At 34.9% G+C, this 72,089-nt stretch overlaps 1 protein-coding gene across 3 annotated transcripts; it reads left to right on the top strand.

Annotated features, from left to right (window-relative positions):
* The first annotated feature begins 23,128 nt into the window (after positions 1 to 23,128).
* Positions 23,129 to 60,140, top strand: LOC149550860 (uncharacterized). Of its 3 annotated transcripts, XR_016352630.1 has the most exons (7): positions 23,129 to 23,473; positions 24,137 to 24,322; positions 24,408 to 24,539; positions 26,516 to 26,745; positions 26,990 to 27,341; positions 53,985 to 54,544; positions 59,776 to 60,140. XR_016352630.1 is itself a non-coding variant. In XM_089786444.1 (6 exons), the coding sequence occupies exons 3-6, from the start codon at positions 24,448 to 24,450 to the stop codon at positions 59,912 to 59,914; spliced, it is 813 nt and encodes a 270-aa protein (XP_089642570.1). In that variant the 5' UTR covers positions 23,159 to 23,473; positions 24,137 to 24,322; positions 24,400 to 24,447; the 3' UTR covers positions 59,915 to 60,140. The 3 variants fall into 3 exon arrangements, 2 of the variants coding, with proteins under 2 accessions (XP_089642570.1, XP_089642569.1); XM_089786444.1 differs by lacking the exon at positions 53,985 to 54,544 and having other exon boundaries at positions 23,159 to 23,473; positions 24,400 to 24,539; XM_089786443.1 differs by lacking the exon at positions 53,985 to 54,544 and having other exon boundaries at positions 23,162 to 23,473.
* The last annotated feature ends 11,949 nt before the right edge of the window (positions 60,141 to 72,089 follow it).

The following is a 72,089-nucleotide window of genomic DNA, read 5'->3' on the forward strand; positions in this document are numbered from 1 at the left end:
ATGGAATCCAAGGACTATTAAACTTGAGCTAATATCAAATTGAGGTACTATAAGTTGGCTAAATTTATCTCTATGACTATTATATTTGTGCATTTTTGGTGAATGTGTCTGTCCCTATTAAAATAGATAAAAAAGAAACTAGTTTGGGAGGAAATATCTAGAGTTTCAAGTAGGTTGCTACAACAAGTGGTTATCACAATGGGGGACTTCAATGCTACTCTATCTCCAATGAAGAAGAGGGGAGGAGGTTGAATTCCCAACAAGGGGCAATTGGACTTTAGTCAGTTTGTGTCCTCAAATGTGTTGTGGGAGCAAGTAACTAAAGGTGGGTCCTTTGCCTGGACCAACAAGAGATTGTTTTTTGAATATCACAAAAAAAATGATCAATTCTTCTTGGTTTGGAATTGGAATATCCTTCCCCTCCTTTTTGAAGCAAGCATATTGGGAAATTTTCCTACTTGTGCAGAAGGACAAGATCCCTACAAGGTGTCCTTTCCAGTTCGAGTTTATGTGTTTAGGAAGAAAGGCTTTATGGAAATAGTTTAATTGATGGTTGTATTCACCAAAAGAGAAAGGTAATTTAGAATTTTAGTTCTACAAGTTAGAATTCATGAAACAAAATCTTAAAGCATGGAAGAGTCCATTTTGGAGATATTTTTGTTGAAAAGATATTCTTGGAGAGTGATCTGGAGGCTCTAAATAGTAAGGTGTTGGTTGAGGTTATGGATGAAGTGGATTGCAAAATAGGAAAAGATTTTTTAAGTCACTATATTGAAATATTGCAGAGGGAAGAAGTCTACTCGAAGTATAAGTCTTAGGAAAACTAGTTTAAAGATGGGGGTCATAACACAAATTTTTCACAGCTTTGTCAAAGAAAGAATAAACGTCAACAAGATATTTTATATTTATCTTGAAGATGGATTAGTAATTAAAGAATAAAATATCTTAAATAAGGAGGCATAGGACTCTTTCTCAAGGTTTTGGAGTGCAAACACCTTGGGTAGGTATAAAGCGTAGGAAGAAATCCTGGATGTTATTACTAGCTTAGTTTTGTCGGATGATAATTGAATATTGATGGAACATATGACTATCAAAGAAATTAGGACATAAAACTTTAGCTTGGGAGAGACAAGGCTCCTAGTTTAGACAGATTTCAAGTATTCTTTTTATTAGAATTTTTGGCATTTGTTGAAAAAATAGCTTCTCAATGTGGTACAAGGATCTAGGAAGTTTGGATTGATTTTTAAAGACTTCAACAACACTTTAGTGATCCTTATTCTAAACAAGGATAAGCAATCATCCTTTGATGAATTTTTACCAATCTCCCCGTACAACACGATCTATATGATCATTTCAAAGGTGACAACAAATAGATTGAAGATAATTATCAACAACTTGATTTTCCCTTAAAAAAAGTGGTTTTAGTCTCATTAATAATATTGTAAATGCTATTATTGTGGCCCAAAAGGTGATTTATTTGCCAAGAGCTAGAAAAAAAAGTTACATGATGGTAAAATTAGATATTTGTAAAGCATATGACTGAGTGGATAATGGCTTCTTGATCCAAGTGTTGAATAGATTAGGCTTTGGCAACGAATGAACAAGGTGGATAGGTGGCATGATCTCATAATATAAATCTTATTTATTTTATTTTTAATGGTAGTACCTAGGGCTTTTTGGAACTTCCTGGGGTATTTGAAAAGGGGATCCCATCTCTCCCTTTATATTCATCTTATTGGTAAAAGGGTTAGGCAAATCTATCTCAAGGAAAAGGGTTAATGGGTAGTGGAAAGGAATTTGCATTACAAGGGGTATTGATGTCACAACCCATTCCTAGTTCATTGTTGGTACCCGTTTCTTTGGTGTAGCTTTAATATATGTGGAAAGGACTATGAAGAGAGTCTTAGAGGCTTAAAGTTTGGTATTAGGGAAGAGTGTGAATTGGAGAAAATTAGAGACTTTTTTTAAACACAAAAGTCGAAGCCTAAAGAGCAGTAATAAAAAAATTTTCGTGTTCACATCAATAGAATGCTCAACAAGTTTTTAGGAATTCAAATAGATGAAGGAATTGGAAGGGTTGAACATTGGAAGGAATTAGTTTATGGACCTGTTATTCTTGTTGAGAAGGATGGAAGAGCAAGTGCCTAAAATTGGTGGGTCGCTTGTTAATGTTAAAAATAGTCATCTTTGTGATGATAATATTCTTAATGGCATGCTTCAAGATATGCGTAGATTTATATTGAATGGTTCTCAAGAGAAGGTTCAATTTCTCATGGCTTGGGATGAGATTTTTTATCCCAAAGGAGGGGGTGGAGTGGGCTTAAGAGACTGGAAACTCCTAAGCACAAGAATGAGTGCCAAATTGGTGTGTCAGATGGATGCACAAATTGACCAGAGATGGGTGAAGTATGTGGATAGTTTGGAGGATGAAAGGATATTGACTATAAACAATCTTCTAAGGGTCTCAACCTTGTGGAACTTCCTCATCAATTGTAGAAGTATGATTATAGATCATGTTACTTGAAAAGTTGGAAACAAATAATGTGTCAACTTCTGGAGTCATTCTTGGATGGTCATGAAATCCTGGAAGGTGACAAGGTTTCATAGAATATAGTTAACTCAACCAAGAGAATGTGGGGTGAAAAGGTTGGAAATTTTTTGGACCTAACATCCTTTGCGCCAAGCAGGTTATTGAAGCAAAAAGATCATGCATCCTTAGACCTATCCCTACTACCTAACCATGTGAAAAGAAATTTTAGGAAAAAGGAAAGTCATGGGATCCACAAAGCAAGATGTTCTAAAATGACGAGGATAGAAGAGTGAGAATTACTCTATAATTATTGGGCATTCACTATTGGAGAATGCACATAGGAAAATAGAATGGGAATGTAGCTTATGTTGGCATGGTTCTTGCCTGCCTAAAGCAAGATCTTTCACTTGGTTAGCTAGGAATGGTCATATTCTTGTGGGGGATAGGTTAATACAATTAGGATTTGATGGTCCATTTAGATGTGTCTTGTATAATTAGGAAAAAGAGACTTTGGATCACCTTTTTTTAAATTGTGAACTTGCACAAAAGGCATGACATTTCATCCTTCAAAGATCAAATTGGAAGAGGCCTATGCCAACCAAATTGAAGAACTGGCAAAAATCTTGGTTTATTCCAAAATAGTCATCCACTTTTGCGATAATTTGGCACATTTTTGCATCCATCACTTTGTGGGAAATTTTTAAATAACAAAGCGTGAGGATGTTCCAAGATAGGGTGAAAGCACTATATAGATCGTTAATTAAATCAAAATGTGTTATCTCAGAATTTGTTTCAAATGTGGCTTCCAATAGTAATCTACGTAAGGTACCCTACAATCAAAGGGATGTTATGATATAATGGAGTTGGACCTTGGTGAAATTCAGGTCCATTAGTGGTCCTAAGAGGGTTAATCCTCTTTTGGATGTGGATGTAGCTAGAAAGCTTACTTGTCCAGAGGCCTCTTGATCCGAGTTGGATCAAAATCAACTCTAATGACCCTTCAAAGGTGAACCCTAAATTGTTGAGAATTGGTGTAGTGGCAATAAAAAAAGACAATAATATTTTAGCCATTAGAGCTAAGAGAGTAACAAACTATGCCAATATTCAAGTTGAATGATTAGCAAGAATTGAGACAATTTTGTTGGGTATTAAGTTGGGTGCTTAGAGGCTTCATTTTGAATGTGACTCATAGATTGTTGTTAATGGGATTGCTAAAGGGGAATTGCATCCATGGTACTTGAACAAATATATAGAAACTACAATGGGTGTCACGGGATCACTAAGTGACAACTTTGAACATTTTGAAGATATTGGATTTGTTGATCCTGTAGACTTAATTTATTTTATCAACATGTAATTGAGGGGGGTGGTCATATGTTGTGTTTCATCCAAAATGGTGGCAAAAGTATTCATTTTTTGGCAAGTGGTTCATACAGTTTGTAAGGAGTTAACATGTATGCATTTTCTAATAAGAATTGATATGATGGTGTATTTAATAGTGCACAATTCCTGTTGGAGTCTTTAATGATGACTTTTATTGGTTTCCACCTCTTTGTTTTTGTTGATGCTTAGTGAATATTTAATGAGATACTATTAGGAGTGTTTCTAGGTGTGCAAAATGGAAGCCAACTTTTTATTATGGACTTCATGCCAAATTTTGTCATTTATAGGGTCATTCATAGTCAAGAGGCTTGGTAATGTGTTCAAAATTGATGAGGAATAATTTTGGAATGCTTCATTCTTGATCTTTAGGGAATACTACTCGAAGCACGATTGGCATCCCCACTCTAATTTGGATATCTCATCCCTCTTTCTAGCATTGGCTTTGATGGTTGAATCATAGAAAGAGGAGGTATTACATGTGTTTAGGGCTTGTTTAGAATCTAGATGGGCAAAAGGTGTGGAGGACATTGTGAATAGAGAAGAAATTGGTGTGGGTTGCATATGGGTCTTGACCCATGACAATTGATTGGTGTAGGTGATGATCAAAGATTCATGATGACATAAATTCAAATCACAATGTTGATGCCTTTGTAGACTATTCTCAATGAGAGATAATCTACATGCTTAGTTATGAAAATTAAAAGTGTAATATTTTAATATTAGAGACATGATTGTACCATTAGATAATTCTTAACCAACCCTTATGTACATTCTTAATAATGAAAATTAAAGGTGTAATCATTTGATATTTGAGACTATATTAGACCATTAGACATAATTGTATGCATCATTGTTTCACACCCCAAATTTAAATTTACTTTTTATTTCTCACTAGGAAATATCAAGTTGCATAGTGGACTTGATTAAGTCTAAAAGATTTTCTTATTTAAATAAATAACATAGAAAAATTATTTCATATTTTATATTCTTAGATACTTATCATAACATATTATCAAACCTGAAATGAATTTAAATTCATATACTTTACATTCCATAGAACACCAACATTTGAGTTAAAAATAAGTATTTGTCCAATATATTAGAAATGAAAGAGAGATTTTTTGTCCCTTTTTATATTGATAATAATGAAAATAACACACGCACATATACATATTAGCAACATAGGTTGTCATTAGTTATTGAATTGTAGACACAAAATTATATTTAGACTGAAAATCAACTATCAACAAAAACCCCAAACTAGAAATATAATACAATTGTAACAACATCATAAAAAATACCTTTAAGACAAACTGTATCCATATAAAAACCAACAACTAATAACCCAAAGTTACTAAAATAGAACTACTCAATAAGAGCTTACAACAATCTATCATAACCTAAATTGTAACATCTGTTGTAGTTGTTTTAAACATAAAGTATCGTGACTATGAAGCTAAAGAAATTGGAACTCTATTCAATCCAAGTGATTGTTAATCTTTGATTGATCTTTAGAACCAACATACAATTAAGAGCACAAAAATGTTATCTTACATATGAATTTAGAGTAAAAATTTAACATTTCACCTCCTAGATGAATATCGTGATTAAAAAATACAACCATGCATCTACTTTTCCAATTTTTTATTGGTAAACAATTGAAGCCTTTATATTATATTAAAATAGAAAAAGTTACATTTTTATCTGTTTAAATGGGCGCTAGTAGGAAAGAACAGAGAAAGAAAACCTCCAGTCTTGCCCAGGACTAAAGTCCTATATTATACAGACTTAAAAGGGGCATACCCAAGTATGCATGAATCTCTTATATTCATGATTTTACATAATTAGATGATACATTTACATAGATACTTCTGGTGTAAAGAAAAATTGGGTATGAAAATGGCGAGATTCCAACTTTTAATCTTCAAAGATTATACCAAGCATCTACATGACAAAATATAACTATCTTCCAATTGGGGATTAGTAATCACAATCAATGTGGTAAGAAGAAAGATGTTAGGATAATATCCGATCAACATACTAATATTCTCTGCAAAAAAAAGTTGTAGGAAGTAATTCCAATTCATTCCTATTTAAGGATTACCACACTTCAAATATAATATTCATAAATTCACTCTAGCTAATGTTGGGCATTAATCATACGTGTACTAAACATTGACATATTAACAATATCCTAAGCTGTATTAATGAGATTTATAAAAAGAATTATGCAATACTTATGATTGTCTTCTAATTATGAAACTCAATCTGCTATTTGTTCAGATTACCATTAATTCTTAGAGTGAAATGTATTTTCATAATCCTCTCTAAGCTAAACTGAAGGCATTTTATTACTTACATTTAACTACTACAGAAGTTAATACTAATCAAAAAATACTATCAGCCTACTGGACAACATTCAACACAAAGAACTCCTCTGCTAAAAATAGCCATAGTCAAGAAATAAACAAAGAAGGGAAATATAGTTCTCTGATTTGTAATCCAAACATAGGTACGAAACCCATATTAGTATATAAAACCTTACTACTTTAGGGCCAAAATTATCTTACTAGTGCTAAACAGGTCAAATTTTTCTATCAAGAGCTAAACTATATGTTCATTAATGAATCCTTTATACATAATATATTATTTGTTCAAAAAACTATCTATATTATCCCTACTAGCAGGTTTTGGCTTATGCCCAAAATGTTAGATAATGTACTACATCCATACCAATTTTAGACAATCCTTATATTAACATAAAACCTAACCTAAAAAAACTATAAAAACAAATACAATAGAGTTTATAACTAGGTAAGGAGTCAAAGAAAAACCAAAAGAGGCCACACCTAGGGCCATAACCAACAAATATTGCTAAACTAAAAGAACTTAAACCTGTTAGGGGCTATCCTTAACATAGCAAACCCAAAAGAACCAGTCCATCACAGAGCTCTTTAATGTTGAGCCTCCTCCTCTTTCTTCCAGCATACCATGACTATGCCCTTGGCCTTTTCCACATCATCTGTTATCGACCCTAGCGAGAATACATACGTTGTTAATTCTCTGCTAGACTTGATAAAATTTGACAGTGAGAATTCCAGTCTACCCAAGGCATTAAAATTGATATTTGGCTTGACATAGGCTTCAAATGCTTGAAGAAAATTGATCAGCCAGTCCTTTCTACGGTCTTCACGCACTACTGGCCATCTAAGCAAGAAATTAATGTTGGCCTCTATTTTTGGCCATGCATTGAAGAATTTTATGTTGTCTCTAATGATCATGGATGGTCTCCTAGTGACATTAACAAGTTGTAGCTCCTATGGTTCATATGCCATGTGTACCTCAGGGAGTGGAATACACAATTTTTCATCCACGCTAAAGATAACATTTTATAGACCTACTAACCAGGTGATATCAAAGATGTTATAACATAACTATTTCCCCTTTCTCGACACTAGCTTTAGTCAGGCATCCTATGAAGGTACTTATTATAGAGTTGTTGATTCGCCAAGTAAAATCATAATTGAATGCCCTCTCCCCAATAGCCCAAGTGATAGTGAACCTAGTAATGTCATCTACTGGATTAAGAATTCTATTCCATCTTTCCTGCTTCATGGATTCTCTAAATGCCATTGTCCTTACTTCCAGAGCATGAAAGAGGACAATTGAAGACTCCATGCTTAACCTATCTTCTACAAGGATTGCTAAGTTAAAAAAATCGTGAAAAGTTTTAGGAAGCCATACTGGAAATAACAAATGGCGGTCACTCATATAACAAGGTATTGATTATATTTGACACACATGTATGAATTAAACCATTAAAAGACACTACTAAACTTTAGCCTAATCTTAATGATAATTTCCTAGATGCCTCATGATTGTAAGTCTCGCTTTTCACTGTACATGTATCTTAATAATTACTACTTGAAGTGATGCTTATATTTTGTTCTAAACCTAAATATTTAATCTCAATTTATCCTACTCTGCATATAAAGTCTTCTCCCTCCACTCCTTGATTTGCCAATTTATTTGTGTTTGAGTTGCCATCACGGAAAATATGTTGAATTCTAACCTCCTCAAATTGATCTATAAGGCTTAATACATTTCCAATTTAGCATTTAAAATCCAATTTGGTGTCTGTCGCTTTCTGACTACATTTAATATAATTTGGGAATCACCTCAATGATTAATTTTTAAAATTTTATTTTAATACTTAATTTTAAGCCTTCTTTTAATACTTCTAGTTCAACTATGGTATTAATAATAATGCCTAAAGGTTTTTCTTGTTTTAACAACCATTCTCCATTTTCTAATCTTATTATGCATCCCAATCCTGCTTTCATAGGGTTCCCTCTAGATGCTCCATCGAAATTTAATTTCTTCCACCCTATCGGAGGTGCTTCCCATATGCATTCTCTTCTAGCTACATAATCCTTTTTTGGATACACTAAGGGGGGATTGATCAGATGTGTCCAATTTTTCCTCATATTCCCATCCCATTCTGAGAATGTCCCTTTTGTTTTAGTTGTATTCCTAAGATGGCAGTTCACAACTTCTGTGATACCTGCCTCAACTTTATTGAGAAGCAAGATCTTACTAAGCTCTATATTCTAAAATATTCATATATTTCTTTCCTTCCATATTTCCCACATAATGATAGATGGCATTATATTCCAAAAAATTTCATAAATACTAATCTTGTTTTCAATTGGCCATCCCCTTAGAAGACCCTGAATATCCTGTGGGAGACGAGTAGTCCACAACAACTTATTTTTAACCTAATATTAGCAATCTTGAGCAAAGGAACACTCAAATAGTAGATGATCTGAGTTTTCAAAATTGCATTTGCATACAATGCATCTAGAAGGTCCTTTGAATCCCATTTTAGTAAATCTGTCAGCTATTAGATTCCTATTTTGAATTGTCGCCCAAAGGAAGATGCCTGCCTTAGGTAGACAAGTTTAATCCCAAAATAGATCTAGGGGGATATCAATATTATCCCATCTTTGCAAATTAATTATAAGATTGTAACCTAGCTTGACTTTATACATTCCATCTTGAGATGCTCCCCATATAAGTTTATCTTCATGATTATTATGGCTCACCATTCTTTCCTTAAAGATATTCTCAAGGATAGTTTTATCTATTAATGGTATATTGACATCATCTTAAGATTTATAGGCCCAAATCTTTGAATCATCAATGTTTACCAAAGTTTTGGCATCTGAAACCTTGGGTCCCCATAGGTTAGTTAATTCAATAATGTTGTTTCTAGATATTCTCGAGTTAATGATTGGAGGCAGACCATCCCAAGAGTCTTCCTAGAATAATGTCTCCTCTCCTCTACCTAAATCCCATTTTAGATATTTGCTGACCAAAGGCTTGCATTTCAGCATAAAATTCCAATTTTCTAATCCACCTCGAGGTTTCCTAATTCTAAAGAGCGACAAGGGATCTAGTGGATTAAGATATTTGTTGTATAAAATTTTTGCCCATTTTGTAATCTTTTTCCTTGTATAAACGCCATACCAATTTAGCTCCTAAAGCCTCATTTTGCCAACATAGATTTTTTATGCCCAAACCTCCTTGATTCTTTGGTCGGCATATCTTATCCCATTTAATTAGTGCTTGCTTATTTTTTTTCATTTGTTCCACTCCAGAAGAAACTTCTTAGCTTCCCTTCCACTTTTTATTGACAAAGGCAGGTAGAGGGAGACAAGATAGAGAGTAAGTAGGAATAACCGATAAAATGAATTTAATTTTAATTACTCTATCTGCCTTAGTCAACCATTTTCCTTTCTATGATTCTGTCTATTTTTCAATTCTTTCTAGGATGTTAACCCATCCTATTTTGTTCTTGAATCCTTTTTCCAAATATATCCCTAGGTATTTACATGGAAATTTACTCTTTTTATAGCCCATTTGTCTGCATATATATATTCTTCCATGTCTCTTGGAGTGTTTAAAAAGTAAATTTTCAATTTTTCTGCATTCACCTTCTATCCTGATGTAGTCGTATAATCCATTATAAATTTTTTAAAAGCTTTGGTTTCTTCCTTGGTACTAATTCCTGGAAGAATGGTGTCATCAACAAAGTACTAATGGGTAGTATTTGGAACATTTTCTGTTACAGTGATACCCTTTATTTGGCCTTCACTTTGTGCTTTTGGATTGCTCTAACAAAGGGTCTTGCCATTATTATAAAAAGAAAAGGTGATAAGGGATCTCCTTACTGAATACCCCTAGAGGTCTTGAAGAATCCTTTAGGAATGCCATTAATTACCAATGATATTTTTGGAGTAGATATGTAGTTAAAGATTACATTTATCCATTGTTTGGAGAAACCAAACTTTTCTAGGCATTTACATAGAAACCTCCAATCTACTACATCATATGCTTTTTGTATATCTAACTTCATAAACATACACGCTTCTTTATTTTTAACAGTTGAATGCATAGTTTCCTATATGATGTATATTCCATCAATGATTGATCTTCTTGGTACAAATCTAGTTTGCTTCTCTGAGATAATCCTTGGAAGCAATGTTTTAATCATATTGGCTATTGCTTTGGAATATATTTTATATATTGTAGCAAAGAGCTATGAGACTAAAATCTGAAGGTAACATAGCTGCAATTTTTTTGGGTATTAATGCTAGGAAGGTATGGTTAATTTTCGTAAGAATTGATCCCCTATTCTTGGTTGCCTCAATTACTTTCCATAATTCTTCTCCTAAAATTTCCCAACACTTTTGAAAGAAAAAAGCTTGGAAACCATCAAGCCCTGGGGATTTATCAGGACTAAGATTGAAGAAGGCTATTTTAATTTCTTCTTTTGTAAAAGGTTTTCTAAATTCTATGTTTCTCGTTGTCCTCCTCTGTTATCACTTTGGGTATATTATTTAACATTATTTCTTGTTTGGTCAAATTAAATGAATCATGGTTGTTTAATAGATTCTCATAATATGTTACAAAGGTACTTGCTATTTCTATTGGATTATCAATTTTACTACCATTGTTGTCTTGAATTTGATTAATAGTTTTAATAGCTCTATTCTGTATAGTACTATTATGAAAGAATTTTGTATTTCTATCTCCTTCTGCAAGCCATTTTTCCTTCTTCTTTTTTTGTCTTCAGCTTGAATATCCTCTTGTTTAGCTAGTAGTTATTTTTCTTTAGGGCCCGTTTGGTTGCTAGAATACAACCAGAATAGTCATTGAAGATTATAATATGATTTTTATTCTTTGTTTGGTGCACAGAATTGGAATGAGGAATAGGAAAACATATTCCCATTCAAGCCTGAAAATGAGCACTTGTCCATTCCAAAAAATACCTGTTATTGGAATAGGCAATTTCTATTCTCTGTTTGACTTTTCCAAATTTAATAATTTTTTAGGTCTGTGGCTATACGCAGGTAAAGGTTTTCAATATTTTAAATAGTTTCAGTAATTTTCCAATGGTGTTTATTGCATCTTCAGAACAACATCCATCATTTTATTCGCCTACATAGACTTCTACGCTATTACCACCATGGTAGAAGAGATGTCAACACAGAGTTACATTGAAGTAAACATTAAAGCAGCTTATTCCTTAGCACTTCAGAGCCAGAGAGAAGCATGCAAGCTACAACAAACATTTGTGGATTCCATCGTTGTTGCCGCTCGTGAAAGAGATTGTTTCTCCAATCAAAACTCTTTAATCATATGCAGATTTAAAGTAATGTATTTTAGAATGAATCTAAGGGACTTTTTTTTTTGCCATCTACACTGAGTGCAACCTACTAGGTAGTGCAAAACCATAAGGAAATTGACGAGAAGTTATAGAGGCATTATACAGTGCCTTAACAAATAATCAATAAGTACCAAAGAATGTAGGGAAGAATACCACAGGTAGAAGATTTATCAATTTAACCTTATTCTAATATAATATATACATGAATCCAACCCTATTCCAATTTAAGCTTGTATAACCAAACAGGGGATAAACAAGATTTGATTACAATTTTCCATTCCTATTCTTCATTCCCCATTCTCATTCAAATTTTGTATTCTACTTCCCAATTCCTATACTTGCAACCAAACGGGCCCTTAGTGAATTTTTCATTATCCATACCATTTTTATTCTTTAATTTATCTTGGAAAATACTATTGAAGTGTGTTTTGTTCCACTTTTGTATGTTTTCTTTGAGCATTTTAAGTTTTGATACAAAGTAGTACATTTTTTATCCTATAAACTTACCTTCATCCCGCCATTGTTTAATATTTTCCATGAATGCTTAATCTAAGAACCACATTTTTCACATTTGAATGAGTTCCTAGTTAATTTCTTAGGTTCTGTTAATTAAATTTTAACTCGATAATTATCTGATCCTGCTATTGGTTGTATAGATGCTATTATAGAGAAATCCAATTCTACTAGTTCTCCTTTGAAAAAAGAATCGATCCAGTTTTTCTGCAATATAACTAAAATCTTTTCTTCTATTGTTGCATGTGAATACTCCATTGTTGGTAGGTATTTCTAATAGATTATTAGCTCTGACCCATTCTCTGTAGCCTATAGTGGCTCTTGACACATTCTAAGTGCCATCAAATTTCTCTTTGAGGTCAAGGATGGCATTGAAGTCACCTCCTATAACCATATTTGTATCAAGGTTAAGCTTCTTTTATCTATATTCTGAATAGGTCCATATACATTGACGGGAATGAACTGGAGATTATTCTTATTACTTGATACCTCACTTCCCATCCAGTTATTGTTTGATACTATAATTTTGATATTTACTACTCTATTGTTCCAAATGATTCTCGTTCCCCCTGATGCTCCATCTAATTCCTTCATTTATGCATTCCATCTTCCTAGTTTTTTCTTTAGTTTCTCCCCATCTCCTTTGTTAAGCTTAGTTTCTTATATCATAATTATATCTTACTCAAATATTGTTATATTTCATTTTAACATTCTTTGTTATGCCCCTAGCATTCCATGTAATAATCCTTATTGTTCTTCGAGAAGGCTCTTCCCCTACCCAGACTTACATACCTCAAATATCTTTTTTTACTCTTTGGCTTGGCCATCTACTTCTCCTAACTCTTTTAGTGATTTTTTGCCTCTTTTTGTTTTAGATTTGTCACATTTAGGAGTTTTGAATCCTTCTTGATTAATTAAGATACCCAAGTCTTCGATATTTATTTGGTTCTTATTTTCTTTTTTTGATTCTTCCATATCTATTTCCTCATCTATTAAATCTCTTATAATGTGTTTTGATGTTTAATTTTCTTCTTCCTCTACATCTATATAATTTTTCTAAACTTTCCTTTTCCTGAATCTTAGGTGTTCTTGCTAGTACACCAAATTCTTCCCATTTTTGTGACTCACCATTTTGACCTGTCTTTGTATTATCATCTTCTATAGTATTCTCTTCACTGTCCTTTAAGATGGCTTCTATTTCTATAGGGATCAAACATTCCTCTACTTTTTCTTTATCCTTTGGAGATTTTATCCCTTCCTTGCCTTCTGCATTTTTCTCTTCTATATTTTCCATTGTCAAGTTGATTTGCTGATTCATATTATTTTCTATACTATTTTAATCCTCAATTTTTTGACTATTGTTTTCCTTTGTTCTGTCTTCCTTTGATTTGTTTGCTCTACTGCTATCCATGTTGATTTTTGTCTTTGCATTTTTATTTTCCTTTTCTATACTAAATTCTATGTACTGCTATCTTGACTCATGTTCTTGGTGATATTGTTCCCGTAACATAGTCTAATCTTCTATATCAGCTTGTAATAGCTTAATCTCATGATTCATTTTATACCATTCTTTAATGTTTTTTTTGTTGTTTCTTGCATGATGACACTTTCCTTGAGACAAATTTTGCATTCTTTCAAAGCTGCTAATGTGATCATTTCCTTGTCTGTTCCTTTATTTCTCTCTTTTATTGCTTCTGCGCTTTCTTGTTGTCTTTGATTTTTGCTTTTTCTAACTATTTGTGTACTTGATTTTTGTATATTTTGTTCTATACTTTCTCTTACTTTTGATTCTTCTCTCTGCTTATGCTTGACCTTATTGATTACCTTGGTATTTTGTCCTTTCTTCTCCTTTATCTTGATGTTATTAAAGGATTCTTCTATATTTGAAATGTTATGCTCAATCTTCAGGTTTGGTTTAATAATGTTAGTAATTTCCCCTTCATATTTTTTAAAATCAAGCTCATAAATGGATCTATTTTTTATAATCTTTTTTTTCTTCCCCATCTTTTGATCTCTATCCATTTCTATTAAGAATTTAACTTTACTTGTTTTGTCATACTCTAAATCTATCCCTATGAGTTTCCCAGTTGACTTGCCTATTCTAATTAAAGTATATAAATGTTTGATTTCTACTGGAATATTTATGCATTCAGACTAGGTTGGTATCAAATGCTCTTTTTCCTCATTCCAATTAGGTTCCCATGTTTGAAATTTGACTGCATGTCCTTTGTAATAACAATTCGATATAGAAACTATTTTATTCCTAATTTCGTTATTTTTGTAGTGTAGATAAATTGATGACTTTGAGGGGAAGCTAATACTTAGCTATTGTTTGCATAACTTTTCCAAAAATTTTGATAGTTTTGATAGATGTTTGTTTGGGTTGCTCCAACAAACATAAATTCCCAGCTCTTCACGTTCTTTCCATTTTTCTTCTGTGTACTTGTCACTGATGATTAGTATACCAAAGAAATTATAACAATTAGTTTCCCTTACCTTATCTGCCAGTGAGATTATCTTCATTCCCTTTGTTACAGATACTTCTTTAGTTATAGTCATCTTTGTATTATCGAAGTTTGCATTCTCTCTTTTATGTGGTGGTATATAGATTTTTCGATTTTGTTCGAAAGCCCTAGTTCATTTTCCTGGGATGATTTGCTTTTGTTTCTGCCCTAAATGTATGTTGTTTGTAGTGGAAGTTTTATTAGGTTTACAAATTACAAGGTTTCAATTATTATCGGTTCCTGCTGTATTTGATACCAATTTAACCTGTATCCTTTCTTTCATTAAAGGTTCTATGTTTTGGAAGAACTATTTTTGCTTTCCTTCCATCTTCGCTTTATTTTTTGGGTTTTGTTGCAAAGAGTTTTTTTGTCAATTCCTTTTTGATATGACAATTTCCCATCCATAGTCACTTTTGTATGAATTTTTATTCAAGATTGTGATCTTCCCGTCCCTTTCTGTGTGTTTATTCACCAAAACTGTTGAAGGTGTTCGGGTTTGATACAACTCCATTCAATACCTCATATTTGTTGCTGATTGGAATACAAGGGATCGCATGTTTTCCTTTTAGTCTATCATCAAGATATGTGGTATGTAACTAGGTGGAATTCATGCCCTTGTTAGGGAAGTCAATTTTCATCATGAATTGTTGTTTGTTGTGGTGATTCTGGGATGCACTAATCTCAAGATTGGGGTTTGTTGCTCTCTTCACATTTTTTGTAAGTTTTTAACTTTTGCCATTTTTTTTCATGCATTTTTCTACTTTTCCATATGTGAAATAAATAATATACCTTGTATATTTAGGAATGATTCTATTCTGAAGATTTAAGCCTTAAATAACTGCTTTCCAATTTAATTCACAGTAAAAAATGGTAGAAATAGATCTAAAGAGATCATTCAATTTTCTTTTAGTCGAGGCACAATCCCAAAATGTATGTTTAAGAGTTTCATTATGTTAGCAAAAAGGACACTTAGCTTATTAAATTTTTACGCACTTTAATCTATCCCCATCTGAGAGTTTAAAATGAAAGATTTTCCTAGTAAGAATATGTGCATTCGCTACAACTTTAGACTTGTAGATGTTAGTGCTAAATTTTCTCCAAAGCGCTCTCCTAAAATTACAAGTCCATTTATTATTAAGCTTGTGATTTAGGGGAAATGCAAATAAAAACACTTAGATATTTAAAAAAGAAGAAGAAGAATGGAACAAAAATGATGCTTTGGCAACGAACACCAATCCTTGGAAAAAGTACATTTAAATGTATAAAAAGCTTCATAGATAGATCAATGGAGACCAAAGATTCAATAAAAATGATAAGCACTTTGAATTTATTGTCCAAACCAAACTTATTCTTGATACTTAACCAACTATCCTAATCCAATGGTCAAAATCCCACAAGTCTCTAAATTGTTGGGTATCTTTCTTGAATAAAGCGAGGGTCTAAAGGATAGAACGAGTAGTTTTTTGTGATATTGGATTAGCCAGTTCCATCGAATAGAAGATGAAGAAAAACTAAAACCATGTTGTAGAGAGGTGTCTTTCCAATTCAAATATTTGCAAACTAGTTGCCATGCCTTCCAAATAGACAACAATGGGCAAAAAGCTATAATTTAGAAGAAAAAAGGGGCCAACAACAATTCGTCTTCCCATGTCACAGTTTTCCATTTTATTTCTATGGAAGCTTGAGAGTTACGAAAACACACCAAGAGTTTCCATGGTTTACTGCCATTAATTACTTGACTTATACACTTTGCTGCTAAACAAAGGGTTTCAGGATCCAATATGTCCAAACCACCTTTAGCTCTAGGTTGAATGGAATGTAACCAAGAAGTGCATTTGAAGCCAACCTTTCCACCTCAATTAGACCATACAACTTGATAGAATAATTTAATAAGGTCAACTAACCTAGGTCATCAACAATAATAACATAAAGAAATGGAGATAAGTGACAACCTTGTCGTATTGAGCATTGTAAAGGAAAGGGACGAGACATTTCATTATGAACGATCAATTAAGTAGTAGCATCTTCAAACAACATTTCAACATGTTTACATAGTTTGCCAAGGCCGAACCCCAACAAGTGCAATATTTTAAGGATGAAGCTTCATCGCTTCTTATCATAAGCTGTCATGCCCAAAATATAGGGCATAAACACACTAACAACCTTTTTTTTCTAAAACAAATAATAATTGGATTAAATGTAATACATAAGTATTTCAACAAAATTACTTAATTTTTCCTCACTCCCATGTATAATTACAAAATTTAAGTACAAATCAAATGCAAATTTACTTAACATATTTTAAACTTAATTTGCATAACTTGATATATATTTAACTTCAATCAAATGAATTTGATTACAAAACATACAAATGTCGTAGGAAGGTGAAACATCATTACTTCTAATTTCGAGAAACATATGCATAACTGAAATACCAGAAATATCATAAGCAAGAATATAACTCAATTTTTATAAACAAATGTGGTTCAGTCATTTCTCATTCATTTTATTGAACCACCTGATTCAAGGGCTCCACTGGGAAAGAACCAGGAAGAAAACTCGGCATCGTCGCCACTACAACAATAATTTTAAATACAATGTACACAGGATTTCAATCCCGAACATAACTGAATTTCAACAATCAATTTAAATTTCTTTCATGGTCCTTAATAAGGGACTCATTTCATTTTCTGTAATGCATCACTGAAATTGTGGAGAGAACAAAAACTGACCAGGTGACAAACAAACATAACAAGAGACAAAATCAAACATTCATATTCATACTAGGTTTTCACAACAAGATTCACAATGAATCAAAACTAGGGAAAGGTGGAATTTTTTCAACAGGAGATGTCAGACACAACACCAAACCAGGTGCCCAATCGGGGCTATAAATCAAGAACTTCCGTTCTTCCATTCTTACATGCCACAACTCATACGTGGTTTGTGCTGACAGGTAGGGGCCCATAACACCCTACCCTCTCTCCCTCTTCTCATCTTGAGAAGAGACTCTACACTATTGGAGTCCAACTAAAAGGACCTTTCCCAAAATTGGCCACTTCTGCCCTCTCCAAGGGTGAGTAATGCCAAAACACCCATACAAGAAAACTTTGAAATTCAAATAGAAACAAGGAAGAAAAGGATTCAAGAACATGGTTTTCAATCCTTCCCAACATACCCACATACATACAAGCAATCAAACAACAACAAGGTAGCATGAGCATGAAACAAACATGAAAATCTGAACAAGGGAGATGAGAATTCCTACCTACACAAGGAGGTAATGGAAAATGAGCAAGTTTGAGTAGAGCTTTTCCCTTCCTTGCTTCAATCTTCCAAGACTCCTCTCTAAATGCAGAGATTGGGTAACCACCTCAACTAGACCAAGAAGGGCCTCTAAAATAAGCCTCAAACTCAACCAATAAAGGGATCAATAACTTCTCCCACCCACCTACAAATCTAGAAGCTCCTTACTCAACCCATACTATGGTTAACCACTAAGTGGAGGCGAGGTGAGACAACTCATGGTAGCCATAGTCAATTTTCGCACAAAAGCAAAAAGAGACTTTTTGAGTGGCCTCAAAAGTCAATAAAAGGGGCTTAGGGGTTGGAAAAGATCCCCAACCCATACCCATACCCCTTGGGTATATATAGTTCATGTTTTAAAGCCTAAGGAATAGGTTTAGAGCCAAACTAAAGCTAGGAAATAATTAGGACCAACTAACAACTCTAAAATGCAAATTAAGCACTAATCCGGATTAGGGTGACTAAACTCGATTAAGGACCAAATTAGCAAACTGACACTAACTAAATTGGACTTAGGTCCAAAGGTTACACAGTTAACCCTAAGTAGCATGCTGGAATGCATATGCAAATTCACGAGTATGAAGCGACACTATAAGAACACAATTACAAAACATTCACATTTACTGAACACAGAAAGATACATTCATACATCTTACAATACAATTAAGTTACGAACAACAAGGTTTCCACAAATGGCACATAGGGATCAGTTCCATTTCTCCATTAGATTCCCCAACTAATAAATATCCTGCACACTCATTTTACACATCAGTAGCTCAAGAAAATCTCGTGCATATATAAATAACTTATTAGGGAAATCACATAACTCAGAACATAATGCTTCAATTTATTAACTATTTAATTTATTTCTATTCCCATTTAATCATCAGTAATTACATAGTCCATATGACATATAACTCATTTGTTAATTCAGATTAAGTAAGAGAATAATCATTGTTAGGCATGCATATACCTAAACATCATAACATCACCAATAGTGAATATTGAACTATCTAAATGCATATAATCCTAATCATTGAGGTAACACAATCAATAACATTATCATTAAGTGAAACACCTTGTATTATTGTTAGTGCAAATTAATGTTTATACAGTCGAGACAACATAGCAGTTCTCTAATCTTTAAGTATTAAAGCATGGATGTATCTCTTGATCTCATTTTTCATTAAGACATCTAAAACCTACAACATTGCTCCATATCCATTCAAATCTCCTACAATAGATTTGACAGAGAAATTCATATTTAATAAGTACATGTGAGGAGGGACCTTACATAAGCTTTATCGAAATCCAACTTGACTATGATAGCACTTTGGTGTGACTTGTTAGCCCATTCAATAGTTTCCCATTAAAAGATAAGATTATCAAGAATATATGTTCCTCCAAGAAAACTTGTTTGCCCAAATTTGACAACCCTTTGCCACAGATTCAATACTTGTAACAATAGCCTTAAGAATAATTTTACAAGCAAAATTAAAACCATTTTTCCTTCTAGAAAATAATTTAAAGATGCCCCCGTGCCTATTATATGACATATGGGTTGTTGAGACAAAGCACCATTTTGTCATGGAGTGCTTGACGTGCAAAGACATCATATCAAGGTATGCAAATATTTTAGAGGAAGACAGTCTAAACTACACATTTGAGGAAACACAATTAGGCAACATCACAACCTTAATTACGAAAATCTATTGATGAAGAGATGAGCTAGTCAAGAGATTATAACTTGCTTAATTAGGGGTCCCATGGGAGGGGCTTGAGCTCTATTTTTGTGGAGCAAGTGGCCTCGTGATAATTTTTAGTGGGCTAAAGGTTTGTTTAGAATCTTTCCCTATACAATAGGAGCTCCAACTTTTTAGCCCTTCCAATTTGAGTGGGTGAAAATGGGGCGGGTCTGGAAATAACCCCACTAACTTAGGGCTTTTTTTAGCCACATGTCAAAAATTAGTTGATTATTTAAAAAGCTTAATTAAAATAGTAAAAAATTAATGACATCATAAATTTAAAATCTTAAGCTTTTTTCACTCTAAAATCCATGAGACCACTTTTTTTTTTTTTTTTAAGAGGGGTAAACGCTTTGACCTGGAGCTATGAACCAGTGAGGCCACAAACGAGGGACCTCATCCCCATGAGATTTGAACCTTGATGGCAAGGATAACAACGCAACAACTTAACCATCACAACATGCCACTATTGGCATAAATCCATGAGACCACTTACTTAAATGTAGGAGTTAACATTTTAATGCTTGAAATAAACAAAACAGATTCATAGGACCATTCACCTTAAAATATTAATAAAAGATCTTAGCATCCACCCATTCTATTTTTAACAAAGCCCCCTCCATGGGACCCCAGCCTTAGGTTCTCTTCCTCCTTTTTGAAGGTGTATGCTAACTTGTGACTCCCATAGCATGATAGACTTTATTAAAATCTTTCTTTCATTCATTCAAACAAAGCTTCCAAATACATCATACAAGAGTCATCCTTAATACGTTGCTACATATGATAGATAGATAAATTTTAACGTCCAGGAAGCTAATCATAGCCTATAGGACAACCTTCCAACTAAACCAACTTTAACAATTAAGTTCTTTTTTTGTGCAAGCAGATGATGAGCCCACCTAACTTCTCAATGTTCTCCTCAGTGAATAAGTTGTGCCACGAGCTGCCATATATAATATTCACAAATTTGATCTTGATGTCCGTGTATGCCTTACATTCTAACATAAAGTGTTGATCGGTTTCCACCTTTCCAGAGTTGCAAAATGCGTAAACTCTTTCTTCCCAAGACTCTTTTGGCCTCTTCCATAGCCCGATTTCACATTGTAGTTGATGAGAATTGGTATCGAGTTGTGCAATAAGACTTTGAGTTCTCCAAGAAATCTTGGACCCTATGTATACCTTTTGGAGTTGATCACATGTGGGGTTGAACTTGCTGATATAATAAGTTTTGTTCTTCCAAGTCCGTTTCCCCAATTTCTTATGAAACAATGTTTTTTATTTTAAACTTGTTTATGATCCAAAGCTTTTGAATCCCCTCGATTTGTTTCCATTGTAAGACTGAAGTGCTTCTAGCCCATATTTCACATCAATACGGGACAACTGATAGCACAAGAAGACCAACTAAAGTTTGAGTAGTTTTCCAATCTAAAAGCTCGCACTTATTTTGAAGCACATAAAATGCTTTCTATCCTCCTAATACTCTTTATCTTTCTCCAACCTTCCTAACTTAGCTTTTTGTTAAAATCAATTCCAACTCTAAGATTTTTTTTGGTTGAAATCAATCCCAACCCTGCAACTTCCTCCATAATGCTATCTTCAAAATCGAAGTAATGCTGATATAATAAAAATAAATAAAAACCACCACTTTAATCTTATTGATATTGCCCTCCATCCCCACTGAAAGAGCAAAAATATAATATGCTAATTTTATTGATTCATATTTTCTAGATACATTTCGGATACAAACACAATTGATGTTGAAACGATATGAATATTATTTACATTGATGTCTAAGCATCTTTATATAGTCTTATTTTCCCTTACAACTACTTACAGGAATAACTTCCCAGCAACTATATACTGAACTAATTTTATTTATCTAATCTAAACATAGAAACTAACCTAATTAATGTAATAAATCTAACATTCCTCCCTTATTACATTAATTCAACAATATGATATTCTCACATATTAGAAACTAACCTAATTAATGTAATAAGACCAACATTCCCCCTTATTACATTAATCCAATAAAAGTGAAAAGCCTTCACCAATATTATTCCTCTGGAAACTTTGATGAAACTCCTTCACCAATCTTTGAAAGTAGTCTACAACTTTAGATTGCAAATCTTGATCCTTAAGTTGCCCTCATATCCCAACTTCAGACTGCAAATCCTGAAGTTGACCTCATAATAACATTGTTTCCACCTTCCTTACACAACAAGACATAGTTCCTCCAAAATTTCACATCTCCATGGAGTGTGTCTAATGCCTCCTTTGGTGCTACACATGAGATGCCTTTCCTTCAAAAGTCCACATCTCCTCCGAGTGTGTCTAACGCCTCCTCAAGTGCCATAGAAACAATCACCACTAATATGTTTGCATGTGGACGTCTTTCCTCCGAAAGTCAACATCTCCTCCGAGTGTCTCTAACGCTATTCTTGAAATCTTGCCCCCCCTCACTCCATAGAAGGACAATCATGCAACCAAGCCCCCTCTTTTCTTCAGGGACACAAATCTATCAAATCCCCTCTTCTCTTCAGGGATCAATCTGCCAAGCTCTGACTTTACAAGGGCACAAATAGTTGCTTCCCATGCAATAATCATCTCTAAGTGAGAAGCTAGCTTGAGATAATAAAAATCCTCCAACCTCCATTGCCTCTAGCCTCCTATTTACTTCTATTCTTTATAGCAAAAATTTTGTAGATTTTTCACCAACCCACAAACAATATCCCATAGATTTTTTGCAATCAAAAGCAACTGTATCTTAATTTGCCATGTGCAGAATTCAAAACCTTCATACTTAGCAATAGTAGACATTTTATCCATTTTCTTCTTGACTGCTTTGAAAGAAAAACAAGCAACTTAAATAAAATGCACAATAGAAAAGCCAACACTCTTTACAAATTAAAATGCATCCAACACTACAAAAAATGGTTCTCCAAGTTGACTAGTATATGAACCAAAGTAATTTGCAAATTATGAAAGGCCAAGCATAAGCTGTCATAGAAACATCACATACTCTCCAAATTGATGATCACAAAATACCAGATAGACACATGGTAGTTGCTCGTGTTGCATACAAACATTATCGTCACTGCTGGGCACAACACATTTTGATCCCACTATTAACCCTCCAAATGCCTGTATACCTTGCTCCGATACCAAATAAAAAAGCAAAAATATAAAGTGCTAATTTTATTGATTCATATTTTTTAGATACATTTCAAATACAAACACAATTGATGTTGAAACGATATTGAGTGTTATTTACATTGATGTTTAAGCATTTTTATATAGTCTTATTTTCCCTTACAACAACTACTTACTTACAGAAATAACTTTCGAACAACTATATATTGAACTTATTTTATATTTCTCTACTCTAAACAAAAAAAACTAACCTAATTAATGTAATAAATCTACCATCTACCATATTTTTGTTCTTGCAAACCACGAGCAGAGCAGTCGTCCGTATAACTAGAAAAAATGAAGGAAAAAAACCATAAAAAACTTGGTCCTGGTAAAGTGTGACTTGAATTGGATTTGCGGAAGCCATCTGGTTCTATTTTCTTCTGTTGGGTGCATTTGGTAACCCTGTTCAAATTCTTTCTTGCACCGTGCATACTGCTTTTGCGGGTTTGAATTGTGATTTTTGAATTTAAGGAAGAAAATTATACGTTTGCTTTATTGTCGAAGACTCGAAGATAAAGTAAGAGAGCAGCGGGAAAATAAAATCAGACAGTCCGAGATCAAAACAGTAAGTTAATTTTCTCTCTGGAATTTGATTTTCAAAAAACCTGCGAAATCCTAACAGTTTCGGCATAAGGCTTACTGTCATTAAGAATTGTAAAAATCAAGTAATTATATAGTGCTGGGCATACACTATCTGATGAGAGTTCCAAAGGATGGAGTAAGTATGAAATTCCCCCGTGGGATCAAACCAAAGAACATGCATGTATTTTTTTCCCAACCATACGTTTTGCATAGATGTTGGTCTGCAGGGCAGTGTTCAAAGTTATTGGCCTACTCATAGTATAATGCCATGTTTTGCTTCGTTTTGAAAAATCTCTTAATGGCGTTATTGGAGATCTTGTTATGCATTGACCTTTTGCTCTGAAATTGGTTGCGGTGAGCTTTGAAATTTCACGGATGTTCTGGGTTTTGGATGACTGGGCTCTATGTATTTTGATTTTTCTATTTAATGCGACTTCAGAAATAAATGCTTTGTGCTTTGAGAATATTAATTTGACATTTGACGGTTTTGTTCGAGAGTTTAGCAGCACACATCATCTTTGGTCAATTTTAAACTAGAACTTATTTATGTCAATTGTACGATGGTGCTCATTCTTAGTTAGAATATTGCTTAGATAATTGGAATTATTGTGTAGATTAATAACTTAATTCACTTTCATTCTCTCAGGAATATGTTACTTTGACATCCTTGGTTGCTCATTATCATGGGAAAAAGCTCTTGTAGCTTTGCGTCAGACATTCATTGGGAGATTTCTGCTGATTCGTCAGACTCAGAGCTTGATGCAGAAGAAAATCTCGACGATGAACTCGAATCACTTTACTTTTCAGAGGCCATTCCTAAGCTACAATTTAGGTATGTATATTTCATCTCGTCTAATTTTCCCAGGGATGCTCACTTTAAATTGTGACGAAACTTGATCATCAATGTAGTTGTGCAGAAAGGATGTCTCAGTGGCACGCTGGGATAACAAGCTGGGTATGGCAGAGGTTATTGTTAGGAAGGGCAGAACGTGGTCGACTACTGGAATTGCTCGAGAAGATAAGATCCTTTGCCACATAGAAGAGATAATGTGAGTCTCTCGTGCTTCTTTGACTTCTATTGGTGCTCCTTTGCTTATTTCTGACACCAGTTTATGGTGCGGAAGACTTGTAGAACTTCAAATGTTATTTCAAGTGAAGAAATATTAAATGATGGTATCCGTTTGTTTAAGCATAGTTTAATAGACGCTTCAGATTCTGCAATTTTGGATATTAACAGTGGATAATAACATAAACAACAATTTGATTCAGATACTATTTTGGTTAAAGATTTGAATGGTTTGCTTACAAATTCGTAGGTTATTTGAGTATACCATGGCTGTTGAACATGTAAAATAACAAGTTCATTTTTTTCCATATGATTTCCCAAGATCAAACTGTACTGTTGTGAACATCTGAGTTACATGAAAAAAACAAATGTTTTTGGATGCCCTCAATGGAGTCATTAAACCAAAATTGGATAACTTGTGTGTCATCTCACATTTACAGCACATGATTTGGAAATAGCCAAGTCACCAGGTCTGTTGATTTTTGTCATAAAAATTTGAAGGCTGACAAATCTCTTAAAAAGCTCAATATTGCTAAAAATTGCAACTAAAAATGATCATATTAATTTTCGAAGGAATAAGTGTTTTAAAGGAGTGTTTATAGTTTTTTAGCCTATAAAATGTGCCTTTCAAAGAGTCAAAGGCTATCAAATCTTTCTCATTCCATTGCCTTCTCCTTGGTCATTTTTCTTTGGTTTACAGGCTCGTAGAGGCAAGAGATGCAAAGTGTGTTGTCATTCAAATGCTAGGACAGTTCTTAAGAGGCAATTCCTTGGTCATTTTTATTGGGTTTACAGACTTGTAGAGTGGAGGGATGCAAACAGTGTTGTCATCCTATCGACAGGGTGGTTCTTTAGAGGTTGATGTGCTTGTTAGAGAAGACTCTAAAATAATCTCATTTCTTTATTCTCTTCCATTATTTTCTCACTTTACACAATTATTATCATTGTGGATAATGCATGTTCTAGCATTGTAACAACAATATATTTCATGTAATAGCCATGCATGATTTATATCAGAATCATTATCAATAGATTTGTGTTTGTAGTCACTTATTTCCTTGGAAATCTATATTGGTTCCTTTGCATGCTTAGTTTCATGTTGAAATTTTGCATTGAAATGAAGTAAAACATGGCACAAAGTGAACACCCAAATCAGTTTTGAAACAATACCCTAGTTCGAGATATTTCATTGGTCAAATTATTTATGCTCTCCAAAATTCACTTGAAGGCTGATCCTGTATTATTTTCACCTACATATCAACATATTACATGGTTGTTGAATCTAGGATCGTGCTCTATGAGTGTTATCTACTTAGAATGATTTCCTGTTTTGTTCCATGTACATTAAAAGTTGTATTCGTAGGATATTCTTAAATATACTAAGGAAATTGTTGATAATCCTGCACCAATCTTATTCTATATTTGAGTAAAGGATATTCTAAAAGATTATTAAAGAAATTGTTCATAATCTTGCATCGATCTTCTTCTATTTGAGGTAAAGGTTGATCCATATCCTATCTTGTAAGTTGTAACAAGTTAACCAGTAAAAGATGCAACAAGCATGTTTCCATTATGCACGTCTGAGCTTCTTTATTAGTCATATCATGTTGTTTTTTTTATTGACAGCATGGAATCATTATTTTTACTGCACATATTGCTATATTCTCTTGGTGTTTTGCTGTACTAATTAGTATCTAAGGAGATTATGTATTGGCTATTGCATCTGAAGTTAAATCTCAGTGTAGCCAAAGGAATGCATTATATTCATAGGAAGCAACTGCTCAGTTAATTTATCCATAGTATATCATATTTTAAACTTGAGTAATATTTATAGTCATTATATAAAATATGCTTCTGATTGGTTTCAAATTTAATATGTGCTGTATGAAAAGCAGGCAGAAACATTAAAATTTAATGAATTGACTGTATAGTATATACTGATATATTTTATTGGAGCAGATTTATGGTTGAACGTGGGGCTTTACTTTTGCTAGATGGAGATTTGAGCCTTTCTATGGAAGATGTTTACAGTTTACTCATGGATGGAAAGTATGGATGTACCTGGGAGTATTATCAGGCATACTCTCATTTGAAGGGTCTTGGCTATATTGTAGGCCGGCACAGCATTCCTTGGACATTGAAGCTCAATAAATCTAAGCCAGCATCTTACAATCTTGACACTTCTGAAGGTGCGATTGGATGTCTTATGATAATTAGATTTCAATAGGATAATATTAGTAAATGATTTATCGTTTAGGCTGAAGTTGCTTAAAAATGATAACCGAAGAAATGATGCAAAGTTTTTATTTATAAGTAAAAGAATCAATCATCCTTTGTTTATAGTGTCTGTAGTGTGAACTTTGCATTTACATTAAGCAGTGAGAAGGCATCTCTTCTATAAATTTGTAAATGATATATTCATTCTCAATGTAGGTTTATTGCATAAGCATGGAAGGGGTATTGCTAATACAGATATATCTAATGAAGACAAGCATTTTTTCCAAAGCAGCTCTATCGTAACTACAAGTGAAAATGAAAAAATGCTTTTGAAAGATGTCAATTGCTGCAGCGATGGACTTGACACTACGTCTCTTCACCAAATTGATTGCAAGTTGGAAGTTGCTTCCCTTTCAGAATCTTTGGAGAACCTTAGCATTGGTAGATATTCAATCGATTCAAGGGATCATGGAAAAGGACTAAATTTAGTATTTGATGTGTATAACCCAAATACAAAGTTCAAAAAATCTGCTCCTGGCCCTCCCGATTTCATACTATGCATTGCAAGGTCTCTCTCTCTCTCTCTCACACACACACACACACACACACACACACACACACACACAATTACATATCTATGAGGCAAAAAATACAAGAAAGACTTATGATAAAAGCATTGGCTTTATTTTGATTGATTGTTGGGGAATGCCAACCCTGTGTGTAATTGTCAAACAAAGTCGTCCTGGCATATGAAATATCAATATTGTTAGGATGCTGTACAGCATCCTATCATTCTTGTACATCAGATTTTGTGTTATTTGGAATTCTTAATCTCCTGTTCCAAAATGGGTCAGAGAAATTCCTGTGTCCAATGAAGGTCATAAATGGATGCAATATAGGAACAGGTCACATATAAGGGACAGAAGCAGAGAATTAGGTGCATTCAGTTGCATCCGCGAGTTGTATAAGTCCTTAAGCTGTAGAGAAAAAGTTATATTACATCCATTGCACTACGCTTCTTTTTAAAGTTGAAGTTTGGTCAGCTAGAGTGCATTATGTGTGGGAGGGCGGTTCTGTATTTTAGCTATCCCATATCCCAGGGGAACAAGAAGTCACTTCCTAACATAAGCTATTGCCATGCACATGCATGAAGGCGATGTGTTCACACTGCACATAATTCTAAATAGCTAAAATGACTGTGCAAACCTTTTTAGGGATTAGAGAGTTAATTTTCTGGTAGACGCAGGATAAAACAATCATATATGCATTGATCCTTACAGTTTTCAAAGAGTATGTTTGCTATGCTGGACTGTGGTCATCATTCCATGGCTTGATCACTTCAACTTGTGTGGATGTTTATCTACATTTTTGTTTCTTTGTTATGTATTATTGGGAGTTGCATCTTTCTTTGTTATGTATTATTGGGAGTTGTTTCTCATCTTCAGTGGAGACACTATCATGACTACGTATGCTGTTGTATTCATTCTCTATGTGCATGCTGTTGGAGACAGATATTGTTCTTATGTTTCCTTTCAGCAGTCGCAATGTATACTGCCTTATACATTCTGCAGTTGTATCATCTTCTTTTGTAACTGTTACTGTCCGGCATTCACAAAGACAATTAACAATTGCCATTAAGCATTTAGCTCAGGTGGCAATACCTCCATGGTATTATGGGATTCCCTTTCCTTTTTGTGCAGATGTGGCATTGCTGGAGGATCCCAATTGTCTACTCATTGTAAATTCATTTTGTATAACAGCAATGTCTCTCTGTATTCAACAGGAAAAAGACCTCTTCATTCTTACTTGTTGTATAGAGATCAGTTGATTGAGTTTGCTGTGTTGATCAATTCGTGTGTCTGGGGAATACATTTATCCACTGTAATAAGAGCGTCGTATGCTATAGTTTCGTTCTGTATATAATCTGTGAACAATAGATTTATGCGCAGGAGTCATTCTCATTGACAATAGTATATGTGAAATACTTGGAGAATTTCTAGTATTCCGTATTTGCATAGCTAAAGGTGATCAAACTATGTATAAAGCTGATTGATTGATTGCTAAGTGTCAAGAGTCATAAGCTTGAGAATTCTGTATTTGTTTTAGCATTCAATAAAGGCTCTGTGTTTTGTGGGTTTGGGTTTTTCTGTTTCACCCTTAAGTGGAGGATTTTCCCAGGATAATTGATTGTGTTCTCTGTTCTTTTGTTTTTTGAGTTTCAATATATTGCATTCTATGTATTCTGGTTAAAAAATTTAACATGGTATCAGAGTGGATCTAAGGAAATAATCCAGAATCAGAATTTTTAAGCGTTGAATTATTCTTTGCTCTACTTTCGGTTTGCTTGTTTCAGCTTCTAATAATGGTGAATGGACTCAAAGTTGAAGATAGATTGGATGGTGCATCCAACTATATGTCATGGAAATTCAGAAACCTCATTGCTCTTAAGAGTATGATCTACTCAACTATGTGAAGTCTGATATAGCTGAACCTTCTTTGACACTGCGAAAGCTCAATGGAGAAACAACAATAAAATGGCAAGAAAGATATTGATCGATTCTGTTAAGCATCATTCAGTACGGGTTATATTGAAATTGAATTCAGCCAAAGCGATGTTTGATTGTCTTCAATGTTCGTAAATTCAACAACACTAGTAGAGCTATAGCCTTGAGAGGTGAACAACTACATATGAAAATGACTAGAGGAGAATTTGTTGTATCTTTCTTCATGAAGGTCACAGAATTGAAGGATCAACTCAATGCTATCTGAGATTTCATTGAGGAAAAAGATCTAGTTATGCTGGCCATGAATATAACCATCCTCACTCTTGGGAATCCTTTATTCAAGGAATTAGTGGAAGAGGTGAACTACCAAATTCAGTTGATTGAGAGCTGATTGCATTCAAGAGCAATGCAGATTTGGAGGCTAGAGGAAATGGGTGTAAGTCTCACCTTAAAGAAGATCACGTCCTTGCTGCCAAATACCTCTAAATGGAAAGGAAGAAAAGGAAATATCAAAAAGTTTAGACATAGGAATTCTGATTCATCTCCCGTGCCTAAGAAGAAGAAAGATCTCTCTAGAATCCAGTGCTTCAAATGTGACTTGTATGGTCACTTTGCTAGAGGTTGTTGATCAAGACCCCAAGCTTCAAGTTGCTGATGCAAATGTTGAAAACGCTTCTCCTCATTGAGAGTCAAGTGAAAATTTAGAGGGTTTCTTATTTGTTTTTGCTCTATCAAGTAATGTTCCTATTGATAGTGATACTTGGCTAATCGACAATGGACCTTCTCACCGTATCACAGGTTATTGTGAGCATCTCTCTAATCTGATATAAAATGATTCTCATTTACAAGTTATTATTGGTGATGATGCTTGCTATTAAATGAAGGGTGCTGGAACTACATCTTTTCATTTAGATTCAAGAATTCCTCTTCATCTGAGTGATGTGCCGTTTGTTCCTAGAATAAAGAGAAATCTAATTTCTATTTTAGCATTGGAAGATAAAGGATATCATACAACATTTACTGAAGGCAAATTTCTTGCACGGAAGAACACTAGCATTAAGGCAACTTGTGAAATTGTGTCCATCATGAGAGCCTATATAGACCTTCAACTCGTCCTATTTAAGCCTAAGCACATGATTCCACGAGTACTAGTGAGCTGTGACGTAAAAGATCTGCTCATCTAAATTTTAGAACTCTGTCTTCCATGGATAAGATGGTTGTTGGCCTTCCAAAGCTAAATCAAGATCACAAGGCTGTTTGCAAAGGTTGTGCTCTTGGTAAGAATACTAAAAGTCCTTTTCATAATATTAAAAGTAGAGCAGAGGATATCCTAGAGCGGATTCATTCTGTTTTGTGTGCTCCCATATTTGTTGCTTTATTAAGTGGTTTTTGGTATTATTTTGTAAGTCATAGATTCATTTTCTGAAAACTGAAGAGCCCGATGAAGTGCTGCCTAGATTTAAAGAGTTCAAAGCTCTTGTAGAGAATTTGTCTAATAAGAGGAACAAAGTTTTAAGGTTTGACAATGGGGGTGAGTATAGTTTTGTATGTTTTAAAATTTTTGTATTGAAGCTGGGATTAAGATGGAATTTTGTGTCCCTTATAATCCACAGCTTTTGTTGGTTACAGTGAATCATCAAAAGCTTATAGGGTCTACATTCTGGGTCAAAAGCAAATTGAAATCAGCAGAGATGTATCTTTTAAAGAAGGTGTAGTTTGCAAAAGATCTAAAAAGACTAATATGGAAATTGATAGAGAAGATCTGAGCCTTGCCAAGAGATGGATATTGCTGTCTCCGATTCCCCTTGTGAGATTCAAAGGGAGACTCTTGAGTCAAATGATCCTATTGATCCTATTTATCCTACAGACTCCACTGCTGGTCCAAGTAATGTTTCATTTGCAAAGAAGAGACCTTTGTGGGCTAGAGATACTATGCAAGAGGTTGAAAAATATACAGCCCCATGTGGCACTTTCAGAGAATGTAAGAGACCTCATATGTTTGCAGGATATGTTTCCTTGATGAGTCATATTATTGCATCTGAACATTCAAGTTTTGACGAGGCTTCAAATAGCAAGTTTGGAAGGATGCCACGATAGAGGAGTATCAATCCATAATTACAAATGATTTTTGAGGCGTTGTCCTAGGCTTAAAGTTAAATCTGTTGTTTCTTCTAGGTGGTTGTTCAAAATTAAACATGTAGCTGATGGAAGTGTTGAAAAATATAAAAATAGATTTGTAGGTAGATTTCTTTTCTCAAAAAGAAGGTATATATTATAAGGAGACTTTTGCTCCTGTAGCTTGATACGCTTCTGTCAGTTTTATCATTGTTGTTGCAATAGTTAAAGGATGGAAACTACATCACATGGATGTGAAGACGACATTCTTGAATGGTGTAGTTGAAGAAGAAGTCTTCATTGAGAAACCAGAGGGTTTTGTGATTCATGAGAAGGAATCACATGTGTGCAGATTTAAAAAGGCTTTACACGGTCTTAAGCAAGCTCTACATGCATGGGTTGAAAGAATTGATCATTTTATTGAAGCTGGGCAGGGGTTTTGTGATTCATGAGAAGGAATCACATGTGTGCAGATTTAAAAAGGCTTTATACGGTCTTAAGCAAACTCTACATGCATGGGTTGAAAGAATTGATCATTTTATTGAAGTCGGGCGAGGGTTTTGTGATTCATGAGAAGGAATCACATGTGTGCAGATTTAAAAAGGCTTTGCAGATTTAAAAAAGGCTTTATACAGTCTAAGTAAGCTCTACATGCATGGTTTGAGAGAATTGATCATTTTGTTGAATTCGTGCTTCCTAAAAAATGATACTGATGCAAATGCATATTTCAAAATTCAAGGTAATTGATGGTAAAACTTTAATCTTGGTACTTTATGTTGATGATTTGTTTCTCATTGGAGAGGATGATCTCATTGCTAAATTTAAGAAAGAGTTAGCTTTTGAATTTGAGATGAAAGATCTTGGTTTTTTGCACTACTTCCTTGGACTTGACGTATGACAAAAACCAAATGAGATTATCCCGAGTCAAAGGAAATATGTTACTGACATTTTGAAAAGATTTGGTATGTTAGACTGCAAGTCCATGACAACTCCTATGGAAACAAGTTTGAAAAAGTTACATGAGGTTGTAGCCAATTCAGATTCTGTTGATCCAACCATATATAGGCAATTAATGTTGGAAAAATGTTCAACGCTCCCCTTGGGATTCGTGACAAGGGCTTAACCGCCTCTCGTGTACTATAAGTTGAGTGGTTGTATTGGGCATTGATAGATTAGTCATTTGGTGCAACGACAACCCCACTCTAACAAGTGGTATTAGAGCTTGGTCACAGGTTCGAATCCTTAGACCCTTGAGTAATGCTAAGGGGGAATTGTTGGAAAAATGTTCAGCGCTCCACTCGAGATTCGTGACAAGGGTTTAACTGACTCCTATGTACTATAAGTTGAGTGGCTATATCGGGCACTTACAGATCTATCTTTTGGTGCAATGACAACCCCACTCTAACAATTAATTGGATTTAGTTAATACTAGGCCTAATATATGTTAAATTGTTAACACTCTCAATTAGTTTATGTGAGCCTAGACAGATTCATCTTGTTGCAGCCAAACATATTTTGATATATGTGCGTGGTACAATGGGATTTGGTCTGAAATATTCTTCTTGTGAAGTTATGAACTTGCGGAGTTTTTCTAATTTAGGTTGTTTAGGAGGTGTGCTTGATTGGAATAGTACTTCTGGTTGTTGTTGCAGCCTAGGTTCAACTATGATTTCTTGTTGCAACAAGAAACAATTATGTGTGGTTCGGAGCACAGTTGAAGCTGAATATGTTGTAGCTTGTGTGACAAGAAGAGAAGTAGTGTGACTGTAAAAGCTTCTTGCATGACTATTTGGGAAACCTTTGGAACCTACAATGGTTCTTTGTTACAACAAAAGCTGTATAAAGCTTTCAGTTAATCTTTTTTTTTTCATGATAGAACTAAGCATGTGGAAGTCAAGTATCATTATGTAAGAGATATGGTTCAAAGGAAAGCAGTTGAGCTCAAGTACATTTCCACAAAAGAGTAGACAATGGACATTCTCACCAAGCCACTTCCTAGAGTGAAGTTATGTTGTTTTTGAGATAAGTTTGGTATTGTGGAGATAATGTTCTTGCTAAGAGAGAATCTTAGCTTTATTGTTTCTCATTTCTTGTTGTTAATGCATTCTTCTTTGTGAGAGAAGTTTGAGGTGCAAACCCTTGTTAATGCATTCTTCTTTTTGAGAGAAGTTTGAGTTGCAAGCCCTTGTTAATGCATTCTTCTTTGAGAGAGAGGTTTGAGGTGAAACTTGGAAGCCCTCGTTCCAGCCTCTGGGAGTAGCCATGATGGGTCCACTCTTTGGGGGTAGCCACGGTGTAAGTCATGTGAGAGACTCCATGACTTAGCACTTGTGTTTATTCACCCTCTGGAAGAAGCCATGGTGAGTGTCATAGTGAGATTACGATATCACGTTGAGAGTATCCGTGATAAAGTTTTGCTATTAAATGGTCTCTCCTTTGCTAAGAGGGAGTGTTAATGTTCTGGTAGCCACATGAGTAATTGTTCATACCTGTGTTGATCCTTAAAGTTTTCTTAGATTATATTTGGTATGCTAGAGTCTGGTCATCATTCCTCAGTTTGATAACTTGTGTGGATGTTTACCTACATTTCTTGTTTCTCTGTTATGTATCATCAGGAGTTGTTTCTTGTCTTCAACGGAGACACTATCTTGACTATATATGTTATCGTATTCATTCTCTATGTGCATGTCATAGGAAATCAATATTTTTCTTATGTTTCCTTTGAGCAGTTGCAATATATATTCCTTGTACATTTTGTAGCTGTATCATATTCTTTTTTAGCTGTTACTGCTCAGCATTTGTGAAGACAATAAACAAGTTTCAGCATTTAGCTAAGGTGGAAATATTGTGTGTAGTGTTATGTGTTTCTCTTTCCAGGTCATGTGGATGTGGCATCACCAGAGGATCCCAATCATCTACTCTTTGTATCTGCTGATGATTCATTTTGTGTAACGGCAGTGTCTTTCTGTATTTTAACAAATAAATGCACCATCTTCCACATGCCTTTCACTATCCATTGCTTCCAAAAAATATTGCCCCTTTAGTAGACAATGCAATGCATTGATCAATAGGCAATTTTCTTGCACCTTTCTTCCATGTCATGCCCCGCTTAAGGTTTATATAAATCACAGTTTTTAATAAGTTAACTAAGGCAACCTATCTTAGAGAAAAATTTAAGATGTCTAGCAATAAAGAAATTAAATAAGAAGGCCAACTTAGTATTAGGGAAAATAAAATAAAATTAACACCTTTTATATGCCTGCCAACCCTACTCTATGGCTGACTTCCTTAGGAGCGAATAAAAATCATCTATATATATATATATATATATATATATATATATATTGGTTGATGAGGTGTCGGAGATTTTTAAAGGAGGGTGGCCAGTAACAAAATAGTAGCAATCAACATTATTAGAAGGTAGAACCTAGTTTCAGAAGGGCAGAATGAGTATGAAGGGATGCCTCTATTAGGAGTTGCCTGCCTTGAAGAGTGGTGATTCTTCATCCAATTTTGAGGGGATATATACAGTGGATCATTTCATTGAATGAGGACAGATATAAATGGAGGAAAGAGGATCAATTTTAAGAAAAAAAAGAGCAGGACCTGATCTGCGTAAAATAAGTAAGTTGAGGCATTGATAAAGAATAAGAGAGGAAAAAGGTTTAATCAGACGGAGGAATAGATTGATCAAGCAGCAGCAGAAGCTATAAGTGCAGATTGAACAAAACACTATCTGCCTTACAGTGATCTCATTCAAGTATAGAGAATCTGAATATTATCTGCAAATTGGTATGGAGCATTGGTTCTTATAATAAGCAGCATTATGGGTCTTATGATTTCTTGCTTATGTGGTCCTATTTATGATTTCTGTTTAGGAATAATGAATATGAATATGATAAATGTGCTCTTTTTATCTGATAGAACACGCAATCATATTCGGCTCTTTATGTGTTTTCTGTAATCGGTTCTTGTAGGGATAATAGATAGAATCCAAGGAGGGAGAAACTGTTTTGAGGTCATCTTTGAAGCACACCACCTCATCATGGCAGTGACAGATTGTTCCATGAGGCCAAGGGGTGCCAGGATTGCCCTCCCTTGGGCATAGAAGGAAACGACACTTTGAACACCCTATTGTAGTTTTCTCAAACCTATACCTTAGTTGATATTGCCTTAAGGAACTTTAATCATAAGGAGGATGATTAGGGTGGCAATGTAAGAGGGGAACAAATATGGGATTCTTCACTAGATAGACCCCTTTATATGGATTTGGATGGCAAAGAGCCACACGATGGCAAAGAGGTATGACATCCACTCTTGAGCCTAGGATAGATGATCATTTAAGGCACTCTAATTTGCCCTTTTTGCTAGCTCTCTTGTGGCTGAATTTCATTAACAAATTAAATATATCTTATGATTAAATTAATGTTCCTAAACCTAGTGGAAATGATCTATACAGTTTGTGGATTATTTTTCTATGATTTCCTATCATGTTGTAGTATCTTAACCAAGTACTGGATGTTAGTGATTCTATTCTTTTCCTCCTACTTGGAATTTTTGATTGAGGGAAAAATATAGGGCATTGATAAGCAAGAGATATTTTCCATAGAAAGTCAAATTGTGATATTGTTATCAGGATTCAACTATGTAGTTTTTTGAGTTAAACTCATTAATCCATGTTTCATGAGTAGTGGTTCACATGAACCCATCTCTCATGAGAATTTATAGGTCACTTAGTACTTGTTGGATCTAGGTGAACCATTCATTAGAAAGCCCCATAAGGTTATCAATTGATAAGTAGGAGACATTTTTGACAAGTCAAATTGTGACATTGGTATTAGGATTCAACTCTGTAGTTTTATGAGTCAAACTCATTGACCCATGTTTTATGAGTAGTAGTTCGCACAAATCTATCTATCATGAGAATGAATGGAAGACTTAGCACTCATTGGATATAGGTGATGCTTACAGAGGTAAAGTATTGGGACTTCTCAGGAGGCCACCCATCCCAATACTATAACTTGAGTGCACTTAATTGCAGAGTTTCCTCCATGGTTAAACCCCTAACCTACTACAATCAGTAAATCCATGAATACATGATCAACAAAATTATGAAGGGTTAATACTGTATGTAAGGTTGATCCAAGTGCCTTGCCAAATATGGGAATGCTGGATAGATGACTTACTATAATATAAAGTGTACCAAATTGAGCCAACTAATGAATGATGAGCTATGTGAGGTGCATCTTTCTCAATTTTTGCTTAATTTGTTTAACACCTGGAGCTATGGATAAGTGATGCATAATAAGATGAGTGTCCAACCCTGGCATATTTGAATAAGTCCATGCAAAATTGATATTCTTTTCTCATAAGAACTTAATGTAAGCTGCTTTTTCTTGTGATGACAAAGATTGAGCCAAATGTACCATTTGCGGAGCTTCATCCATAGCCAAATTGATTGTTTGTGTTGGTTCAATAAGCACTGAAGATCTATCTTGAAAATAACTAGGGAGACGATCAAGTACCTCATCCTCAGGCGCCTCACAAAGGTTTTCACCCTTGGATACGTCCTTTCTTTTTACTTTTTTTGGTTCTGACACCGCCACATAGTGGTTTTCGTTGTCAAAACTCCTATTCTTTTTATTTTATTTTCTTTTTATTTTGCAATTAAGGTACTTGATGTCTGGCTCTGTAATGTTGGTAATCGGTTCACTGGTCAAAGAGACTACGGGTTCAATGGCATTCAAATAACAGGCTATCTCATAATCATTTTGAAACATTAAAAGCTCAAGTTCGTGATCCTGTTCAGACCAATCAATCAAATCAGGATGAACAAGGGGTAAATCAATGACTGGTTCAAGGTTATGAATATGAATGATATCTTTGGTGACCAAAGAGTCAGAGTTCGTCAAGTAACTTCCTAAACTACCCAAATTGGGAGTTGTCCTAACAAGTGAAGAATCGTCCACTAAGGTAACATGTGAGTTCAAATCATCTGATCCTATATGTGAATCGTCAACTAACTCGGGTTCAGAACTATATGTATGAACAACATCAATATCCATATCAACTGTAGAAGGCTCCGAGAGGGAGTCCCATTCATACTCATTGGAATTTGTTTTTGAATCTCGACTAGGATGCTTACACCATGAAGGCTTGGGACGCCTGGACGTGGAATCCTCAATATCATCAAGTGTCACATTCTCTTGTTTTAAATTTGCAACTGTCTCATGAGATACTGGACTATCTGATCTCATGAGATACTGGACTATCTGAATCTCCCCAAAGGAGATTAGTAGAAGGGACCCAATCTTCACACATCTTGTTGATTTTCCAAATTAGGTATGTACTCTTGTTCTTCTTCACTATCCGACTTATCAAGGATAATGTTGGTAAATAGATTGTTCTTTTTGATTTAACTCTTAGATACCCAAATTTGTGAACAATATCTGGTTATAACAGTTGGAAAGTTGCTTCTAAAAAGACTAACTTTCCTCTGAATTATTAGGTACAGCTCCCTATTGCAGATTTGCAATGAATTATGTTTATTCCTAAATCTAAAACAAGGTATGTTCTTAACTCGAGAATAGGAGAGGTAAACCGAGCCAAATCTATACAGGATTTAACTTAGGCAAGAAATGATTTTAGAAGATTAATTAAGTTTATGAACTCATCAATAGTGCATACTAACTAATACTAAACTGATCCAGCAGGAAACTAATTACAGAGAAAGAAAGATTTAACTTGAAGGAAAACACCTAAGGGATTTCTCTCGGACCTACGATGACAATACTTATCATATTCAGTTCACTGCCTCAAAACAGGGGAATGAAGCTCTGTTCATTCCTTGTTTTAATTCAGATAAAAGAGAAAACTTACAATTAACATTCAATAGAGTGGAACCGAAAATAATTGACACAAAATACCATTCAATTGGCTCTACAACATCCAGTATTTCACACCAAAAATTAGCCGACCTTTTATTAATCTTTCATTCCAATACATATAGGATTCCGAGATGACCATTACAAAGGAAGTTTAATCGGTTCATCTCTTCAAAAATGACAAATGGCAAGGAGCCAGTTTGTCCATTGCAATGATTTCATCAAAATATGAAAGAAGCGAAATATGAATCACTTCGCCTTCTTTCCCTTTTTTTGCTTTTGTCCTATAGGCCTTAGCAGCTACAATGATTGGAATTAATTATTCATGCCTATGAACATGTACATTAGTATATCTCAAGAGCCATTTAGAATGTTCTCTGGCCAAATCTTTGAGAACACTCAAATGGTCTTGCATTTCCTCCATGGCCACGTGTACACACTTGCCAAGTTTCTAGAGTTTGGAAATTCTTGTTTTGCTGACCGGAAGATATCTCTGTCAAACTGTCTATGTAATTGGAAAAGTTTGTTTGCATGGCAGTTACTCCGATGATTCCCTTTCCTTGTCCACTAGTCTGTGAGTTTGTATGTAAACCTCTCAAAAGTTCATAATCTCTATCTTGATCCTTCTTCACTTTAGCTTCAGTTTCCTTAAGACCTTCCTTTGCTGCCATGATCATTTTGGACTTGAACTACATGCTCTGAAGCCACTCAAATAAAGGCTCATCCCCTTTAGGCAAGATCTTCGCCTCGACAGCCTCCTTTGCCTTCATGTGGATAATCATCTTCAATAGAGAGACACAATCTTCACTCTTAGTTCTCTCCGCAGCCAAGGTGGCTCTATTTGCTGAAATGTTATCTTTCTTTGTTTCCAGCCTCAATATAGCATTTCCAAATTGTTCTATAATGGAGAGTCCCTCCAACTTGAGTTTCTCGCTCCACTCTCTATCGATTTGCCCCAAGTGTTTGTCTTCTTGGAGCTGAGAGATGAGCGCTTGAACATCTGCAATAGTAGGATCACTAGTAATAGGCATTTCAGAGATGCTTGCTAACGGAGTGACCAATTGCTTGATGAAGCCATTCAGTTCTTGTATTTCCAACTTCATCCCGACTTTTGACAATTTAAGGCTTTCCAGCTGTCCTTCAATCACCTCATTTGTTGACTTCCATAAGCCAACCTTGGTATCATGTCTAGCTTCCCTGAGATCCACCGAATGCAAGGTAAAATCATCAGTAGACATATCCTCGATTCTTCCCTCTTTGGTAGGCTTTGCTATCTCCATTGTTAGATGCCCTATTTCGGGATCTTGTCCGAGGATGGACAAAGCCTTCTGCTTCTTGACCTTGCTCAGTGCTGATCCAAAGCGGATAGCAAGAGATGAGGTATCCTTGTTGGGAGCTCCTTCATCTTTCCTCTTTCTCTTTTTGTCTAGAGTGTTCAGCCATGAATCTGTGCCTATCACCTTGGAGGTTGTTTCGAGGGAGTCTATGCTAAACATCTTTTTCTTGATTGGAGTGATTGCTTTCGTGGTTGAAGAGAATGGATTCTTTGGGGCTAGTGAAACAAGCTTTGAAGGATCTTGGCCTTTCTCCGCCTTTGAGGTCTTCTTCGTTGCCTCGTCTGATTTAGCAGACTCGCTATCATTGCTTCCTCCATCTCCTAAATCCACTACTTGCACTTGAGGGCTACTCGGTAGAAGAAGTGCAACACTTATGGATGGAACTGGACTACTATGAGGCGAGGGGGCCAGAGTGACCGCACCATCTTTTGGATCCTCCGCTTTCTTCTTCTCGTCTTCTGATGGAGTTCCAATTATTGGGAGGGAGCCATCTTAACAAGTCTTAGCCAAAGGAACATTTTTGTCGGGAGGTTGATCACCTCCACCTACTGGTTGAGCCGGTCCTTGAGTGATAGCCAAGGTTACACCTAATGTGCCACCTTGAGAGGAAGACGCCGCTACAACTGCTGGAGAAGCTTGAGCAGATGTGCTTTTACTTTGACTCTTCGCTGTGGTCCATTCGACCCATTTTCCAGTCCTCTTGATAATTTGGGCCATCATGATATCTAGCTCATCTCCTACATCTTCATAAGGTTCAGAGCTAATTGGAGTGCCTCTTAGCTTGGTCAGATAGGTGTTACTATACATGTTTTGACCATCATCTTCTACTCCTTCAACATCAATATTAATTTCATACATCTTCACTTGATCCACTATCAGCCTGGTGAAAGCACGATCACGGCTCTCGAACTTGTCTTTACAATCAACCCAGTAGTCTTCAATGGTGGTGATGTGTTTGATCACACTCCCAATCTGCAACATCTCCCTTGCATATCCATTTGGATCAAACATGGGCCTTAAGACTTCATACATCTCCAATTTACATTTCATTTCAAACACCTTTAGCATGTTCTTTGCATCAGAACGGGTCTCACAATTGAAAGCTCCCACCTTCATAGGAAATTTGTACCCTTTCTTCTTCTTCAAACTTCCGCTCAACAAGTTCACTTGGATTGCTTGCCGCACAATCTCAATCAGCACAATCATATCGCTAGGATACCTTGGCAGCTTCAAGGGGAAACCATCAAAAGCTACAAGACACAAATACGAAAAGGATGAGAATTGAATGAAGTAACTCCCAAATTGGCTAATGGCTGCCATGGCTTTAGGGTTAAATCTCCTCTCTGGACATCCCTGTAGCTCCTTGCAAATTCTCATGGTGAATGTGTCATTAACTCTTATATACTCTGCATAACTATTTTCCAATTGTAAACATGGGTAGAACTTATAAGACTTCACATGATCAGGAAAATTTTCCACCCTTGGGAGGCCTGGCCATAATTGTAAAGAAGCTAACATGTAAATGAGGAAGGAGGACATATAGAATGTGTTGTAGAATTTTGCAGCACGAAGAGCATTGGACAGAATCTTGCTTACCTCATGAGCCCAATCAATATATTGGGTGTCAGAGCAGATGACTTGCACCAAAAAGAAATATTGCTCAACAAAGTTTAAAGCTTCTACCTCACCTTTCAATCTGTGTAAGAGGACCAAGATGTCGACAATCTCAGGTTTGAGATTAGTACCAAATAGAGTCTTAGGAACCTTACTCTTGGTGCTCCGTGGTTTTTGGAACCATGATTGCATGATTTCCTTTCTCCAAATCATCTTCTTCGTGGAGAACTCGGAAATGGCTCCTATGAATGTCAAATCTGAAAATTCCTCTTGTTCTGGAACTTGAAGGCAATTCAACACAGTTTGCTTGTCAATGGAGATCAACATTTTATCCTCTGGTAACACAATTTGCCTTGTGTCCGGGTTGTAATAACTTATACATTCATGGATTAACTCTGAAGCTTGGACTACAACTGGAAAACCAACTGCTTCGACCAACCCGCATCCTCGAAGCTTCTCAGTAATGGGATGGATTGGCTCTGACCTCACTCTCTTCTAAAAATCTTGCATGTCATAGAAACAAAGAGAAGTATCCGTGAAATTCTGTAGTGAAGGCTTAATTCCATTCAGCCCGTCGAAACCTGCAAATCTAGTTGCCATTCTGTTCGAAAATGAATTTTGAATCTAGAAAAAGAAAATAATAGCAAATGCACAGATACTGGCTTTTTGAAAAAGTTATGCAAATTAACAAAATAACAATTCAAGAAAGAGCGGTAGTTTGTGTAATTGTTCATGTTTCCATCTATATAGGAGCTTCAATTTATCCGTTGATCTTCAGAATTCGCACCACATGAATGAATTGAAGGAGAGATCTGTTGAAACAGTAAATGCATGTTTTAACGGATATCTCGGTGTTTTTTCATTGTTTCGTTGGCCCAACGGTAGCTTTCTATCTTCCCATACTTTCCTGTTTTCCTTTAAGTTTCGGGAAGTTACCAATAGAGTACTTCGTGGGAAAATATCCGCTGAGTTGAATTCTGGCGCATACACTCTTTCTTGCATTAGTTAGATTATTTCTATTATTATCTTGAGATGTTTTGTGCACAAATTGTGGGTCCAATCTGCTTACAAACTTGATTTTCTTTAAAATCCGGGAAATTGTCTTCATGGGTTGAAAACTCATTGAGGAGAAGACAATTTCCATTTCTCCGCCTAGGCTTCCCTTTTACTTTACCTTTAGACTATTGTCTTCTTTCGGTTCGGAAATGTCTAAAGGGAGTGCGAAAATTCATTAGGGACCCACCTTTTGTTTCCTTTCCTTTAGAAATACCTTTTGTGGATATCCGACTTCATGGGTTGAAAACCCGTCGAGGAGAAGTTGGTTTTGAGTTTTTCGCCTAGAATGATTTTGAGAGTTGTGACGAATCCTGAATGTTTCCTGAGGTAGATAATCATAAAGGGAACATGAATTTGCCATAGGGCACCTTACTATTTTCTTACTTTGATCCAAATGCATCATTTGGTGCTCTTCGCGGGAAATCGTCTTCATGGGTTGAAAACCCGCCTAGGAGAAGACGAAGTTTGGATTTTTGCAAGCTTCTGTTCTTATTGAGAAAATGATAGACCGCAAGTAGATATAGCTCTGCAAATGATCTTTGCATGAGCAACGTGAATCTCCATCGGATTAGGCACTAAGCTACTTGTACAATCCCTTCACAAAAGGAGAACCACCCGGCTATGAAATATGGAGAAGAGGAAAATGAAAAAATCCAATGAAGACTCTTTCCACCTAAGGGGCTTAGACCTAGACTCAAACACAAAAAGGAAATCACCAAGACACAAGTCATCACTTTCACTACTCGGGTAGAGGAGGAAAAGTGGGGCAACAGATAGGAGCAACATTCTTATTGTGATTCGCATATCCTAGGCCAACCGGCTTCTTAGACTTTCGTTCGAAAAGGCCATGATCAAGAGATTCGACTCTAGCATCCAATCTATTACTAAGAGGGCCATGTCCAGGATAGCCCATCTTCTTGACAAAAGTATACCCTCTTCCATAAGCTTTAGGAGAGGGAGTGAAGTTCTCACTGTGCATATACTTCTCTTCTCTATAAATCCAATCTCTAATAGCCACATCTTCTTTCTCATCTTGAATAAGCATTGATGACTGTACAAATGTGTCAAATAATGTCGTAGTTGAAGAGAAAGGTTTCATCTCTTGTGAAGGTTTACCATAAGACCTAGGTGAAACTAGTAATGCTATGAGGGAGTTGAGTTGATATCACCCCATGCCAAGGTCTATAGATTTGAACTTGTCTTTACATTCGGCTAAAGTTGCATCAAAATCATCTGCTTCTCTATTGAGGGGAACATGAGTACTTGCTGAAATCGAGTTAATAGGCAGTATTATCCCCAGGTATACAAATCTCTGTTCCGTTGTAAGGGAACTTAACACATTGATGATAGGTAGATGACATTGCTTGCATATCATGAATCCATGGACTACCAAGTAAAATATTGTACGCAAGGGGTCCAACATCAACTATTTGGAATAAAATATCATTTCAACAAGACCAATCCTAACGGGAAGGATGACCAAGCCCTTTGAACTTCTCTCTGCCTCATCATAGGCTTTGATAATAATCTTCCTTCTAGTATCAATAACTTGTTTAGAATAACCTAATGCCTTTAAAAGACTCAAAGAACAAATATTAAACCCAACACCCCCATCTATCAACACGTGCCTAACACGGGTTCTATGGATCCTGACCTCAATATGAAGGGCAAGATCGTGCAAATGGCTCAAAGATTTATCATCTTCCTCCGAAAAGGAAAGGTAATGAGGGCTAGCAATATGATTAACCATGTTCTGGAATTGATCAACATCTAAATTTTTGGGGACATTCGCCATGCGCAAAGCGTCCTCAAGGACTTGTTTGTGTCTCGGAGACAACTCTAAAAGCTCAAAGATATGAAATTTGAGCGGGGGTTCTTTGCAATTGATCAACAAGATTATAATTCGACCTAGGATTAACCACTGGTTTTCAAGGAACATACTTGGATTGCACTTGTTTTGGCTTACTTGTTTGGTTTGAACTAGGTTCTTTGACGACAAGGGGACCTTGACTTCGCGTAACGACATTGAGACTTTGGGAAGACACTTGCTTAGGTTTACTTGATTGGTTTGAATTGGGTCTTCTAATGAGAAGGGGACCTTGAGATGACTTTCTAGAGTAAGCACCCCTTAGCACCAAAACAAGTTTTTTACGAAGGATAAGAGAGCTCAAATTTAAATCATAACCATTGGGATCTTTATCTTGCATCATGTTGACACTTTTTTCTACAACCTCAAGTGTATTGACAACATTTTCTGCATTTGCATAAGTGTAATTGATTGCAGCCTTGCCATTCTTAGGTTGGGAAGTTTCCCCTTTCTCATACTTGGGCAAAGGCTCTTTGAATGCTGTGTGATCAGCATTGGTATTTAATCCATCTATTTCAAGTTTTCCATTCTCAATAAGATCTTGAACAATATGCTTGAATCTCCTAGAGTTTTCAATATCGTGTCCAATGCCATTGTGAAGTTTGCAATAGGCCTTCTCATCCCACCACCATGGCTTAACTTCAGGTATGCAGAACTTTGCAGCATCATAAGGGCACACAAGATTACAAGCAAGGAGCTTTGTGAATATCTCTTCATATGATTCACCCAATTGTGTAAAGTTATGTTTCTCTCCTTTAGGCCTTTCTTGATATCTTGGCTTGTTACTTTGTTGATTAGCACTAGCCAAATGGAGAACAACTTGGTCTTTAGGCTTAGATGAATCCACAACTCCATCATTAACCACTTGTTTGTTCTTATTACAATATGTGTTCTCTCCTTTATCCTTGTTATTGTTGTTGTTATTCTGACCATTGTTGTTATTGTTTCCATTTTTTGTCAAAATACCATGTTCTCTCATAACATCTTCAATTTTAAATGCAGCTTCAACCATGGTATCAAAGGACTCAAAAACCATCTTCTTAACTTCGTACTTCATCTCAGGAACCATGTTACTAATGAGGATTTTAGTCTTTTCTTTCTCAGGAATACTCCTAGAATAGCGAGAGCACTGTTGTCTCCATCTTTGCAAGAAAGTAACAAAGGATCCTTCTTGATTTTTCTTTGTGTGACATAAGTCCAATAGTGAGACAAATCGTGAAAGATTGTATGCAAAGTGTTGAACAAATCTCTGAATTAACTTAGGGAATGTCTTTACAGGAGGAGTTATATTGGTAAACCATTCCATTGCTTGACTCTTAAGACTCCTTGGAAATAATCTCATAAGGTATGAGTCTTCATGATGAAACTCAAAACTCATAGTATAGAACTGATGCACATGATCATTCGGATCCCCATTTCCATCATATTTGTCATATTGGGGGATCTCAATTTTTCTAGGAAAATCTTTCATGTCAACACTCTCATCAAAAGGATTAGGACAAACTGAATCAAGTGAAAAAGAACTCTTGCATGCCGATATTTGGTTCAGTTGTTTCTTCAATTGGTCAATTTCTTCTTTCATAGAGGGATCATGCTTTTGAATCTTTTTGTCTACATCAAAGTTGTAAGGGACCTTAGCACCCTTGTTGATTAAACGTTGAAAGCATGCCTCTTTGTTTTGGTCCATATATGCTTCCATATGTTGCTGAAAATGTGGGTCTCGTTGCATAGCTATGAAATCATAAGAATTGTGGTCAAAGTTTGAGCTACCACCTCCATATTGTGAACCATGATGAGCTTGTTGTGAAGGTTGTCTTGAAACTCTAGGAGGTGTTGGTCTCCTATAATCATCATGTCTTGAAGCTTCCTTCCTCTAGGGCTAGGAGATCGTGAAGGTGTTCTTGAGTGTCTTCCACTTCGTGGAGTCTTAGGAGGGGTGGATGGAAAAGAGTTGTTTCCACCACCAATGTGCACATTGTTGAATTTATTGTCAAGTTGCGGAGCCACAAGGTGGTCTTGTGCTTCTTGACGAGCTTTCCTTTCTATCTCAATCATAACTTGCCTTTCTTCCTCTAGGCGTCTAAATTGTTCTTCCTTCTTAGCTTGTTCTTCTAGAAGGGCTTTTCTCTCACGCTCAAGTACTTTGAGTCTATCACTCGCATAACCTAAAGGTGTCATGAGCAGTGTACATGGTCTTGACTGTCTAAACTGGTTACCAGTAAATGTTACATTCACACGAGCGCTAGAAGGCTCACTAATTTGATCATCATATTGGGATTTCTCTTCTTGATAGGTATAATGCTTACCTTTCTCAGCCTTTTGGTGTGCATCCAAATATCTATCCTCAATACGGGGTGAGGTTGGTCTATTTTCATGAGCGGGATCACCACTCAAAAGGTCAACATAGTATTCACCACTTCGATTCTTCTTTTGTGGAGCCATTGTAAAATCCATATCCATATCCGAGTGAGGTGATGCTAAGGGTGTACCCAACTCAATAAGGTCACTACTAGGGTCAAACAAAGCTTCTAGAATATTCTCAGGTGAGTGAACAAAGACAGGTTCTTTTCCCTTACGTCTTTGATGGGTTTGAACTAAAGGTAATTGTTTAAAGACGACTTGAGGTCTCTTTCCTTGATCTACTTGATATCTTGTTGTAACCGGCATGAAAGAAAAGGTACTAGGTGATAGGATAATCCTAAGAAACGTTGGTACCAAACTAGGATAGTGAAAACACTCACTTGTCCAAAAGAGATTGTGATAAGATAGAATTTTGCAATAGGCATAAACCAACACTGCCACAGAGGTGCCCACAACTTTGGGTGAATACCCTAGCACATATGGACTAGGAGGATGATTTATCAAAATTATAAATAATTAAAATTGAATTTTTATGAAAGTGGATGGACAAGAGATTACTAAGACTTTCCAAGCATAATATCAAAGAATCCAAAGGTATATCTTTCTCAACAAGGACAGTATCAAACTCACCAACTCCAAACAAGGTCACTAATTCAAGGGGTCAAAGCACAATAACCCAAGGTGCAAGCAAGCTTCTAATAATGGGGTAAGTAGCCTAATTTGAACTGGATCAACCTAGGGAGGTTGGAAATAACCGGATGGCAAAACAGCTTGATCATAAAGAAGCTTGATCATAAAGTCTCGACTCAGGAACTCAAATTTTATTTGTTTTAAATATCCAACTAAGTGTGATAAATTTTGAATCGTGAACTAGGTACGCAAGACAACAATAAGGAATTTCAAGCAAACATCTTCTAACAATGGGCAAGGGACAAAACAATCTTGCACATGAACAAGAATAGTGTCGTGGTATCAGTCTAATCTCTAGAACTACCACTATGTATGTTATCAAAATGTTTTCCAATCACGCACAGTCCTAGGAAATAAAATTTGGCAGCACTATGGTTCTTAGTGATGTTCAACTCTGTAGCTTTTGCAATCTGAAGTGGGCGAAATCCAATCCCGGCGCACCAATGTTTTGACATATTGTGAGAATTTAATCAATCAAAAATACTGAGGAGATCACAACCCAACAAAAGACTGCACCCATAAGGATTCCCCCCACAAGAGCATTTATATAGCGGTTGCTACTACCATGTCAAAAATGGCTATTACTGCTTGAGGTTCCATCCACGTGGTTGACCCAATAAAGGGAATATCCACTATGGTTAACCCTCTCTAATCAAGAAAAATTCACAAAGTTGTAGTATATGGGGACTTGGTTTGGATTCAAGGATTCCAAGTTTCCGATGTGCCCAAAAGGGAACAGAGCATGCTCCTCTAGCCTCTTCACCTTACCCAAACATAGCAAACAAGATTCTTTGACATGCTAATTCGAAATCACTTCACTAAATTTTTGGAAAAGCTAACAACAAACATCACCAATCTCAAAAGAAAAAGTACTAATGGATGTTAAGGACAAATCCAAGCAGAATAGTGAGATAATAACAAATATTCTTCCCTACCTAAAGGGGATCTATCGTTGAGAAGAGCTTTGCATGTATGGCAAGCGAATGAAGCACATTCCCTCAAGAACTCCACAAATAGTGTTTATAGGGCCTAATTACTATGTGAAACACATATGTGTGAAAGTAAATCTAGATTCAATTTTAGAGCATCAAATGAAGTGTGATTCTATGAAAGCATGCAAAAACATTCAAGCCAAACACACGAAAGGGTTCATTTCATTTCCAAATCCAAATTTTATAGAGATCCAACAAAATACCTAGTAATCCTTGCAATGCGTCTTTTCTCTGTTGTACCTTTCGTTTATGCTTGAATGCTCGTTCCCAATGAACAAAGCAACAATCAAAACAAGCAAACACAAGATATGCAATATATATCCAACTTATGCAAAACTAGGGTTAGATCTAAAAATTTGATTTTTAAGAGTGATAATAACTAGCAAATAACCCAAATGAAAGTTCACATCGTGCATTGATCCATGTGAAAATTAAATGGAAGCTATTCTTCTTTTAATATTGATTTTTGACCTAGTGAACAAGATTGGAACTATATGATATGAATTCATATCCAAAACCCTAAATGCAGAAAAAAGACCCTTGTCAAAAATCAAAGAACTTTCCAAAAATGTTAGAATTTTGAAAAGATCTTTTCATTTGTGCTCTAGGGAGCCATTTTGTCAAAACGGACCAATTTTTGCAAATCAAATTATTGAGCCTTAATATGATCTCTAAAATCAAAATGCAAATAACCAACCCTATCTAGAATTCGGAGACCTTTCCAAAAATGTAGACTTTTTCGAAAAATTTGCTAATTTGCGCCCTAAAACGATTTTTCATGAAAAAACAAGAAAAAATTATAAAAAATAGAAAATACCTCCGAAAAATCTGACAATTTCGCTAAAGCTTCTTTGATATGTCGCCAACCTGCAAAAAAAAAAAATCAGACCCAAATACCAAACTGTTTGGGAGATATGATCAGATCTTTAAGATCTAGGGTTTTTCGTCTCCAAACAAATCTGCACAAGGGGGTTAGTTCCAAAAATAGCTAAAATCAACAAGTAAAGGTGGGTTGACCTACGGTGGGCGCTAAAAAGAGGTGTGCTAAAATGTTGACACACTTCTATGAGTCGTTATATCCAAGATTGCTCAAGAATGAGATCTCAAATGACGGCTCATAGCTTTCTATTCATGGAGTGCAAGGGTTTGTAATGGAGGCCCTCAATTTGACTTAGTTTGTGCCAATGCAAGTACACCATGGAACAAGAGATTCAAAGATTAAAATATGAATGCAAATGAGGATGCAAACTAATCTAAATGATAACAATGCAAGAAAATGAAATCATAGCTATGAAAGGAAATAACAATGTAATATTAATCTATGAAAACAAATATGACTCTAAGATAATATGAAAATGCAAGGATGAAACTTGATGATGGAAGCCATGGATGCAAGAGAGAATAAGACAAGAACAGAGAAGTTGCAATGAAGCTCCAATGTCCAAACCCTAAGGCTAAAACTCCTCCAAAATCGCTCTCTAAACCTGTAGCATAACAATACTATAGCAACGAACTATTTTCTCTATATCTCTCTCTATATATTTCCCTCTATATATTTCTCTATATATTTCTATATATTGCTCTATATGAAAATGAGAACGAGAGAGCTCCTTATAAAGGAAAATGTGGAGATGGGAGGCTTTTCACGACCAATATGGGATAATAGAGTTTGATCCATGTGAGACAAAATTCCACCAATGAGAAAAGCGGAGTGTTTGAGTAGAAAGTGGAAAGAGGAAATTAAGGAATTCCACTTAGAGATATGTGCATTTAAGTGTAGAGAAAAAAAAGGATTTATTTATTTCTTTTTTCAAGTGGGATTTTATTTAATTAAAAGAGAGCAAGTTCTTTTAATTAAATAGGAATTATTTAATTAGATTTAAAAGAGGGTTTTTCTCTTAATTAATTAAATGTGGATTAATTATTTAATTAAAAGAGAGGTTTTCTTTTAATTAAATAAGACTTAGGATAAAATGATCAAACCTTAGGAAATGTTGAAATAATTAAATTAATTACAATTTGATCAAAGGAATTTATTTGAATTGATTTAATAAAATATTGCAAACCATTGATTAAGAAAATTTGATAAATTGAATAATGGGGGCCCATAGTCTAGGCGACCGTTTTAGGGTGCATACAAATACTGTATGTAAGGTCAATCCAAGTGCCTTGCCAAATATGGGAATGCTAGATAGATGACTTACTATAAATATTAAGTGTACCAAACTGAGCCAACTAATGAATGATTCAACCATTCTGCATACCACGAGTTTGGATGCCCCTGCCAAAAACAACTCTGAACATAATTTGAGTTACTATAAATAATGGGTCCTCAACTAGAAGCTTTGTCAAATGTCACCGTAACTCCACATCGCTATGACACTGTCCAAGTGCTCTGCTAAAGATAGTAATTCTGACTTATCCAAAGTAGGCACTATAAATCGTAAGTGTGCCAATTTGACTCATGAAGAGCAATCCTGAACATCCCTGACCTCTGGAGTGGGAATTGACCTCCAACTTTGCCAACTTTACCCTTTGAACAAGTCCAATAGCCTATGAGGGTCAGGAAATAGGCTAATCCTCAAAAAGATGATAGTCATGAAATAGGGATATTACACTATTTTAAAGTGGTTTTGGTTCTCGAAGCTAGAAGCACTTGCCATTTTGGTACCCAAAACAGCTAGTTCTATGAGTAATATGGATAGGCATACTTCACAAAACAAATTGAAACAATACAAAAAAACTAGAGTTCCTTTCAATTTGTAAAATGAATTGTTGAAATCTTCCTTCACAACATCTTTGAGAACAATTCAGTACTTGCAAATGCATATGAATTGCATAAGAACTAACTTTGAGAACCCAACAATCAATTTTCATTTCTCTTTATGTAATGCAAAGTAGAAAATAAGTTCATCAATGGAGAAAAACTTTTTTGTTTTTCATTCTATTGATCACAAATGGAATAATGTTGAACTTGTTGTCTTTAACTAGTCAAATTAGGGTTATTTAGGGTGAAAATTGACTATTTGCCCAAAAAAGGATTTTTTTTTTAAAAGTGCCAAATTTGGCTGACAACAAATTCCTAGGTGTAAGCATGCTGTGGGTCCACTTGGGCTTGATAGGCTATACCCATAGTCCATATGTAAGACCTTGTATAGAGCCACAATAAAGTTGCCCCGAATCTAAACCCAGTTCAAACCAAACCAGGACCTCATGGTTCAAGGAGAGGAGCCCAACTACTTTGATAAATTAGCAAAAGCTAAACTGTTTTTGAAAGCGAGATACTCATCTTAGATAACATTTCTCTATTTGATATTGTTTGGGTTTTCTATAATTCATATGGCATTGTTTGATGGAAGAAAAAATCTGTTAAATGTCCGAGACAATTGAGAGGTGCAGTGAATAAGTTGTTTATAAAAACTTTTATCAATTTCATAAATCTAAGATCAAATCGTCTATTCTTAACCTACTCAACCAAATTGATAACAATTATCTGATATACTAAATAAAGATGGTTCATTGTCCTGATTTACTTGCAACCCAATGAAGAAATTTAACTCACCATTCATGGACATCTCAAATTCATCTTGCATTTCACTAGCAAATTTCTGTCACATGCCATCATTTCCTTTAAATATTAAGTCATCCACATAAAGTGCAACTCCTTTGAACTTTTTTGATTCAATTTTGAAATATAGATTACTATGTTTACTAAAGCATTTCTCAATTTCATAGATCCAAATCAAACTATCTATTTTTGAGTTACTCAACTAAATCAGATAAACATGAATAAACACACAATGAACACCATAGTTTTACTTGGAAAACCCAAGATGGGAAAACCATGAAGAGTCTAGTTCTCATGAATATAAACATTGGATAAGGTGATTATTACGAAGGGTGGGTCACTGCCTCGAGAAAGAAGACAAAAAAAGGAAATCCACCACTGTAGCGCAACAACCAGAAGAAACCCTTGGCTTACTGCCTTTGATGTCTAACAACAATACTCACATTGTTCACAACCAACTTCACACTTTCACCGAACCTTCACATTGTATTTGACGGATTTTTTAATCAACCTCCTTACCAATCCATCACAAAACAGCTTCTTATTTATATTGTGGAAAAAGATCAATCTATTCATCATGTTGAGTTTGTTCTCCATCTTCACCTGCTTTACCTTTGACACTTTTTGAAGACCTTTTTGGAACTGCCATTGTTTGAACTTGTCCTCTTTGTTGCATAACAGAAATTCATGTATTCTCTCAAATCTGACATAACTGATACTCTTTGACTTTCCAATATGTAATCATTTCATCATGAATCTCAATAGTTTTATGTGTAGATACACATTGGAATACATAGATTTGAGGCATCTTCAAGAAGTCGAAGTAAGTCTGCTACAACTGTGGCATCATAATCCAGTGATACCACACCAAGATTGGGCAATAACGTTGAAAATGGGTAATTTGCAATAGTTGGTTGAGCCACAATAATGACACCGAGGAAAATGCCTTTTTTGACATTTGTGATCCCTGCAATTCTCACATCAGCAATAAGCTTTAGTTTCAAATCGGACCACCTGTGATCAACATAGTTGTCTCTTTGATTTGATGCCCGCTAAGCTACACAAAAACTTTGATTGCTAATGGATTTCTCTTGCTTTCCAGTGATCTTTTTTTATATTATGTATAGCATTCCAAATGGTATTCACTAATCCATCCACATAACAAACAGTAGGTCCCCCATAATCTAGTGTGAGTTGGATAATGATATCCTTTAACAGACTAATTATAGAGTTTTTGATCCTTGTAGTTGGAGAATATAATAATATTTCCTGAGACGGTAAACGCAACTCCAACATATTCATGGGCCAGCATACTGACTTCAAACCCATCAGGCTTAATAACTTCGGTTGAACCTCCTTTGACTATAGCCTTTTGTCTTTCATCAATTTACTTTACTGTGCGAACCTTGTTACACATGCTCAAATATTAGGATGTATTTGGGAGTGCTTCATTAATTCAAAGGAGTGCTTTATTACATTTCCTCCCTTGAGATGATATCTCTTTGAGGTATTTTGGCAATGACTCAGTTAGATTGTCTGTGATTCTACATTCTTGTAGACATGTCAACTGTGAAGGAGTGATGCAGAATGGCTTAGGTTTTGTGCCCTCATATTGCATTTGATTGAATGTTTCTAAAGTCTTTTCATCAATTCCGTTTTGTGCTTATGCTGTAATAATAGCATGACAATCAGTAATCTCTTCAAAACATTGTACTTAAAAGTCTGAGTGCTTTGTCTGTGTTTCCACATTTTATATGCATTTTTTTGTTTTTGAGATGACATCTCTTCGAGGCACTTGGTCAAATGATTCAGGCTCTGTCTATAATCTCACATTTTGAATGCACGTATATTTGCAGGAATCATCTATATATGCCTGGTCTGTCCTTCCACATTTTGCATGCATTTCTTTCTGGGCATTTCCAATTACAACATCTGATAAAAATCCATGTTCATTATGCTTTGATGAATGTCCATGCCTGTCATGTTGCCTCTACCACATGCGAGCATGGGGTTCAGCACTCATGCGATCAGTTTTATGCACATTCTGCAGTCATTTTATTTCATTTCATCAATATGAAATTTCTTTGAGGCATTTTTCAAAACAGTCTATCCATGTTGTTTATGCTCCACATTTTGCATGCTCATCATTGATGGTACTGTGCTTTAATGGATGTACATACCCTTTTCAAACTGAAACCTTCACAACAAATCCGTTTTCTGCAGATATTGCTATCATTGCATTCCTGGAAACGACATCTCTTATCATCGTGCCATGCAGAGGGGTGGTGGAAAGGGATAATGTATCAGCTTTACACCTGCAAGATACATTTTGAAGAAAGCTTCTAAGCGTTTTCAACATAGCCATTTCCTGTAACTCTTGCAATCATTGCATTTGATGAGACTATGTCTCTCTGAGGCTTTTTAACAAAAATCCTTATATCCTGTGTATACTTAACACATTTTGAAAACGTGGCTGTCATAACATGAGATCTCACCAAGACATGCCATGGAACAATTTTGGTGCACTGTTGAAGATTCTTCATTTTGTATGCATGTTCCATAGCTCTTTCATTCCCTGAGAAGTCTTCTCTCCAGAACCTTCTGTCCAGCATTACGTGTGATTTGATCGATGTCCACACGGTGTTTGGAGATTCCCATTGTGCACAGGCAGGGAGGATGTTTGCAAAGGATACTGGATCTGCATTTATTTTGAAGCTTCTAAAGCATTTTCAACAAATTCATTCTGTGCATATCCTGCATTAATTTCAACTTCATTCTGAAAGGTGATTTTATCTTTGCTTATGCACTCGGACTAAATTGAATTGATAGGTAGTTAAACTAAGTAGTTATAATAACTACCTATTCTTTTAGCTTTTGGTCTTTTAAGCAACTTAGAGAATTTGGTGAAATGGCTGACTCTACCTTTTTAGCTTCTTCTCCATACTCTGAAGTACTTTCACAACTTTACAAACTTACGTATACAACCATAAACACAATGGTATTCCAAAACCAAATCAAACAAACCCTTTGAAGTAAGTTGTATTCACATATTTGTCTGAGTTGATTCCTTGCCCACTTTCACTTTGATATTTTGGCAAAAACCACTTCTAGTAATCAGCAACTTGAGTCACTTTGGCAACTTTGCAAAATCCTTGACAAGTGATTTTCTTTTGTTTTGGTGATTTAGGTTACTTTTGAATGTCTCCAAACTTACTGATTCCACTGATCCATATCTTTATCGGCATTTGAAGTAACTTAAGGATTTTAAAAATTTGGCACACATCTAAAGTCCATAACAATGAATAATTTTGTGATCATCACTTGATTTTGATTTTTTTTCCAGATCATTGAACTTAACTTTGGCAAATGCTTATATCATTTCTGAAAAAGTTACAAGATTTTTCTGATAAGCCCACCAACCCAAGGATGATGAAATTTGCTGATTTTTACTTGGGACAACATATTGTCATTGAGCTCTTTTAGTTTGTTGATGAGAACACTGCAACTAACACCCAAATAGCTCTTAGACTGCAGGAGAAAATAGATACCTCTGATCCTTTCATTCTTTTTCCATGAAATTTTACTGTGATGACCAAAATGCAACAATGAGAAGAACCCAGACAAATGTGAAATGTTTCAAGCTGACCAAACCTTGATCTTAATGATTTTTGGAATCAGGGAATAAAAAATTGAAGCTTTAAAATCTTGTAACTCATGAGCCCGGTCAACGTGAAAATTCGCTGCATTCCTTGGAATAGCATTAGGAACATCCTGACAACAGGATTTTGCACTAATTTGCATAAATTTTGAGATTTAATCATATAGATGAATCTCAGCAAACTAGAGGACTGCTCCTAGGGTTTTGACTAAGATTGCAGAGGTTTCTATATTGAAATGACAAAAGACTCAACATGTAATGGTTTTCAAGAACACCTTCAATTTTGAATCACTCAATGCATTAATTTTGATGCAGAAGTTTCAAATTTTGGCTGGTTGAAAACAAAGGCTAAGAAAGATGCAAATGATATTTGAGGCCTTTGGGAAATTGGAGAATTTAAATGTTTGAAGGCAATGGAAGCATAGCATTCAATGCAAAGGAAGCCCAACATTCCTGGGAGGGGAACAATTGCTAACTTCCTAAGAGCTTCGATGCTTGAGAGCTTGGGAAATGTTATGTTTATGTGATTAGAAATAAAGGCTCAAGTCAATAGAATTTGAAATTTGAATGATTTCAACATGTGCTCTCTCATGACTTAAAATATGTCTTTATGACATTCAAAATGGCTATGGAGATTTACTTGCTGTTTTTTGGGGTAGTTAAAATCATCAATGACACTTATGATTTGCCATTGGACTTCTCAAGTAGAATCTGTATCCTGGTTATGTTTTCTCTAAGTTGCCAATCCTGGTTTTGATTCAGATTCAGGTTCCCAGATTTGGCAAATTTTTGGCAGGTTGTGGTACCGTGGGGATATATATAGATATTTTCAAATACACACCACAAATATGTGTATGTATGTATGTATAGATTCATAATTTCATACATGTAACATGTTCAATGTTCATTCATCATTGGCCTGGTATTTAACATATAATAGTTATAGTTGGAAAACTCACCAAAACCAAAAAAACGCCAAGGCTTGAAAAAAAATGGGGAGAAATTTGGCCAGTTTTTGGCAAAAACTCGAACTTAAAATTTGCTTAAAATTTAACTAGAAATGCATTTTTTTTGCTGAATGCAATGAGATAATGCATCCAATGAGTCAATATGTGAGAACACAAAAGAAACAAGCTTAGTCTAGATCTATTTAAACACAAATTGGGTACACATTTAGATTCTCGTGAGGAATGCTGATGGCTGGAAGCAAAATGGTAAATAATTTATGTAAGACTAAAGTAACTACATCATTACAATTACATCTTCCTCTTCCCAGTTCTAGTAAAAACTAAGGGAGAAGTAGAACTAGAGGATCTAGTCCTAGAAGTTTGTACTAGACATGACTGCGCATCGTTGCTCATTATGTCTGACTTAGTCCGTGGCTTGTTCTCCATCCTGCATGTAGCTCTGCCTCTAGCTTCTTTTGGCACTAGCAACGACTACTCATCAACTCAATGTTATCCAATGTGAAACCAAATCTACCCTCCTCATCCATAACTTGCCTCTCCAAATCATTGAAGTCATCCTTATCAAAAACCGCTACAAATCTCCTCAAATTTGCTTCAAATCGATAAAAAATAGTTTGTCAGTGTTTGGAATACTAATTTCCCTCTCTCAGCAAAATACAAGTGAAGAAATATGAAATGAAACTAATTTGGGCCGTTTTTTCCCTTTAAGTGTCATTCTAGAATTACGTCCAACTTTCTAATAAAAACTCGTTGAGTTTTTGGCAAAAGCTTGGCAAGTACTCAACCGGTTTTTACCAAAAATTCTGAGAGTTTTTGGTGCTAGTAAAAGTCGTAAAAAGTTGAGAAGCCAGAAAACTTGGCCAGTATTCTGCCAGTAGTACATCTATGATAATAATAATGATAAGTTAGAAGCGTGATACTTGTAGATCCATAATTGCCAATAATATGGTGAAAAATGCTTGAGAGATGATTGAATAATCATCAAATGATCAACTGCATGCCTTATGGCAAAAATTAGGGTTTTAGATGCTTTTTAGATTTAAAAAAATATTAATGGCTTGTGGGCCTGTTTCTGGGCATCCACACCCTTGGGTGCCTGTGGATTCCTCTCAGATTCTGCCCAGATTCCATCAGGATTCTGGCTGGGAATGTGGGAGGAATCAGCATCGCACTGGAATCAGGATCCGGGCCTATATGCAGGGATCCATTAACTTAGTGTTTTCTTGATATAAAACCAGATGTTGGGATGGGCAGAAATGCTTAAGTGCAGTTCTCTAGTTTCCTATGGGAACATCTTTTTTTTTTCCATTTAACATTTCTGAGAGCTACTGCTGGCTGATTATAAAGACACAATCTCCTGTATCAGTGTAAACAGTTGGGTATTGCGAACTTTGGTGTCCTGGAAATGTGGACCCACATGTTTCAGTTTATTTGCATCCTTTTGTATACTTACTAGCGCAATTTTAGAATGGACCTATGCAATTAATTCTCTCATAACAAGAAAAAAGGAGAAAAACAAGGATACAATTTTCTATATTGTTTAATCAACTTTAACATGTGTCATCTAGTTTTGAATTCATTGATCCTAAATATTACTTGGGCTTTTGTGGCTCATTTCTCCTGTGGGCTAGAAGTTGGGAATAATGCTTCTAGAAATGCTAGTCTATCAACACTTACAAATTGATAGAATCGTTTGCTGCAATGGGTTATTATCAGGAATCTAAAAATGCAACACCGTTTAAAGGACTCGCAAGCATCTGAATAAATGTTGAACTCTATTTTATATTTTATAAGAGTCTGAGCATCCTCATTGAGTAATTGTTTTGCGATGGCTTCATATATTATATTCCATTATTTACAGATGCACTATTCTTTGTTAGAGTGACTGAAACTAACAATCTCAAAGAATTGATATGTATGCTGCCTATTATGGCTGAACGATCAACTGAATGCTGCAATGTTATATTTTGACAAATTAAAAAGAATCCAGATGATTACTCCATTGTAAAAGGTGCAACTCCTGTACCAAATCGAGGTTGTAGTGGATACAGTTCAACCTAAATTTGCCCTGCTGTTTTTTCCTTCTCTTTTTATATTTTTGTTTTGATAGCAGAGAAAATTTCAAGTGTTATTGTTTTTCAAAGTGTGGTTATTTTTAAAAAAAATATATGAATGTAGGAGACACAAAAGATTGCTATAATATGTGCAAAGATTTGAAAAACGTTTCACTTTCAGTAGTGCACAAATAGGAAAAATATTTTCTCTGAGACTTCCCCTTCCTGATTGATAGATTGTCCTAAAGTTGCTGCTGAGTGTCCATACTTGAATCTGCCTTTGAAACGCCTTGGATCTTATCCTGCAAATTTAATTAATAGGTACAAAAACCCGTAGTTTACAGACTCAGACTTGGAGAGTATTCAGCAAAAACTCAGCAACTTAGAAAGAGCTAAAACTTAATCTCTTAAAGAAATATTTTTTTCTGTAAAATTCAATCTTAAAATGTATTAAATTTAAAATTGAATCTTGAAAGAGAGAATGTATGGTTTTATAGCAAATCAAACATGTGAAAAACACATTTTAAGCAGCATTTTACCTGCACGAACATACATGAGAATTAAACTTTTGATTACTCGCCAAGCAAATAAAATAGAGTACTCAGCAACTTAGGGAGTACTCGGAGAGTTCTGGCGACAATTGTATTGATATTAGTTGGGTTCCAGCAAGGATGGTTCTGCAGTATTTCCATGGTACATGTATGGCTCAAGTGGGCTTGATGGTGAAGGTATGTCTGCTCTATAGAGGAAACACGGTTTGAATCTGGAGGGGAATTGGGTATTTATATTTTCTTGAATAATTCTCTTGGGAATTTCCACAAGAATGATCTCATACAGGATTTTAGAGCATCAGTTGCTGGTCACATAACAAAACTATCTATATCTTTTAGCATAGAAGTCACAAAAGCGTGTACTCAATTGAACTTTAGTTTTGGTTCTTTCTGTTTGGATCTGGTTTGTTGATAGTCCAATGAGGTAAGTAAAGAATGGTGACATGAAAATATGGAGAGTTTGCCTTCTTTTCAAACTTAAAAGCTCATGTCCATTTGTTGTCCTGTTGATTTTTCATTCTTATGAAGTAAAATAATATTCTTCTGTCTGAAGTGAAAACATAATCTAAATGGACTATTTCAATTTCTCAAAAGAATGAAAATGAATTGCTGCTTAGCTTAAAAATAACACAACCAGCTTATTTGTATTCATCTAGTTTCCTCTGTCTTCAGTCTTTTGGGTGTTTTAACTTGCGAAGCTAGCTACCATAATATGGTTCCCTCCTAGCAGTAGAATCTTGAAAGAGATATTTCATTGACTAAGGTACATTGTCTTTTCTGCAGGGATCACCCACCAAATAAAAGTGACGTTCAGGCACTTCAATCCCTATGTAAAGGGATTCCTCTCAAATTTGCTTCTAATGAATGTGGGCGCATCAGCCTTTTTTCATTTTGTAGTGTAAATTTACCAGATTTGCCATGAAATATATGTAATGCTATTACTTTTATTTCAGTGACATGCTTCTGTTTTGCCCTTTTTTCCCATAAATATGTCCTCATCACCAAGCAAAGGTTGTCTTGCAGTAAGTGCAATCTATACTAGCAAAATTAATATTATTTTTATTGGTGATTTATCTTATCAACAGAAACCCAGTTAAAATTGTTTAGAGCTATCTGTGAATCAAAATTTAAGCTTTATTTCTATTTAACTTCCCCGGGCTTGCTTTACACTGAAGCAAGGACTGAACTGCCCACACTAAGAGACGGGTAGTGATACCTTATCTTCTGAAATTTTTACAACATTTTTGTGATGCTTGATTGTGTATCTTGTGAAATAGGTTGGTCTTACTGTACTGTATGTTGGTTGATTTTGAAGTTTAGGGGCATCTGTAGATCTTTAGAAAGTATGTGCAATGTTTTGGATCACACTCTATGATCCATCCTCAAGCCAAAGAGCAAGAGACGAGAGCAAAAATATCCATCTCCAGGACAGAGCAAGAGTCCTCTCTTGTTGTGTCCTGAGGATGGATCATAGAGTTTGATCTGAACTTTGGCAACAAAAAATCTACACAATCATATCCAGAAAAATAATTCATAAAGTATTTAGTTTTAGAAATTTTGAATTTAGCTCTTACAGCTTGTAAAATGATTTAGCAAATTTGGTCAAAAGACTTTCATCCGAGCATTTGATGAGTAATGTGGCAGCTATAGAAGCTTTTGTAAAGTGCAGTACTTTTTTGAACAGTTTGTGTTCATACTCGTGTGATGCATCCTCATTTACCATTCCTAAAATTCATTGTTTACCATATATGTGTTTCTGTCAGGTATTTGACTGTTGTAGTGAAGAATTATTGTTGTGGTCCTTGCTTTGAATGCTAGTCATATGGACATTAAATATACTGTTAATGATTTAATTCTAAGATTATGTTGTAAATATTATGTGTTGAATAGAATGAAGGTTGAAAACCAATATAATCCTGAAAAAATCAATGCATGTGAGTAGTTATAATTGAGATTTATTCATCTTTCTGATTGTCATATAATTTTTTTTGATTGGTGATGTAATATCTTTTAACATTATTTTGTATTATCAGTACATACTCAATTTTTGTGGTTTTTTCCCTCAAACGTTCCAGTGTGTTTTGGGTCCCTCATAATACTTGGTGGGGTCCTGCATACCTTGGCTCCACCTCATAACCTGTAGTTACATGTAAGGCCTGTTTTTGTCATTGTAGGGTTCAACACAATTCTCTCGATAAAAATGGCTCTCTTACCATCATGAATCCTGTGGACTGAGATATGTTGTTAATGGAAGAAATGTGGCACAAATAAGAAATACTGTAGTTAATGGTGGATAAAATGTATCTTGCTTGACATAAGTAGGCATCCTTAGTATCATGTATCTTGTGGATTATGTTGATAATGGAAGAAATATTGCACAATGAAGAGATTTTGAACACACACATAATGATCAAGAAGTGTGCATTATTTATGTCCATGCAAGTGCCAATTTGGGTATTGGTTTGGTTTGTGTTCCAATTCGGTTGTAGTATGCCCTTGGTACACCCAAGGTATTGCCTAGGCCCTTTAGTTCAACATGGGTTTTTCTTAGAAGGATCCATATTGAAACCTAGGCCGCTAGGTGCTACTTCAGGTGTGCCCAATTGTACTTGTGGTATGTAGCATTGCCTCTTTTGTGACACAACAATGATTCAACAATTTCTTAGTGGTGGGGGTTTTCTTTGGTGGTGTAACCATTGTGAAAGAGGATATAGGAGCTCATACTTTCAATGAAATCTGACTCATGAGCCATTCCTTTACAATGGGTCGGATAAAAAAGGGGTGCCTAAAGAACACATATTGGCTAATGTTAAAGAATAAGATGATGCCAACATAAGAAGTAACAAATCAAGGCTCTTACGCATCCTCTTGCCAAGAAACGTTTGCAAAGCCTTGTAGTGGTTGGCTTCTCAAAAAGTTGGTCCACATCCTTGCATTGTAGTGCCAACATACTTTGAAGAAGAGGGATTTCATTTTGTGACAAAGAAGTGCATTAGGCAAGGCCTTTAAAAACGAAATCAGAGAGATTGCAGATTAGAGCATTGCATGCAGTGGGTTTTCATTCAACATTGTTAAATTACCTTATTATAGGTTTATAGTGAATACTGTTTGCAATGCACCTACTAATTATGTTAGCTTTAGCTATGTAGAGTTACAAGCCTTTTTATTGTTGAAGGAGAAAGCTTCAATAGACACATCATTGAGAGTAACCGAGGATATATGGTTTGCGTTATGTGTGTCCATCTTCCATTTCTAATGGACAAAAGGCTCACAAAAATGGGTGATTGATAAATGTTATGACAATCTTCCCTAAATGGGCAATGTTTTGAAGGTGCTAGATTGTGAAGGACAAATAACGAGTTTCATAGAAAATTTCCTTGTAGAATCCATTAAAATGGCGAGATCTAAAAATGTTGTACAAGTCATAAAAGACGACATAAAACTTGCTAAGTAGTTGGTTCTATAGTGAGGCTACATATAGTCATATTTTTCAAACATCATGTGTAGTTTAACAAGCAATTTGATATCCTGAAAAATAAGGAGACAAATTGAATGGTCAAACAAGTTTACATAGAGGTTGAGGAGATTCAAACATATGTGACTAATAATCTTGTGTACAAGCTATATTTAAGACCTCCTAACTTTGAGTTGTTGAAGATTTTATATATACATAGACACACACAATTGAAGATCTTCTTTTTATACAATTTGCATATCACAATTGTCTCAAGACAACTTGTGCATGTGTAGTTTTTAGTTCTAATAGTTTGTGGAGTGCATGGAGGATGTCAAGAACAAGAAGAACCCCAAAAAAGAAGCATTGATCCTAGATGATGAGTGGTGGGTTATGTGAAATATGTTTTGGACTTCATTAAGCCGATCATTAGGATGATTACATATGTTGATATTAATTATCCATATTTGATAAAATTTATAATGATATAGACTCTATGTTTGAAAAAATAAGAGCAATTATAAAAGCAAGGAACATGTGGTAAAGTATTAATGGACGTAAGGTTGAGCACTAAAGGGTAGCTTAGATTTCTTCAAAAAACATCCACAAAATATTATCATTGACCATTGGAAGGAGATGACCACCTCTTCACACCTCCCAGTATTTTCTTTGTTGCTAAACTATTATATCAAATAACTACTTTCATTATTTTGGAGGGTGCCACCATTTAAGGATAGGGAGGATACTATTCATTTTGATTAAGTAAAAATAGGTTTTGAAAGGACCCGAAACCTTTTACAAAGAGAAAAGAAAGATATGACAATGAAAGATCTTAATACAATTGTGGAACACCACCCAACAAACTAGAGGAACAAACCATAGTTCCCCATCAAGAGGGCAAAAAACTTACCCAGCTAAACACAACAAAGGAGCAACAAGATCATTTTGGCCCAATCATATGAGAACATAAAGACATATCAAACGAAGGTTTGGAGGATTTGACTTTTTTTTTTTTCCTTTAACTGATGTCCATCCATCCTTCACCTTTTTAGCAATCATTTGCCAATCTAGACATAAGCTAGTAGGACCTACTAAAGGGCATACAACATCATTAACCACGAAAGGGAAATGCTAGCACCACAACTAATCCCCAAAGCCTTCCCAGGAGAAACATGGGCATCAATACCCACAACAACAGGAGATAAGATAGTTGAACTAGCGCCATCAATAGTGTTCTACAAGAACAACAACAATAGAAGAGACAACCTTAACATTATGAACCAAAGCCACCTTAGAGACAACATTTGTAGCATCCAAGACAACATCAGTAGCACTTGCCAAAGAATGATCAATCTGAGGTGAGCAATCTGCCACACCCCCTTCCTTGGAAACTTTTCGAACCATATAATGATGGTCTGAAACCCCCAACCACCAAGAAGGCGTTTTCTTTGATCTAACCTTATCAAAGGAGCATCGCATAGCAAGATGGCCAATCTTATGACATTTTCCACATCTGAATGGAATACCCTCATAATCAAGATTCTGGGTCTACGAACATTTTGAAGAAGCCAGAGTAATCTGTTCAGTGAGACCCTTAGAAACATCCACCTCCAAAAGAATATGAGCATACATTGTCTTTAAAATATCAGAAGAATTAGTATCAACCATCTAGAAATCCCCAATGGCCTCCCCCACATACTCCAAGACTGAATCCAACCAAAGATGAAGGGGAAGATTCTTTAAAGGATTCAGTAAGAGGATCAAACCACTAATACCGAGGTTCAGCATTAGGGGAAACCACTCCTCCCAAGAGAAACAACAGCTACACAAAATGGTGTTCCTATCTGTAGCATTTTCATATTTCACAATAAAAATAATCCCTTACCACAGGTTAAATTTGAAGTGCACATGTTATGCATCTAATACCAGGGTTTGGTCATTAGGGGAAACTACTCCTCTCAAGAGAAACAACAGTTACATAAAATGGTGTTCCTATTTGCAGCATTTTCAAATTTCACAATTAAAAAACCCCTTACCATAGGGTAAATCTGAAGTGCATATGTTATGATGGGTTCCCAATGTTTGGAAATCCAAGCATGTAAATTCAGAAGAGAGGGCCAAAAACCTCTAAAATGAAAAATAGTAGCAATAGAAGAGAAATCGTTCGCATTTTTGAAAATCTTATCCACAGTATCTGAATCAAGATTAACCACGATGGGGCTACTCACATAGACATGCAACACTGAAGGGCGGAATCCCCATCTCCCTGTAGAGGCAGGACCACAGATACCTGCCTCAAAAGCAACCACATCCGCATAAGAAATCACTGATCTCCTTGAGAGGGCTGTCTGGGAAGACCCTAACAACCCACCACTAGATGCAACAACAGTGGCATAAGACTTCCCAAGATTGGGAGTTGCAGGCATAACACCTCCAAATGTGACATTAGGGAGCGTAGCAGTAGAACAAACAACTTCAGCAGAAGCTGCGTGACAATGAGCGGGAACATTAGTTTTTTGAAATGCATCCGAAGCGAGAGGGCAAACAGGAGCCATCTTCCGAAATGGATCAGGAGGATACTTTTCATTATAAGGTTGTTGTTAGAAAGATATTTTTTAGGTGAAGATATCCAAAGTACTATCTTGAGTGACATTGACCTCTTCAAATCTTAAAACATGATTTTTTAAATTGTTTTAGATAAATATGAAGAGTTTTGATGATTGGTGGCTCTTTTTACTTGTAGCTTCTTGCAATTATAATACTCTCCTAGTTGTATATATATATATATATATTTTTTTTTTTCTTTTTTTTTTCTTTTCGCTTTTTCCCCATTTGATGCTATTTAAAGTTATGTTATATATTATATTTTATAATATTATAATTGTGTAGATTTTGTTTAAAAAGTTTTGGGTTCATAAAAATAAATACTAAATCTCACATGCACAATCACTAGGGTGCAAGCTCTTCTCTGTCTGAGTAGAATTGAAGTACATAATTTTCCATCCATTTGGTAAAGTATACCCATTTGGGTGCAAAAATTGTAAAGGATTAGGTCTATACACACTCAATCATTGTCTCTTGTCGCATAAGAAGCCTGATTACAACAAGGCCATGCTAAAGAATTGGGATCTAAGTCTTGCAAATTAGATACTATAGTTGGACATCTTGCCAACATCTATATTTGAGTGGCAACCCAATTGGTTGCAACTCAAATGGAATTGAATAAAATGTTGATCTTGATGCTTCTCATGAAAAAGAAGAATAATATTAGATATCTATTGAATTTTCATTGTGCAATGACATTTTCAAAGTAGTTTCATTTTTGCAAATAATGAGTATGAGGTATTTAAATATTCTACTTATGAGCAATTAAGAGCATCATTATGCATACATACATTCATACATACATAATTACAATACATACATACAATCTTCAATTTTGTCAAATAAGACTCAAATACCATCAACCTACATCTTAGACTTCCAACTAGGGGATCAATTGGAGGTTACAACTTCAATGACATTTAAAGAAACACCTTTAATGTCTACACTCTCACCGTTTCTCTACACAATGATAGATTGGAATGTAGTTCAACATATTTGACATAATTATTGATGTTGTTTGGGAGTATAATGGCTCCTCCCAAAACAAATTTTTGATAGTTCATTTGAAAGAGGTATATACACTATGTTGGCCTAATAAATAATGTTATGGTTGTCTACCAATATAATGTGATAGCATAATCCAAGCATCACTTCAATCATTATAGACACTTAAGTTCATCTTTAAGAAATGTTTAAAAAATACAAGATTTCTTTGAATCCCAAGAAATATATTATCAATATGAAAAGTTTATTAGATATATTGTGTCCAAGAAAGGGATACGTATTGATTTGAAAAATGTGCAATGAATTGATCCCATCTCATTGCCCAAAATAATGAAGGAAATCAATCATTCTTTTGGGTAGATGAACTATGTTAAGAGCTTTTCTCCTAACTCCACAAAAAATAAATTTCTTTTCCAAGATAATGAAAAAGGGATAGTCATCAAGTTGGGAAAATGAATCCATGTGTTCCTCCATGGAAATTAATGATATACAAACGAGGACATTAGTGTTGGCACACCTAGATTATTCAAGTCATTTCTAATTATTTACCTTTTTCTCTTTTTTACCACTACTATTTTTTATTCTAGAAAATGATGAATGAGATGAACAACCAATATAAAATCTTCTATAATAGGTTGAAGGGAAAGAAGATGACACCATTTTATAAAGGGTGCATGTGTTGCTTGAGCTCAAGGCGACTAGAGCCACTCTTGAGACAATCTTGTTGAGATAGCATAAAAATGTGTAGATGGACTAACATGGCCCAATGCTATGACATGGAGGTGAAGGTAACCAATCTAATCAAGGGTCAAGGTCTTGTCAAATTGTTTGTTGATACAAATTTAAATACATTGGACTTGCATTTGGGGAGTGATCCATGTTTCTATCTCTTTTGTTTGAAAGATCATCTATATAAGGAGATTATATTTTATTTAGAAAATTTGAGGCATTCAATATAGCTTCATGATAAATAAAAAAGAATGTTAACATTGAAAGCTCAAAGACAAGTATTGCTTTATGGATAATTAATGTGAAGGAGCCTCGGTGGTACTGCTAAAATTCTTAAACAAGAAGAAATTTATATAATTCATTAATGCTACCAAAGGTTATATGTGGACATTTTAGGTCTAAAACTATTACTAATAAGATCACACGAATAGGATTTTGGTAATTTTTATTTAAAGATGTGCTCAAATTTGTAACATATTGTGATCCTTGGGAGAGGTTTTGTAGGCTAATATTTGTAAGAGTATTCCCTGTTACAACCATTCTAGTAGTAGAGCATAGATTCTTTTGGGTAGAACTAAAAATTCTAGCAACAAATGTAGCTAGATATTGGTGGTGGTTGATTATTTTACAAAATGGATGGTAAATATTCCTACAAGAAACACAATGTGAAAGTAATGAACTATTCCCCATTTTTGTTGTGTTGTCAAGGGAATTTATAGGAAAAACAATGTGTTTTAGGTCTTAGTATTTTAGCAATGCATGTTTTTAGTATAGGATCTATCTACCCTATTTGCTCCCTTATAATATAGAACCTAAAATGGACAAGTGAATTCAAGTGAAAAATGCATCAGGTGTGTGCATGCACGTGCACACACGGTTAAATAACGTACAACAAGGTCACATGAAATAGTCTATTATGTTACTCAATGAAATTTAGCTGATGCTAACAATCAACTCTGAGTTAGCAATATAAAATCTTCTATAATAGGTTGAAGGAAAAAATGAAGACATCATTATGTAAAGGGTGCATGTGTTGATTGAGCTCATGGCTATTAGAGCCACTCATATGAGAATCTTGTTGAAATACCATAAAAAATAACACACCTCTTTGAAAAAGGAGGGTTTTGAAAGACAACTTCAAGTTGAGGTCTAGTTCTCATGTGTAATTATAGATTAGAGGATAAGGATAGACAAGGAAACTTTTATTCAGAATGGGTTTTGCCATGTAATATTGTTGAAGGATGTATGCACTTTATAAATTAGTTGTCTTAGAGGGGACTTCACAAAGCTACAAATTTATGGTCAACCTTTGAAACATCTATTTTCTTGAGGTTAAGATTTTGTGAACTTTGTATATATATTTTTTTCTTTTTTCTATGATTGTGCTTCATTCTATATATATTGTTTTATGTGTTCCTTTTTTAATTACGACCCTTGTTGGGTTATGACAAAGTGCTTTTGTCCCTATCTCCTTTTTATCTCAATTTTGTTCTATCTTAGAGATCTAGATTCTCTTTGTGCCTACAAGAAACATACATATACAACTATAGCCAAAATTGACATCATTTTTATTTTTTAATGTATACCTTCTCTTGGTTCCATTCTTATATTGTGCATTTTACCCTATCTCGTGTCCATTAATAACTAATCTAAGAGATATATAGTTGACTACCTTATGTAGAGTAAATAGATAAGGGTGTCAACTCAAAAGGTTTCCATAAAAATCATTAATAAATTTGTTAAAGGATACTTAAATTGTTAACGCTTTGTAACTTATTCATTTTTAGGCATTTTGAAGCAATTTAGATTTCAAATTTTGTCATCTGAGAAATCATATATACTTTCCCTCTTTGACATGCCTTTCCTCCTCATTCCTTATTTATAGTCCAAGCCAACTTTGCCTTTAATTTTGAGATTTTAGGCTTTGAGTATGTATTTCTTGTCGACACTTCTTTTTCCCTCTAAGCCTCTTTTTCCTTGAATTTTCAAATTTTAAACTCTTTCTTTATTGAACTTGAATTTCTTATCATGTCTTTCCTCCCCATTATCATTTTCCTTTTCAGGCTCCTTTATTTTTAATTATGGGATTTCAAACTTGGTCCTTTTGCCATCCAAACCAACCCTCCTTGATATAGGTATCCTTCTAACTCTGATTTCCCTCCTATGTCCCTTTTAATTAAATTTTGGATTATAGAGTTACTCTCCCCAATATACATTTTCTCTTAACTTACCTTTTATCATTCAAGCCCCCTTTAACTTAGACTTTAGGATTTTGTACTTGTTCATCCTAATATACCTATAAAAAATCTCCTCCCTAACATATCTTTCCTTCCAACTTTGCTTTTCTCCTCTATATCTTTATCTTTTAATTTTATGATTTTAAACTTAGTCATCTTGTCATACTTTTTCTACTTTCTTTCTTTTGTCAGTTTTTCTTAAACTTTGGTATTCAAGACAATCATCTCAACATCCTTGTTGGAATTATTTTCCTTGCACACCATTCATCTAACTTCTCTTTTTCCATCTAAATCCATTTTCCTTTAGTTTAAATATTTTGGACTTGATTATCTTGGTATCTTTAATTTTATAGTTTTGAGAAAATTTTCCTTCCTCCTTCAATGTACAAAGTTTCAAAATTTTGTCATTTAAATAAAAACTCTTGCCCGCCTCTTTACCTAAAAAAAAGACATCATTAATATTTTAATATTATTGCATACCTACTTCGAACGAGTTTTTCCCATTGACACATTATTGTTCATTATGTAGGTGTAAAGTTAACCATATTTTTTAGTGATTAGGAAAATAGATAATATCCCACATTTTTTTATTAAGTAGATAAGTTTAGCAAGCATTTTAGCATCTTTCATAGGTTCTTTATTAACTTTTTAGTATTACCATAAAATTATAGATAAGAAAATGATATTTTGCCCATACTTTGAGGTATGCCCACATGATCTTACAACATGTTTTCCAATGTAATTTAAAGAAAAAATGCCAAAAAGGTATAAGCTCCTCTTGTTATACACCATCAACGGTCTTAACATTTATTACAAATCTAGATGATTGAGTATTCAAAATTGAAGTTTTCATTTCTACAGATGAAAATAGAGAAAAATAATATATGTAGAGTAAATAAAAAGAAAATAATCTGGGTAACCCTAGACAATTTATTTTTTAGGGTTTTTGAGATTAATATTATTTTAATGTTGACTTATTCCAAATATGTAATGATGTTGAAGAAAGAGTATGACTAGTACACCTTACATTGTTTGAGTGTCTTAATAGTGGTACCTGTATCTAATTGATAAGTTCTTTATTCAATAATAAGCAAAAGGATCATACAATCATTATAGATAACTTGTAAGGTGCATCATCAAGGATTGTTGTGAAGTTTTACAACTTATATTATCTATTTGTTTGCATATGTAGAACCTAGTTTACATATGCATTTGATTAGATAAAGTATACCTACATATCTTGATTAAGGTATCTATTTGAGTTCAATCATTACATACGCTTCTATGAACCATCTATTTTGTGTCTACCTACAAAAAATCATTATGAGTGTTTTTTTCTCCAATCCACTGCCTTAACACAATTTAAAAAAAATTAAACAATATGATCATTTTCAATTATGGTTTTATATTTTCAGATATATGTGTGTAATAGAAAAAAAAGGTTTTGTCATATTCATATTCTGAACAATTTACATAGTGAGTGTCTTCTACTTTGTAAAGGTGCACAAGTTTACTCAAAACCAATATGCAGGTACAAAGTGACAACTTGTATAGGGCCATCAATAGGTATTGGGTATAATTTGTAACAAAGAGATTGAATCTCTATAAGCTCATTGAATCAACATTTTAGAAAAACCTCACTAGTCTTTTATAATCACAACTCAAGGAGATACTACCTACTTTTATAATTGATTGTGAGCATTGTTCCTTTTTCTTTCCTCTTGAAATGCTTTATTCTCTGTCTATGCTTTATAAATTAAATTAAGGTTGAAAGTTGATGTATTATTTTAGTATAATAATGATTATTTTAAGTATAAAAAGTAAAACAATAAGCAATACTAACTATCCATGTTGTTGAAATGAGAATATTAAAGATATATCAGTATGCATGAAGGTCTATACATATTTGATAAAATGCATTGCTAAACAATGGTCTTATGTTTGAAAAATTATATTGTAGAAATAATTTCTTATTTGATATCTCACATGTCATAAGTTAATTATCATTTCTATTAAGCTTGTTTTTGTTGATTTTCATGGATCGCTTCAAATGCAATTGCACTGCTTGATTGGTATGTGTGTTCCAAGGGCAACAATCTCTCTCCTTTTATATTGTGGATGATACATGGATAGACATGTCCCTATTCATTTTATTTAATTAATATAACAATTAATTATTTAACTAGACACACACAAATATGTGTGAATGTGTGCGTGTGTGCAACACACACACACACAATTTCAGTTTAGTCTCATGACTTTATCCAATTGAAGCTACCAAACATTAACACTCCCTCTTAACTAGGGTGGATAAATATATACTAATATTACACCATTGGTAATATTAGGAATGACAATTTTAAGGATATCTTTGATAAATTAGCTCCACCATTTTGATATCACATTTGATATCATGAGTATTGGCCTCCAGAATATCAACATATGATATTCACCAAATACTCTTAAGTAATGACCTATAGAATATCAACATATGACATTCACCAGGTACTTAATAAGGTTTGATATCACATTTGATGTCATGAGTATTTGCCTCCAAAATATGAACTTATGATGTTCACCAAATACTCTGAGTAACATTTGGATATCATGAGTATTGGCCTTGAGAATATCAACATATGATATTCACCAAATACCTATTATATATCTATACAAATATCTCATAGTCTGTCAAGTGAATGACATCTAATACTTAGTTGTTGATTTACAAGATATAATTTATCATGATTTGTTTCAACATTTATATAAAATGTATATCACGATTTAAGTTATTGTATGATTGCCACCTTTCAATAACTTCTGCAAATACAAGTGATAATCATTTGGACGTCGTTACTTCCTCATGATGTATAGAGGGGGTAGGCCCATTAAATCACATAGTCACACACATGATACCAAAAGTTTACTTGAAGTCAATACTCCCTTTGATTCTGATATGATCAAGATCTTTAAAGATCAATTGAAACATATCCTCTATGGGCTCCTTTAGACAAATTGTCAGACTTCCTCTAAACATCAATCTGCTAAGCTCCTTTGCCTTGGAAGAAGTG

Source organism: Cupressus sempervirens, chromosome 6 (genome assembly GCF_028749045.1).
Source record: "Cupressus sempervirens isolate cs-2001-9-10 chromosome 6, ASM2874904v1, whole genome shotgun sequence".
NCBI lineage: Eukaryota > Viridiplantae > Streptophyta > Pinopsida > Cupressales > Cupressaceae > Cupressus > Cupressus sempervirens.

Excerpts from the sequence above, each read along its gene's own strand:
- LOC149550860 (XM_089786443.1), top strand. The coding sequence starts at position 24,174 with ATGGGAAAAAGCTCTTGTAGCTTTGCGTCAGACATTCATTGGGAGATT. Across the intron at positions 24,540-26,515 it reads TGCCACATAGAAGAGATAAT|ATTTATGGTTGAACGTGGGG; the intron begins GTGAGTCTCTCG and ends TTATTGGAGCAG. Across the intron at positions 26,746-26,989 it reads CAATCTTGACACTTCTGAAG|GTTTATTGCATAAGCATGGA; the intron begins GTGCGATTGGAT and ends TTCTCAATGTAG.